This window comes from Adiantum capillus-veneris, chromosome 26, assembly GCF_014529385.1.
Source record: "Adiantum capillus-veneris isolate H3 chromosome 26, ASM1452938v2, whole genome shotgun sequence".
Lineage (NCBI taxonomy): Eukaryota > Viridiplantae > Streptophyta > Polypodiopsida > Polypodiales > Pteridaceae > Adiantum > Adiantum capillus-veneris.
In genome coordinates this window covers 34,728,676-34,800,764 of record NC_140956.1, presented here as the reverse complement: position 1 = coordinate 34,800,764, position 72,089 = coordinate 34,728,676, and positions in this window count along the sequence as shown.

Genomic DNA, 72,089 nt, shown 5'->3' with positions numbered 1-72,089 from the left:
ATGGCAGCAGGACCATTAGACCCCTCGGCCACACTAAAGTTGTTGTTCATCAAGTATCAATATGACAAAAAGCAAAGTGCCAAGATATACAAAGATGGTATGGACCGCTACTGTGTGAAAATAGAAGATAGACCAAGTGAGTTCAGGGACTTAGTGCCTGTGAGCTATAACGGAGACAGGTACCTAGATGACGAGGGTATCATGTACTCAGTAGTCTTGAATCCTAACATTGTAGGCAAGTGGGGATTGATGGGCACAAAAGCCAAAATAGACGAGGAACATGAGAAAAAGGCTCCAACAATGAGCTTACCTAATGCGAGATTAAGGCGAGAAAACGAAACAATGAGAATCAACACGGATAATGTCTACTTGGGGTTATACAAGTATAATAATGGAGAGCAAGATCTCTATTATAGATGCAAGGAACCCTACGTCGGGGAGATGACTGAGCAGAAAAGACTTTATGTCTTCACCTACACAGAGGGAGCGGACACGAAAATTGCAGCATACGACAAGTATGGAAGACGATATGCAGCCATCGATAAAAAATAATTGGAAGGATATACGTACTTTGGGGGAACACTTCACCAGTACTATGTCACTCCAAGCCCACTAAGACCAGCCCCTACAACTGTAGTGCCAGAACCATTGACCACACGTGGAGGGAGGACTCATGTAGCTGATTCTTTTAGTCGACCCCATTATTCGATGCCAAGCCCCATGGGAAAGTTACATGCCAGAGAATCAATGGGTACTAATCGAGGTAGTGCGGTTCCTATCTCTACACATACGGCTGTAGGTCCGACATTTGCAGCCACCCCATCACATTTGCCTCCTAGTAGTAGATTTGGGGTGGGGGAGCTAACGAGAGCAACCTACGACCTCCCCGATTCACGAGAACCATTAAGTTGAGACATGGGAGCAATGAGATTGACTGCAGACCAAAGACGGAACAGGCCATACCAAGTAGCGAAGTGCATGCCAAAGAAGTATAGCGGATCGGGGGATCCATATGCCCATGTATCGCTCTTCAAGCAAGTCTTAAGAGCAGAACAGATCACTGATTTCCACACTCAATATGAGGGATTCGGGCTGACCTTGGAAGGGATGGCCTTAACATGGTTTCAACCTTTAAACCCTGAAACTTGTCCGAATATTGAACATGTGTTGCACGAGTTCGCGAAAGAATTCTCAAAACGGGGTATAAAGCATAATACTATATCACAGATATAAGCTTTTAAACAAAGGGAGAATGAAAAAGTGAAGGAAGCAACCTTGAGATTCAAGCAATATATTGAAAGATGCCCGAGGAGGGAATTATCGCAGGACGAGAGATTGTTTGTGCTCTTCGTTGAAGGTCTTAGGAACGAAACCTTGAAAAAGGGACCTTCACTTAAAGGCCTGTAGCACATTCCAACAAGCTACAAGGGAAGCGTTATATCTTGTCGATAACTGCAAAGGATATGGGGAAGTGTCAGAGGATACTAATTCTGTAACCAGTGACTCTTCGTCGATTAAAAGTGAACCCTCTACCAAGAAAGATGCCCAGGCAACCTTGATGCCAACAGCTGATCAATTGATAGAGGAGGTAACGAAGAGAATGCAACAACATATGAGATCAAATCCGGTAATGAGACAGTCTCAGACAAGGAAGTGTGACACATGTGGGGGGGATCATCCGACGGTGTGGTGCACACAACAATCGAAGGCACCAACTGTGAATGGACAACTGAAATGGTGCGCCATAGAACAAAAATGGACAAATCATAGCACGGAAGAGTGTTTTATAACAAAAACTATGTGAGGGAAAGACTGTATGGAATTCCAGCAAGACCATCACAACCACCTTCTCCAAGGTATCAAGTTGGACCAAATATGAATCTGGTAGCAGGAGCAGACAGACCTCAACCTGTATTGGGTCAACAACCTCTATTACCACAAGAAAATAGGGCCATGGGTAGGTATGCTCAACCTTGTGAAGCATCACCAGGAACAAATAGTACACTTCAAGTTTCTTATTACGAGGAACCAAATGAGCCTTATGCAACCAAATCACAAATATACGCAGACGAAGCCTATCAACCATGGGAAAATAGCGAGGGTATGGCACCACCAACGTATGTAGCACAACCTTCAAGAGATCAATATTTGGTAGACGAAAGAACGTTAATGTTCATTGTGAACCAGAATTACAAACCAAGAGGATATCCTAATAGAGCAGGACAACCTATGGGACCACCTCCTCAAAATCAAACACCAATTGGACAGTGCTATAGCTGTGGAAGTACGGATCATTGGGAACGTAACTGTCCTTTCAAAGGCGAAAGAGTGAGAATTTTTGGGTTTTGTGACGGATGTGGTGTGAATCACATATTGCCAGATTTCCCAAAAGATCCTAACAGCAAGGAAAAAGCGACTATGAATATAGTGGGGGTAATACCAAGTGCAAGCAGCGGATCGGAAACCAATCCCATGATCCAGATCAATGCGATAATAAGAGCCCAAGCCGAGGACTTAAGGAAAAATGAGTCCGTGGAGGAAAAAGTCGAGTTGCCGACACCCACAGAAAATGAGAGCTTATCCGTGCGAACCTAGCGAAAATCCTGGAAGGCGAAACGGGACAGGATGAAAACAAGAAGGGTGAACAGCCAAATTGCCATGCAAAACGAATTACATGAAACGAAGAAGCAACTCAAACAAGAGAGAGAGAGTAGAACTGCTAAGCATAACAACGAGCCGAGAAAAGCGTCCTCAGGGGGATTAGTCTTGGTTGACAAAGTGCTAGAGCCGTTAGATGCTCTATTACAAGCGTACAAAGTGAGGCTAAAAATAAACCAAACCAAACCTTAGAGAAAATATGGTTAACTTACCCTCAACCAGAAGTGGAAACGAAGCGTTTGGAAATGTGTAAACACCTCATTGAAACAGCCCAGGCATTGATGGAACCTAAGATGGTTAGAACCCCAGAACAAGAAGTGTTGATTCACAAAGAGCGAGAAAAACTAAAAGCCGATGAACCAAAACAAGTAAACAAACCCAGGCCTGAAACAATATTGCCACTGGATCATCGAGTGGTTCCAAACATGACTGATGACGCTAAGTCAATGACGATAATGCCGATTACAGAAGTTGAAGAACAATGGCCACAACACTTATGGGAAACCATTAGAAACAGAAAGAACGGGAGCGCGACGTTACAGTCTGCTCCAATTCCTGAGATTAACCTGGATAACGGATTTTATCCAGCCCATATACAATCACTATATGGGGATGCGGGAACAGAGATTTCGGTGGAAAGCAAAGCCCAATCCTTGAAAACCCTGCCTTCATTTATAGGTGAACATGAGGCACAATCGGAGATAAGATTAGTTCCATCCCAAACGAGAACTATTCCACATATGGTTGACTCAAAAAGTCTTCGAGATATGTTGTCGACACCTATAACATGCACAATCACGCTGTCCAAACTCTTGAGAGTCAGACCACACTTATGGGAAGACATGGGGAAACATTTGGAGCACAAGGGAGTAAAGATTTCTCTTCCGACAAACTCTATGGGAGAAGAAAACAAACGGGAAAGTCAACCCAAAGCCCAACTAGTGCCCATAAACAAGGTCGGAGATTACTGTGAAGGCGAGGAGGGGAATACAACCCTACCTTTGGAATATCAGGATATAAAAGCGATAGCTATCCTAGACAGTCGAGCGGGAGTGGCGATTGCTACCAAGCAAATCTGGGAGAAGTGGGGCCGACAAGCTCTCAGAAAAATGAGAATGAAACTGCAACTCGTAGATGGGTATGTAAAGAGACCATTGGGAATCCTGGACCAAATAGTTGTAACTTCGTGTGGAATTAACTATGAGCACACCTTTGCTGTGGTGGATTTCGGGAAAACGAACAACTTTGACATTATTTTGGGACGACCTTTTATGCGTCAACTCAAAATGATACAAGATTGGGGTTACGACAAAATCTATCTAAGGCACGAAGAGCTAATAATGAAGATCAACATGAAGGATCACAACTATAGAGATGTTGCAAAAACACCAGTGCAGAATTTAATTCAACCACTGTAAATGAAAAAGAAATACCTGCATGGATGCAAACGAAAGTGCATGTCTGGATGTGTGGAGCATCTGATTGTGGAGAGATAATCAAAGAGGAATGCGTTTGGAAAGATTCGTAGAAGACAAGGCTTATTTCCCAGAACCTTTTCCTGAACATTTATTTGAGCCATTCGGGTGGACTCAAATATTGTCAACTTTGGACATATGTGTTAACGAATGTACACCTACGAAATTTTGTGACGAAGAAGGATACGACCTAGTAACGTTGCAAATGGCTAGCGTCATCCTTGAGTCAGGATCAGAGAGCGAGGAACAAGAAGAACTACCATGTGAGACCGAGTGTAAAAGAATAATTGATGAGATATCTGTAGTGAACGATAGGAATCCAACAGAGGAGGAATTCACGGATTCACTATGCTGTGACCTTCCATCACTGGACGATGAAATCCAACTGATAGAGGCTGATGATGAAAGATCAGGCGTATCAGAGATGAATAGGAAATACAGGTCGAGACAGGACAGGTTTTACGAGTTTCATAACCAAAAACCTAGTCGACAGGAGCAGTATAAATCCAAAAGAACTAGAAAATCAAGGGCAAATAAGCATAATCCGATGCCTCTTGTCAATGACAGAACGGGATATCTAAAGCTTGTCAAAGCTGAGGATTGTGTCAAAGACGAGGTCACTAGTCAGTTTATCAAAACTAAACCGCGAAAAAACAACAAGAAGAACGGGCACGAGAAGCAAACGACGAAGTCGCAGAAAGGGGGGAAAACAAAGTCAGAAATGACCAAAACAGAGAGGAAAACAGAGTACGATAGGCTCAAGCGAACCCTCAAAGACATATGGACAACTGACTTTGAAACAAATGAGGACACCAATTCTGACAAGATGGATGCACCGTCCCATTATAAGAAATATACCATACAAGATAGGAAAATCATAGTACAACAACCAATGAGAGAACTGAAGGAACCGGGTACATCGTACGACAGTCCTGAAAAAGCCAAACAAATAGATCTAGCGGAGCCAGGAGAAGATCCAAAACCTGCATATATTGCCACGGATCTTACTGAAGAAGAGGAAAAGATTTTGGTAGCTACTCTTAAACAATATAGAGATGTGTTTGCATGGTCATACAAAGATCTTAAGGGGGTGGATCCTAGTATCTGTCAACACACAATACCCCTTATGAATGACGCCAAACCCAGCACAAACAACATCCCTATACTTACAATGAAACGTTTGCAAAAAAGATAAAGGAGGAGATAGATAAACTTAAGGAGACAGAGTTTATTTACGAAATTGAGCACACCGATTGGGTTTCACCGATTGTGGTGGTCCCGAAGAAAAACGGAAAGTTGAGAGTGTGTGTCAATCTCAAGAAAGTAAACACTGCTACAATTCGGGACAACTATCCCCTACCCATTACTGATCATGTAATAGAAAGGGTGGCAGGCAAGAGGCTTATAGCTTCTTAGATGTCTTTTCGGGTTACAACCAACTCGCAATAAAGCCAGAGGATCAACACAAAACGGCTTTCGCAACCGAATGGGGTATTTTTGCATTCCGGGTAATGGCTTTTGGCTTAACAAATGCACCAGCCACGTTTCAAAGGCTGATGGGTCATGCTTTTAAAGAATATCTAAGACAGTTCTTAGAAATTTATATGGATGACCTGTGTGTTCACTCCCTTATAAGATTGGAGCATATAGAGCACTTGACCAAGGTGTTTGAGAAATGCAAGCTGTATCAGATTTGCCTGAATCCGGAGAAATGTGTCTTCATGGTAAGACAAGGCAAAATATTGGGACATATAGTGTCCAAAAACGGTATTTCGACAGACATGGAGAAGATCGGCGTCATTGTCGATCTACCACGACCAGTAAAGGTGAAAGAGGTACAGGCATTTCAATGGGCCATTGTGGATATTATCGCATATTTATCTACTCATATGCTATAATTGCAAAACCACTTTACGCAGTGATAACTAAATTTGAGTGGACAGAGGAGTGCGAGGAAGCTTTTCAAACGTTGAAGCAGAGATTAATTTCCGCTCTAATTTTGAAGACTTCGGATTGGGAGAAGATCTTTCACATCCACGTAGATGCATCAATGTATGTAATAGGATGCATACTTGCATAACCTGGAGAGAAAAACATGGATTTTCCAATAAGTTACTCCAGTAGACAACTAAACAATGCAGAGAAGAATTACACAACCATTGAGAGGGAGGGATTGGGTATGGTCTATGCGGTGAAAAAGTTTAGACACTACTTACTTTCCAATAAATTTGTATTCTTCGTTGATCACCAAGCACTGCTGTACTTAGTAAAAAAACCTTGCAGTACGGGGAGAATTGTTCGATGGTTCATCATACTGCTTGAGTTTGACTTCACAGTAGTAGTCAAGAAAGGAACTACACACCAAAGAGCGGATCATTTATCTAGAATGATGCATGGAGAAAACCCTGTAGGAGTTGATGATGATTTGCTAGATGCATATCTTTTCAACATAGAAATGGTTCCAAGATGGAGTGAGGATGTAATTCCTTTGCTGACTATTGGGTCAATGAATGTGACAAGACAACCATCTACCATTGCAGCATCCAGATCATTGGTAATGTTGGCGGGCAGGCTATACAAACAAGGATTAGATCAAATCCTTAGGCTTTGTGTTGAATCAAGTGAACGGGAATTATACCTAAACCAAGCTCATGTGCAAACAACGGAAATTCACAATGGACATGCACAGATGTATTAGAGATTGATGAGAATGGGTGTGTATTGGCCGAAAATGCGACATAGTGTTCACAAGCATGTCAAATCTTGTGTTAAATGCACGCTTCAAAAGCCAATAGAGCACGCGACTCTATTCAGATTATCTATAGAACCCCGATGGAGTAACTACATTGTTGAATACCTCACCACCAGGATACTGCCTGAGGGGATGAGTAGATCACGAATCAAAACGATCATGAAAGAGGCAAAAAACTATGTACTGATTGAGGACACTCTTTACAAGAGGGGCAAAGACAATCAATTGAGAATGTGCGCGACTGAAGAGGAATACATTCCTATCTTAGAGCAAGCACACGGCAGACAAGCTGGTGGACATTTCTCAGCTGTGACAAAACGGCCAAAGCAATTCTTATTGCAGGCATATGGTGGCCTACACTATTCATGGACGCTGAATGAAGGGGATCGGGGAGCACCATAGACGGAGAGTGAGCGAGAGAAGGAGACACACGACACACAAATATGGGTGGGGAGACTCAAAAGAGTGAGCAGCCGCCTATACACTTATGCTATGTATAAGGTATACAAGTGAGTGGGCGCCCAGACTCTGGGCAGCCGGGCAAGGCAGAGACGCCTATACCCCAACAACCTCCCACTTAAAGGCGACTGTGCCTTTAAGAAAGGGAACCTAGTCTAAAGACTACAAAAGGTGAGAGAAAACCGCTCTCAACCGATGCCCACTGGCTGGCTGTGATCGTGTGCATCCGGTTGTCCTGCTCCCGTGTAAGTCCATACACCACCAGACGTACCGCACACGTACTGCAAGTATGTATGCAATACCTGCATATCTCCCTCGTGCACTATGCCATCATCAGTCAACAAACGACTGACAACCCCAACTGCAAATGCTCCCACTGCAGCTGCGATATCCGGTCTCAAGATCAACATCTCATACATGAGACCACCGAATGCCGATGCAATGCTAGCGGGCCCTGCTAGCTCTCCAGAGCATGCATCAACATATATATCCCTTGCAATAGGCATCTCTGATTGACAAGGCGTTTCAGCCACATGCATCTCCTGACTATCCACAAAAGACTCATCAACCTGTCGTGCAACCTCAGAGCAAACCAGCTGCTCTAGGTGTCTGCTAGAAGACATATCCTCCACAACTATATCCCCATGCTCACTGTCAAGCATAGAAAGGAATGACTGCATAATCGCTGACATCTCAGCCTCCTCTACAATCATCCACTGCAAACATGACCACTCAATCTGCTGTGACTCACTAGAGCTCTCATGCTCTAACTCCGTATGCATAGACTCTTGCACAACGTCCTCCTGTCGTGACTCACTAGAGCAAGACCGCTCTACCTGTCTATCCTGCATAGAAGTATCTCGCACAACTGACTCTCTGCTTTGCTCAGTCACTAGAAAAGCATGCATGTCTGACTCTGTCACCTCTCTGTGTGACTGCTCAAGTCGTGCCCCAACTGTGTGCACAACGAGCTCACTACTCTGCACTCCATGCAAAGTACCCTGCAACCCATGAGCAAAAGAGACTCGCCTACTCTCTCGCTCTCTACCTAGCTGCGTGATCACAGCGACAACACCGTCTCTCCCGTGATCCACATGCAATGGGTAACCTGTACCACTCCTAGCACCTCTCGCAATCACTAGCGAACCCAAATGTAACGCAAAAGATCGCTCAAGCAATGATACCCGACATCCACTATCCTATAACTGTCTGACTGAGATCAAATCCCGTCTCAGATCTGGCACATGACGCAGGGTAAATATCATACCACTGGGCAAGGACAAACATACGTCTCCTGCACCCTCAATGTCATACACAACACCATCAACCATGTGCACACAACCAAGTCTTCCACTAGAAAACGTGCTAAACCACTCACGATGCGACGTGACATGGAAAGTAGCATCTGAATCTAGTAACCAATGTGAAGACAATGTGCAATCCGATATGAAATCCGTAGACATAAGATCATATGAAGACAAGCTAGATGTAAATGTGACATCGCCGTCACAAGCATACTCAGTAACCACCGTACTGATCTCACTAGCATCTGTCATGCCCAAATCTGCATCATGCATCTGTCGCCTCCGTTGTCTCAAACGCCTGAAACATCGATGCCTAATGTGCCCTCTATGTCCACAATGCTAACCTGTCAAGTCTCTATGCCGTCGAGACTTGCGTGTGGGACCAATCTCTCCCATGGACATAGAAGTGGGACTAGACTCCCCTGTAGACATGGATGTCGCGTACATAGCATGTAAACTCAGCCATAAAGCATGAGTTGTAGTCTCCCTCGAGACCTGCCAGTCAACAGACTCAACCAGATGCAAACGAATCGTAGACATTGCCAACTCATCAAGATCCTGTCAATCATCATCACGCATAAACTTGGGCTTCGCCGATAAACCACGCAAGGGTTTATCCTGCCCCAAATCCGCCAATGCAACAAGCATATGCTCCTTCCAAGCAACAAAATCTGCACCATCAAACTGTGTCAGACCATAACGCTGGAAGTCAAATGAAAAATCAGCCATAATGCTCGCAAAAGAGCAACCAACAATGAGTAGCAAATGTCAACCAAATCAGCCCTAAACTGGCTCGAATCGCATCAACAAAAGTCTACAAATATGGCTGCAAATCAGCCCCAAAACAGCCCCAAAATTCAGCTCTTAAACAGCTGCATAAACAAGTCACAAACGTGTCCCAGATCAACCTACAACTGAGCCATACATGGACACCTGCAAAGAGAAAACAATGGTTGAAAATTCAGCGCTCAAATAAGCCCTCAAACCTGCCTGTAAACTTGTAAACCTGTATAGCTGAAACCTGCTGAAAAACCTCAAGCCATTAGTGCTCGAATCCGGCTACCTAGCTCGTAGCCACACAAGCATACATCACAATATTCACTCCTATGAGTGTGCCAAGATAAATGTACGCCTGTCAAACCGTAAGCTAATCACCAAGCCCAAACTGTGCGGTATCGATGCATACACACGCACAAATATCCCACCTGTAGAGAACACCGCACACAAATGCTGAGTGCAACCTGCAATCTCTACCTAGATCGCATAAATGATACGCATAAAACTCCTGGGAAAATTTCGCCAGAGTTTTGTCAGTAAAATGGCCACAAAACCAGTAACCAAACTGACTACATGCTCAAAACCATGAGCAACCAAAGCGCATCAAACCGCACTCCAAATGCATGTACCAATCTCCACACTTTACATACATCATTGCAAACACCTGCAAATCTAATACACAAATATCTGCTCTACCTGTGACTGTCAAAAAACATGCTCAAGGCATACATTGCCAAACTCAAAATGCAATCACATTAGTCTCCCTGAGCATCAAACCACATAAGGCATACATCGTATCCTCCCACCTGTGAGGAAACTTGCAGCAAATATCACTCTCACATTTGAGAGCAAACCATGTGTGGAATCCTCGACACACAATAAACAACTGCTGCTGCAGAAAATTCAGCATTCAGAATTTTAAAATTCTGTTATGACGAGCGCGCCCGGAGCGTGCCAAAACCCCAAGATAGACTCCTGGATCACATGTATCCGCGTCCGGGTGTGAAAGCTATGCCAAAAAATCTCCGTTTCGACCCAAAAACGCAGCATAAACTGCCAAAAGAGGGCTGAAAAATACAGCTCCTCAACCGTAGCTCGAATGAGGTTTTTGATGGCTCAAATGGCTTCGAAAGGGGGGTAAAGCAACAGGACACCTCCTGCAAACGCTCTCGGAAAGCTGAATTTGCCGATACCGAAGTCGAAACCCTATTTGCACTCTTGAAAGTGCGCGCGCGCGGACGCGATTTCGGGAATGAAACTGGCTCTCCGCTGTCGTTGTGACTGTGCACACACGCGCTCCCTCCGCACCTACGCTCTGATACCAATTGAAGGGGATCGGGGAGCACCATAGACGGAGAGTGAGCGAGAGAAGGAGACACACGACACACAGATATGGGTGGGGAGACTCAAAAGAGTGAGCAGCCCCCTATACACTTATGCTATGTATAAGGTATACAAGTCAGTGGGCGCCCAGACTCTGGGCGGCCGGGCAAGGCACAGACGCCTATACCCCAACACTGAAGAGTTTGTGAAACGATGTGATGATTGCCAGAAAACAAAAATTCCGAGGGTGCGAGATGATATGCTCTTACGGCCAATGATGGGGGCAAGAGCGTTTGTGAAATGGGGAATAGATTTTGTAGGACCAATAGCGCCTCCGGGATATAAAACGCACACTCAATACATTATTGTGACAACATATTATCTAACAAAATGGGTGGAAGCTAAAGCAACAGCCAGAAATGATGCAAAAACGACAGCACAGTTTTTATATGAGAACATTTTCACCAGATATGGCTTACCAATCGAGCTAGTGAGCGATAGAGGAACTCACTTCATCAATGAAGTGATCGAATTCCTATTGGATGAATTCATGGTAATTCACACGAAATCCGCTCCCTACCACCCACAAGCGAACGGCCAAGCCAAAAGTACGAATAAGATTTTGGTGACAATTCTCACTAAAATTGTTGGCGAATCGAGAGCTGACTGGGATCAAAAGCTGCATTCAGCCTTATGGGCATATAGAGTAGCTTACAAAACATCGATCGGAACGACTCCGTTCAACATGGTTTATGGAATTCAAGCGATTTTGCCACTCGAGTTCCTTATCCCCACGCTTCGAGTCGCTAAACAATTAGAATGGACGGGCCATGAATTATCCAATCAGGTAGATGTCTTGGAAAAACTAGATGAAACTAGATTAAGAGCCGTTGCATCAATCTACGCGCAAAAACGAAACATGAAATCATTCTTTGATCAACATGTTATCAACAAGGAATTTTCTACTGGGGATTACGTCTTAATGTATACCCTAAAACAACATTCCCGGAAACTCAAAAAGCGAGGAAATGGACCCTATGTGATTCATGACATATCATCTAGAGGTGCCATCAAACTTGCGACATTAGAGGGAGAGGAGATGCCTAACTGGATTAGTGGTTGCAGACTAAACTAATACAACATACCACTAACCAAAGAGATGCTTGCCAAAATACACGCTGCGAAGGAGCGCAAGAACAAAGCAAAGGAAACAAAAGCTCAAGCACAGGAGGAGGCCAAAGTCAGGATTTTAAAAAGGAAACAAACCTTACAACAACAAAGACTTCCTCAACCAACGGACACGGCTCAAATTCCTTTGTCTATACTTCAAACTGATGAGCAAAGGGAAACAGGAATCGATGTTCGAATCAATGTCAGACTCCCGCATGGCAGATATCAGCGAGCATTGATTGACACAGGAGCAAGAGTCAACGCGATCAACTTCTCCACTTACAAGATGCTTACAGATGAACCCCTCGTGCAATCCACACGTGATCTACAAGCAACAAATAGTGCAACAATGGCAACATTGGGGATAGTAAACTTACCAATCAATCTTGATGGAAATAGTTGTCCTCATCAATTTTTCGTAATGAAAGACGGAGAAATCAGAGAATCAATATGCTTGGGAGTTCCATGGATGAGAACGTACAATGTAGTGTCACTGAATGGTCAGAACATGCGTTAAGGTACACACACGACTCTAACATGTACATGATTCCATTCGCCAAAACAGATCACTCGTGGCCAAGCATCCCCATCGGCATAAAGCAACCTGTGAATCATCCAAAACTTCGGAAAGTATGGATAAAGAAAAGATTGCTGCCCAACAAACCAAGCAAGATATGGCTGCCTAAGGACAAACTCCAGACGAAAGCAACACCATCTCAAAGACCTTCAGAACTTACTCCGAAGTGGAAATGGCAACCAAAACTAAAGACAACTACAGATTTGGCGACCGAGTCCGTACCGAAACCCAAAACGCAAAACAAGAAGCCTGAATCTCCAAAATGGCAATGGAAACCGGTGAAAACTTAAGAAGAATCTGTAAAGATGCAACAAACAACATATAAATGGGTTCCAAAAATAGTTACCAGCACAACACTTACAATCAAGGAAAGAGCAATTCGACTGCAAGCTCTCATGTTCTATAAACAGCTACCCTCGGCATCAAAAGCCACTGAAAACTACATTCAGTTCTCACATCTTGCACAACATATAGTTACCCAACGCATTGTCTCAAACATCAGAATAGGGCCACATTACACGGCCATGCATAGGCACAGATTCCGAAACCCATGCACAGGCACCAAACCTTCGTCCGGGACGACTGAGACAAGGAAGGGGGGAGTAATTGATGAATCTAGCAACAGTCAAGGCCATTAAGGGGTCCAACGTGTATATATGTACATAATGTGTGTGTTTTTTTTTTTCATTATTTAGAGTTCAGTTTCGAACATATTCGATCAAAACCTGGCAATTTTAGCTTTTGTGTATCATCTGACCAGCATAATAATGAGCTGTAATGACAAAATCCGGAGCATTGGGATGCTTCTAGAGAAAATATGTGCTTAGGGATGAGTATAATAATCTTGGCTAAATTTTGCCAGTTAATAAGTATTTCCAATTTATTTTGTTTGATTTTCGTTAATAAAACATCAAAAATTTAAAAAAAATCTCGCTCACAAGTGTCGGAATAAAATTCTAGAAGCAAACGCCGAAGTATCATGATAAGGTTATCAAGCATGGAAGATATGAAGCTAATCTGAAGATGTCGAATTTCAGCCTTAATAATCATGACTACATTTTGCCAAAATCGCATCAAATGGTCATACGACGCCGGAATGACAAACGGTTTGACCCACAAGTGGTATGCAGATTATATGGGGATCAAAGGTGAGAGAAATCAACCCTATGTCACGAAAATCTCGGGAAGATATAGGTCAAATAGGCCAAATTCTAGCTCATTGTTCATTTTCACCTTTTGAGAGAGAAGGAGAGAGCTTTTTGACTTAGAGCGAGCCGCCACGTTTCTACCCCGTACGGACGGTCGGAGCCAACATATCACACCAGATTTCACAGGTATGTTCCCTATCAAGTAAAGATCAAGTCTGTTATGCATGCAAGCGCGAATCATCGCACAAACGGGTGAAGGGATCAAAGCAAAGTCGGATTGGGTCAAAGAGGTCAAGGGCCTTTAGAGGCACCCATACAAAACTTTTTTCAGACACATATCACATCAATGTGCTCCCCACAAGGTCAGGAACAAAGCCATGTGGTCAAATCTAAAATTGGTGATGGTACACCGATCGCGATCGGTGTACCTCCCTGACAAAAAATGGGATAGATCTTGCAAAACACATCCCCTCAGCCTCGCCTACAATCGGCTGATGTCAAAACCAATTTTTTCCTCCATGGTACGATCGCGATCGGTGTCCCCAGATGCAGATTTGACAACTTTTGACTTGGCCCATGCTTGGAACTCAGTTAAAAGTACACTCTCTTGAATTTTCAAGGAAAATACACAAAGTTGGCTCATGGAATGGGCCCAATTTGTCAAACACAACCAAAAGGGAAAAATTTGACCTACAACTACCAAAATCTTGTTAAAAATAATGATGGATGATTTGAAAGATACACTTGTCCGACTGAGAGTCAGAACAGTTGTAGAAACCCTCGAATGGATCTCAGAATCTCCTACAAGTGCAGATATAGTCGTTTCAGTCTCGAATGATCACACAAGATAGAATTGGAGCCGAGTCAATGCCAAAGACCCAAAGGTTACTTAGGGATGCTCAAATATCACATGGATATCCAAGGATTGCCTGAAAAATGCACAAATCTGGAAAACCTCCTAAGACAGGGTATAAAGTGCCTAATAAGGTCAAAATCAGACAATGGAGTAGGCTGATGGTAGTAGAACATCATGGAAGCAATGAGAGCTTTTAAACTAACTTCAACTAACTCCAGGATCCATCCAAAGTTCATCAGGAAAAACCAATATGGTTAGACTTAGTAAAATATGGTCAAACAATGAAAAATTGCTCTAATTTTTTCATTTTAAGTCCAAACTTGAAAATAAATCATCAGTGGGCTAGGCAGGCATAGGGGTTCATGACCATCTAGTTTTCACCAAAAACAGGCTCAAAAGTACGATCGCGATCGGTGTACCTCAGCTTCCGATTTTGACAAAAACCTATCAGATCCCTTGTATACATCTTGTTCAAGTCACCAACCAAGTTTCAAGCCATTTGGACATCAAAAGCTCATGAAAAGTCAGAGTCTAGTCCAAAACTCCCTTGTAACCCAGAAATGGGACCTGTAAACTCAAAAGTGGTTCAAATGACACACAGAGTGGACCAAAATGACCCTCCAACTATCAGCAACCCACTCATATGATCAAATCTGAATTTGGCCACTGTACTACGATCGCGATCGGTGTACCTCAGACCCAGAACTGGCTCAGATTTTTATCAGTCATAGCTCTAGTCTCCCTAGTCCCACTGGTGAAATATGGACAAGAATGGATGAAATTTGTTCAAGTTATGATCGGTTTTAACTTTTGAATTGTTTTTTACTAAAAGTCTAAATGTGATTGATTGCGAAGGGAAAATCCTGACAGCTTGTGATTCTCCTGATACAGAATGCCTCGCCAAAAGAAAGAAAGGCAGTGGACAGCAGCACCATATGAAGTAGAGGAGCTCGCCACAAATGAAAAGGCTCACATCTCGGATGAAATACTTGATCAAATCCCTGCCCACATATTCATCTCAAAGTTTAAGGATGCGGATGGTGACTTGGTAAAGACAACTATCATGCCACGGAAGATATGGAATCTCCACCAAAGGCCGGAGGTAATAGAGGCAGTGCAAGCTGTACACTTGGAGCAATTTTTTAGATTACAGCCATGGGAGAGAGCCCACGAGCTCATGAACTCTATACAATATGATGGGCAGGCAATGCTCACAGACAAGGATTGGGCGAAGGTGAAGGTAAAGATCACCAAGGAAATCATCAAAAAAGCTTTACATTTCCTCCCAGGGCAGCACGATTTCCTGGCAAAGACAAAGTCACTGGATAAGGAGAAAGTTCGTCAAAGCAAAGGGGAATAAATACAAATACAGTGACATGATTTACGAAGAGTTGGAATTGCCGATGAGATTGATATCTCAGCATTTCAGAGTACAAAAGCCTCCTCGCTACACAGAGCCAATCCTGCACATTGCCGTAGTCATGGCTCTAGCGACGAAAGAAAATAGAACCATTCGCTGCGACTACGGTTCTTACATTTTGGACAATTTGATTGAAGCAAATTTGAAAAGCTCGGCAAAAAACAAAACCTACATGAGTGCAAGGCCGATGCTAACCAGAATAGCATACCAAGCTTTGGGAATGATCGAAGATTTGCCAGCTGCTAGCTCTCAAACGGCCTTGATCCAGAAAGCCAAGCTGGTCGCTCACTTCGTAAGGACGACCCCTGGCGCGACATCATCACGCTCAGCAAAGACCACCAATAAAAGTTCGAGTGATGAAGAAAAAACGGAGACAGATGACGAAGGAAAGTCTCAAGATTCTAAAGACAAAGGGCCCTCAGAGTTCGAGGAAAGCGAGGAGGAAGATTCAACAAAGCCGCTCGAGAGAAAAAGAGGGGAGAGAAGTGTAGTACCGCAACGGACCTGCAAAAGCATATGCAGAAGCTCAAAAAAGAGTCGAGGAAAGACAAACCAAATTACGGGCTGACAGACAGGCAAGGGCGGCTGAAACACAACAGGCACAGAAAATAAGATTCGAAAGGGAAAGGCAAGAAAGGATAGAAAATGCAACTCGCCTACGGGCTGAGAAGCAAAGGTTAGAAGCGGAATAGAAGGCTACGGAAGTGGACCTTTCTTCGCAGTCCACTGAAGGAACGAGGGAGAAAGACGCGGCTGATGAGACAAATCAAGCGGAAAAGCTTAAGAAGATCCAAAGAGCAGGAATCTGGAAGCGCGAGGGGCGGCGGATCTCACCCGCTAAAGAATAATCAGGATTTTAAAGAAAAGAAAAGTGGAAGCATCGGCTTCGCAACAAGGATAAGGGACTTCTAAGAAGAGACATATACGAGAAGAATCAAGTCCACCTCCTCCCTCGCCTAAATCACCTCCTCCCTCGCCTAGAAAATCGCCTCCTCCCTTCGCCAAAATCTCCTCCCCCTTCCCCATCGACAAAAAACAGCCAACTCCTCCCCCTTCAACCTCGCAAAAGGAAGGTATACCATCTACTGAATCCATCAGATACCAAGAAGCCTGCCAGGCAGTGGCTGGATTTGATTATAGGAAAAATCTACGGGATTTAGAACGACAATTCCAGTGTCAGCATGTGGTGCTGAGTGAGAAGGAAAGACAGGTACATGAAGCCCAACTAAAGCAAGCATCAGGGCAAACAGAGTTAGAGAGCCTGAGGACGCAACTAGAACGCACAACGGAGGAAAGAGACCTTGAGCGATAGCAGGCTCAGTCTCTGATCAAAGACTTGGTGGACGTCAGGACCGACTTGACCGCCAAAGAGAAGGAGTGCCAAGAGCTGACGACAAGAGTCGAGAAAGCAACAAAGCAGCTTGCCTACGAGAGTGCAAGATTCCAAAGACTTAGTAGTTCCTACAGCACTGTCAAAGGCACTCTGACGACTTTAATGGCGAATCAGGAACCTGCTGGGGCATTGGTCTCCACATCTGACGATGCCACATCAGTGAATACTATAGCAGCGCTAAAAGCAGAGCTAGAGCAAGAAGACATCTGCTCGTATCAGGGATGTTGGCCCAGATAGCGACAAATGAGCTAAAATTAAAATAAATGGAGCAGCAACTAGCTCAAGCAAGCGCTGAACTACAGATTCAGAAGCAGATCGGTGACACGCTGCTAAAGGAAAAAGATGATCTGCTATTTCAACAGCAAATCAAAGCAGACAAAGCCCAGACTCAACCACAACTGCTGCCTGGACAACAAGTGCCAGATTTGCCTGGAACATCACACCAAGGGCAACAGGAGTAGGAATTTGAAGGGCCCAATCTGGATATAAGAGATGAAATCAATGAGAGCATTCAGGACATGCCAGAGGGGCCAACCAAGGAGTACATGATCTATGAAAAGAAGATACTGAAGTCAGCAGCCCTGGCATACTTACAACAAGAAGAGTAGATGGAAGGATTTGGCCACGAGTACCTCCCGTTTCCTCTGCTATGCCATGAAGAAATTTTGTGGAAATAAAAGATGCGGCCAGCCTTGTCATGAAACAAAGAAGGGGGTTACGAAGGCATTGCACTCACAGTGGAAGAAGCTCAGGTACTTGTCGATGACCACCCCAAGTGGAGGCAGAAGTGGTTGGACAAAAGGCCACAGGATCTAACAAATTACCACAACGGTCCTCAACATATATAAATAGATCCTACATTTTGCCCAGTCCCTCAAAGATGCGCACTTGGAAAGATTTCACCACATGGAAGGGGTCAAGGCCGCACAAGCCAAATTACCCAGTTCTGACAGCGCAGCAACCCCCTAAGGTGGCCTACATGGTCAACACACTGAAATCAACAATCACTTTGCTGCGGGATGTCCCTGATTTGGCGTGCCAGATGTTAGTAAAGATAGCCCGGATGATTGTCACCTGCATCTAGGCGTTTAAATACACTGAAGGCGACGATCATCCATGGAATCTGTTCTTGGAAGGACACAGAGGTATCTACTGGAATCTACAGGATTCACCGCCATGGCATATCTTGATGGCCATGTACTCTAGGCTAATGTACATGCCATCACACTACTTGCCTTCGTCACAGGATTCTTCGAAATGGATTCAAGGATTTTCCATCCCATGGCGAAGGACCTCAAGGCAAGGTACGTAGTATACCAACACACCTTATCGGAAAATCCATTCAGATAGCATCAAGAAGCCCTCGAAGCCGTCCTTCAAACAAGAAGTTTTTTAGCGACACTCGCTTCCTTAGAGCCACATCAACGGCCAAAGCACTGAACATGCACGAGGGCGTGCAAGGATAAGGAAGGGGGGAGTGTTTGGCGGACGAAGCAGCCAGCGGCCGTAGCCAGAGGATCATATTTTTCTGAGAAACCATTGTAAAATTCTTTTGTAAAGAAGCATCTCTAAGCCGGGAAATTGTCAAAGGATGTATGATTATTCTTATGGGAGCAATTATATATTAGAGAGCCAGTTAAAGGGTTGGGAGCTTATGGCCGGATAAGTCATTTTGTAAAGACCTAATCTATAAAGGTCAATTTTTGTAAGTTTGAGGATAATCTTTTGAATGGAGAACTGAGAAGACAACGTATGTTTGAGAGCTCCTTCTTGTTCAAACTTGTAATCTTCGCCATTGCGGCTATGGTATTCCAAATTCAGATTTAATTATTGCATTGTGTTCTTCTCCTCTTGCTCTTTCATTCAAGTGTAATCATTCAAGATTCGGTGTAGGTTTTCAACTACGAGTTTGAGGCCTTAAATCGTTGTTTTGAGTGTCTATATGCGTGTTATATGTTGTTTTGACCCTAGGAGGGGCTTTAGGGACCCTACAACGACCCATTAGGATCACCTGTTTGTTCTTTTTGCTGACTTTGAGACGAACGATCGTGATCGTTGTACCTCTCCAGAATGCTGTGACAGTGATAGGATATGTCCCTGATAATCCCCTGTAGCTTCCCTTCAAGTTTCGTGCGATTCCGATATGATTTGCATGGTAAACGGGTGTGATGACTCAATCCCCAGAAACTTCAATGGAGCTCATCTTTAGATAAGGACAAACACATGCTCTCTCATTGGAATCATTGGAATTACAATAGGCAAAGGGGATTCCAGTATCTCTCTTAATCTTCTTGACCCAAAAAGAAAGACTATGCGCTGCTAGAAAAAAATCTTCCTAGACACATGAATATTTATCTAGATTCTTTGTGTTAAATAAAAAGGAGTGAATTGAGGTCCGTTTTGATCATCCATTAAAGCCAACCATGCAACTCCCAAGAAGGCACACCTGACTAATTACCCTCTGATTTTGCCAGAATTTCAGCAGCATAATAGCATAAATGGATCAAAAGACCAAAAAACCAGTCATCACAACTTGGAAAACTTTTGGCAAAGGTTCCCCAAAAGTAGAGCAGTAAGAATCCAAAATATAGATTGTATATGTATGCATAACCTGCCAACAATAGAACCCGAGCATCAAGTAGGAATCACTAGTACATAGCCTATGGCGAGGTCATGAAAAGAGTGCTCCAGCCACCTTATCACCGAAAGGATCTCACATTTGAGAATCCCCCAGCCTAATAAAACCTCACGCTATCGACCCTCTCATGAAAGTTTATGTAAATCTTGTATATTCAAGTCTCAGAATTGACTATCTTCCAGACGAAGTCTCAGAAATGGTTGGGACTGCCAAATAAAACCAAGTATGGCTCCACAAAGGCGTACAATGGTAGTATCCACAAGTAACGTACAATACTAGACAATGCGCTCAAACACGTGCCCAATGATACATACCCACGACAACTGCAAGTGAATTCCACTTGCCAGTATATCACTCTATTCCAGCTACATGTACCTGTGTGAATCACATGTACCTGACCTATAACCTGTAACCTGTAACCTGTGATCTGTAATCTGCAACCTGTAATCCCGAAGCTGAAGGTACTCGAAGAAGATCCTTAGTTGGGGCACCAAAAGAATGTGAGTGGGATGGGAACACACACAAAGCCTCTATAATCACCCGACACACACTCTTGGGATGATACACACACACAAAGCCTCTATAATCACCCGACACACACTCTTGGGATGATACACACACACACACACACACACACACACACACACACACACACACACACACACACACACACACACACACACACACACACACACACACACTATGGAGCACCACTTGGCTTACTCAACCCACCGGGCCGAGACAGGGAACACACCGATGGAGTGAGAGAATAGAGACTATTCATTTGCCCACTCAACAGAGAGGCACACACACACACACACCAAAAAAACTCAGCTCAGATGATTAGATACAATTGAGCTTGGGCCAACACCAATGGGGCAAATAGCTCACACAATATGGATGAAATATGCCAGATACAATCACAAATTGGAGCAGAGAAAAACAGTAGGAAAAGGTGAGGAAGTTGGTAAAATTGACAGCACCATTGTGTCTGGAGCGGCCAAAAACCACAGTCTACAATATCAAAGTGCTCAAATCCGACCTCGGATGAGCAGTTTCTGGTAAAAACAGACTCCAAAAACAGCAAAAACTCAGTTGCACTGTTCTTCCTCCTCTCTTCACGTTTTTCCTGGTCTTCTCTCAGGTTTTCCAGTTTCCACACTTCACTTTATCCCTTGGGCACCTTTGGCCTTTTAGTTGACCTCAAACAGATCCCGAATAGGCCAAAAACTGGTCACGCAATGCATTTTTGCTACCTTTTTGCATCATCCGCACACCTGACACTCGGCTTTTTCCAATAATACATCCCGCAATCACGTGAAGTGGCCCCCAAATATGTTCCTCATGATGACCTTTCTGTATAATCATCACAAGAAAACACCCACGTTGTGTCCTCGCTTATCCACGTGCAAGTATTGACCTCATTTGACCTCCTGACGCTGCTAGATGCCATCTGACGCACCTGCTTACCTCATGTCGTGCGCCCGCTGATATCTTCCTCAAGAAGTTTTACATGCTACCAACTCCTCATTATCAAAGAAAAACACATTGGTACTGGTGCTAGTGAAAATGGATGCACTATGTACATGTTGTCCTACCTGTACACATGTGGGCCCCACATAACCACCTGGCTCTGGAAAATGGGCAATCCTTTCTTTGATGCACCATGCATGGGTATGTACATATGCACAATCACTTCTTCCAAAAAACTCCTAACACCGCTAACAACCCTTATATTTTCTTGTAATTATAAAAGCAAAAATTCATTGTATATGCCACTCTCTAGTTGTGGCCGATAGCCACTCACTAGAGAGCATCTAGACTGCATCATCACCCTTAAATAACACCAAAGCAATGGTCTTACTAGCGGGGTCGGGCCATAGTGCCACATATCTCTTTGTCTAGAATTTAAAAATTGTGGAAGATTTCTCCTCTACCTATATAAGGAGTCTTAGAGGTCACTCTCATGGGGACATCAATATCATCACATCGTCACTCTTAGAGGGAGAGATCACTAGAAACACACCAACACAAAAGGACGCGCTACCACTCACCACATGCACACACATAGAAACCATGCACTAAGGTGGTAAGGCATGTACTTGAAGGAACCATGAGCACTCTAGGGAAATGAGTGTTGACTCCATCCTTTTCTTGGTCACTCCTAGCACTTTTCATTGCTCATGATACTCTCGGTGGCCCCATCATCATGAAGCTTCCCGTACTAATCGTTCCACCAATCCACTAATCTTGCTAATTTTGGATATTTCCATGCACCATATGGAAATCTTCTCTCCATCATGCATGCCCTGCATCACGAGTTCTCTCTCTCTCTCTCTCTCTCTCTCTCTCTCTCTCTCTCTCTCTCTCTCTCTCTCTCTCTCTCTCTCCTTGTGGATGTTGGTGTCATCTTATGGTCATTGTTGTAAGTATCATTAAGAGATAAGTTTGATCTTCTCATGATTTTGTGTCAATTTTCTTTCTTTATCTAGCTCTCTCATTTGGAGGCATGTCTGTTGGTGTTTTCGCATATCACTCTGTCTGGGTTTTACCAAGTGTCCCATGCCACTATGCTATCACTATCCAATTGTTTCATGTCGACAATCTACAACATAGACCACTCACATGAACCACCCATATCACTATTCCTACTGCGTGTATCATAAATTGTTCCTCATTGGCCTACCTAGATGGTGTGTCATTTCTATTGTCTTGGTTGTCTGTATCTGCATCCTAGTGAGGCAGTCCGGGGCGGCGGGCAACAAGAAGAGTGGCCTCTGAGCACCCTTGTAGGCTCCCGTGCTGCTCAATTGGGTTTGGGTTGGAAAAAACAACAAACACACACACAAACCCGCAACCTAACCCTACACAAATTTGGGACACCACCTAGTTTTGGATGCGAACTAGGACGCGTAGAGAGAGAGAGAGAGAGAGAGAGAGAGAGAGAGAGAGAGAGAGAGAGAGAGAGAGAGAGAGAGAGAGAGAGAGAGAGAGAGAGAGAGAGATAGAGAGATAGAGAGAGAGAGAGAGATAGTGCTCGGATGCTTTGAAATGTATCGACAATGATCAAGCAAACACAATTATATATGTAAGAAAGAGAGAGAGAAGAGGGAGGGGGTGCTTGTTGCATTAATACCTTCTTACAAATCTGTCATGACCGATCAAAGTGAGATTAGTATTTGTTCAAAATAGCTTGAGTAAATTTCACCACAACACATCACAAGAAAAGCCACCCCAATCACTGTCTGAAGGCCAGGGGAGTCCTCTCCACCCTGTCGCCCTCTTACAGTATGTGGGATTTATGGCTAAATTGATGACAACACCCAGACACAAGATATCAAGAACTAAAAAAATCACCAAGACACTTACACATCATTGTTGTCCATTACTTCACGTTGGAAGAGAGACAAAGTATCCAAGCTTAGTCCAAATCCACCCTCCTTGATTCAGCAAATGTTGGGCTTACACTAGTATGAGGAATGATAGATTTTCCACTCTCAATTGAATGATCGCTCTCTCTCTTACAATGGCATAGAGTTCCCGTGCTAATCACCCCTATTACAACACATGCACATGCATACGACAATGAGCTTCCACTCAAGAGCTCCTTCTAGAGAGGTTGAGCTTGGCTTCTCAAGCTGTAGCATAGTGCTCTTGCTTATGGCCCTCCCTTTGTGCTAGCTACACCCTCCTTTTATAGCAATTTTGAAGGCTAGGGTTACTCCTCTAACCATGGTTGGGTTAGATTTTCAGCACTTATCTAATTTATTTTGCTTGTAATTATCAAGAAGTTGGTGTGGATAGATGAAGAAGAGAGAGAGGAGAGAAGTGGAGGTGATAGGACTTTTCATAGTAGGTTAGTGTTAGTAAATTAGTAGAGTTAGTTATTTTTATTGATTTACAAATGGAATTGGATATTTACAATGGGAGTATCCAAGTAGGATACAAATAAGGAAGAAAAAACTTTTAATAGGTAAGAAAACATGGATTTCTTACAATGTTGATGCTCCAAGTGTCTTGAGTAGGGTCAATTTTGACGCTTGTTGACGGTCCACTAGCTTTGACGGTACGTTTTTTTCACTCTTGACCTTCCTTTGGGAGCCAAGGTAATTGAATATGAGTAATCAATCACCATGATGCTGTCTTTCAAGAGAAGAGGCTGAATTTTATGGTTTTTTGATAGATATGGGTAATATGGATGAGGAAAAATAAGACTAGGTGGTCAATTTTGGAATGGAAGTGTGTGTAGGAAACATGAGTTCACCATGGTTTCTCTTATTCTTCAAGGTTTAGAAGAAGGTGAGTAGGGTGCAGAGAGGAGTGGTGAGAGAGGTGGGGATGATAAGTGGAGAGGTGCGTGTGAAAGAGGAAAATGATAAAGTGGAAGAGGGAGTGTGGCTGCATAGCATGGGCAAACTGGGGTCCACAAATAAAATCCTAGCTCATAGCTCGTAGCTCAAAAAAATATGAAAAAATTTGAGGTGAAAGTTCAGCTCATGAGCTACAACTTTTTTTTGTATCACCGTTTCAAATTGGGGGAGCATGTGATCTTTAAAAATTCATCAAAACCGACTGTTTTTTCCACTGCACAAGGTCCTTGTGAGGTCCTTCTTTGGATGATTCTTTTGAATACCTCCAAGAGTGAGCTCCCCATGGTGCATGCATGCATTCCACATACCCTTGACCTTATTTGGTAGGTCTATAATTGAAGATATTGTTGAGATCATGATATAAGTGAATAGTACAACTAAGAAAATCAAATATTAAGGGGTCTAAAAAAATATGTACATGTCAAATATAAATAATATAGGTGGAAAAAATATAAAGGGGTCAAAATAAATCTCTCTCATTATAAGTCTACCATAAAAAGATGAATATTTTTGGTGTTCTAATTTATGAGAGTAAAAGAGAATAGATGTTGGAAGGAAAAATCACAATAGTGAAAAAATATACACATAAATAAAACTAGTTTTTTTGGATTTTTGTTGGGATGGAGTTACACCAAAAATAAGAGAAGCTTGCATGAAATTATTTTTATATGGAATAAAGAGTATGAAAAATGTTAAGAAATAATATGGTAATGGTGAGTCAATGTACATAACATAAATAACACACCATAGGTAGAAATATTTAAATAAATATCAAAATAATTATGAAAAATCCTTTTATTTAGATCCTATATACAATGAAATATTTACACACAAATGGGTCATAATATACTTATATTTTTTTATTTTTTTGGCTCAACTAGCCCAGTGACTAGCTAGCTGAGGGTTTTTAAGAAGATATGGGAAAAGTCCCCTAACTCACACACACCTATATACAGTGAAATGGTAGGGATAGCCACAGTGCTTGGATGATTTTGGTAGGGTGGGTTAACTCACTATGGCAATTACGGAGAGCCGAAAAACGGCTATCATTAGCCCTCCCCCAGGATGATGGTATATTCATGTACCATCATAGAGCATCTTTTCCAAAGAGAGTGCTTCAGAGTCCTTGACGAGGTCTTCATTGTTTGGCCCCTCAGAATTTTGGTTTGAGTTACACACATGCTTCACGGAACAATACCTACATGAGATAGCTGTCTTTTGACAGATCTTTCGTAGATCCTTTGGTAGAAGGCGACTCAAATAAGGCTTCAAGCGATACCCGTTTACCTTCCTGGAGTGCTCTTTCCCATTCAAGTCCATAAGTTGATAGTAACTTGAATTGAAAGCCTTCTTAACTATGTATGGCCCTTGCCATCTAGTTTCAAATTTGGCATCAAAACGATTGTCGAGTCGATTGTCATACCTTAGCACAAGATCTCCTTCGTTGATGCCTTTGTCCTTTAGTTTCTTGTCAAGTTTCTCCTTCGCCTGCGTAGGTTTCCTCTTGTAGCACTCGTATGTTGCTTCTCTTTTCCACTCAAGCTCAGCTAAGGTAAGAAGTCGATCCATCCATGCTTCTTGATCATCTTGTGCTGCTTTGCCATGAAGTCGTATTGTTGGGATGTTGAGCTCAATTGGTTGTAAAGCCTCTTGACCATAGACCGAGTGAAATGGTGTAAACTCCGTGGGTTCCCTATATGTGGTTCGATACGCCCACAAGGCACCATCCAAGAAGTCATCCCACAACTTTGTCTTGTTTCTCACCATCTTTCTAATGATGCCTGCAATAACACCATTAGCTTTTTCTACCAGACCATTGGATTGGGGATAGTAGGGTGTACTATGACGATGTAGAATGTGAAGTTCTTCACAGACCTCTATGAGCAAGCCCTTTCTAAACCTTGGACCATTATCAGAAACAATCTCCAAAGGTGTGCCAAATCTACAACAAATGTGAATCTAGACAAATTTGCTCACTGTCCTCTCAGTTACCTTTGCCACACTTTGTGCTTCCACCCACCTAGTCATATAGTCTACCGCCACTAGAACGTAGAGTTTACCATTTTTTGTCATAGGGAGAGGACCCATAGCATCAATGCTCCACTTTTCAAAGGGTCCATTTGCAAGCACGATTTGCCTTGGACCATACACCGATCTTCTATTCCCATTTATCTGACAATTGTGACAACTTTTACACCAATGTTGGACATCCACATGCAGACTTGGCCAAACATACCCCACAAGCAAAATCTTCTTAACAGTTAACTCTTGGGCAAAATGACCACCACATGCCTCTTCATGCAAACCTTTTAGAATGGCTGGAATCTCCTTGATAGTTGGTACTCTTCTACACACTTGATCCTTCCCTCTTTGATAGAGGGATCCTTCTAGGAAGAGATACGCGCTTGCGTTTTTCATGAGTCTCCTCTTCTGAGCCTTCGTGAAGTCTTGTGGAAACTCACCCACCAAAATGTAGCTAATAATGGGAGTCAATGAATCCAATCCCTGGTATCTCGGTTGCTTGACAGTTGCTGCCACCATGATGACCTGCACTTCTTTCTCAACACATGTAACTTCTTGTTGTGCAAGTAAATCAGCATCTTCATTTTGTTTCCTAGGAATATGATATAGTTGCACTTCTTCAAAGTTATTAAACATCCTACGAATGGCATGAACTTTTGTCCGTAAGCTTTCATTCTTGCATGCCCAAATGCCTAAAATCTGTTTAACAATGAGAAGTGCATCTCCCTTTACCATGAGAGGTTGTATCCCTTGGCCAATGCACATCTTCAAACCATGAAGTAGTGTGTCGTATTCTGCTTCAGTGTTGCTAGTTGAACCTGGTAGATTGACCTTCTCTTTCATGACCACCTCCCCACTTGGGTTGAGCAACACTAGCCCTCCCCCTGCTTTTCCTGTGACTCGTCGAAAAGCTCCATCAAAGAACAAGGTAAAAGCATTAGGAATATTTTTCGGTGGTGGCAATGGTAGGGTCTTTATTTCAGGAACCTTAATCTCCTTCTCATGTACCCTATAAGTAAGGATCCCTGCCAATTGTGCACGCACACTATCTTCTACCTTGAAAGAGTATTGGAACTCTTGCAATTCCATAATCCACTTTGAGATCCTAGTGCTAAGATTCATTTGAGATGACACCCAAGGAAACAAATTTTCTGCATTGAGAATTACAAAAGGTTTTGGTAGCAAGTAGGATCTAAACTTTCTCACCGCAAACATGAGAGAAAGCATCATGAGTTCTGCCTCCGTGTAGCCTCTCTCCAAAGCATTGATGACCCTACTAGAAAAGTAGATGGGTCGCATCCGGGTACTATGGGGATCTTGTTGTAGCAAAACCGCTCCAATTGTTTCTTTCCCAACACTAGAGCTAACAAAGAATGTGTACTCCCAACAAGGAGGCATGAGTGTTGGTAGTTCTAATAGGATGACTTTAATGTTACAAAAGTACTCTTCAAGCTCATCAGACCATGCAAATTCTACTTGTTGTTTCAACTTTTGCAAAGGATGAAGCAACTCCGAAGCTAAGTGAATAAAGCCTGACATATACTTCACCTTTTGAATGAATGAGATGATCTCTTTGAGATTCTTGGGTGATGGGAGCTCAATAAGAGCCTTTGCCTTCGAAGGATCCACCTCAATGCCTTTATAGGAAACCTTGTGACCAAGCAAGATCACTTCATCCTCACCTATGTGGCACTTGTCGGGGTTGAGTTGACCTCCCATGTCATAGAGCTTCTTTAAACCTTCTTCTACCCTTTGTAGATGCAATGATTTTGAGCTATAAATACAAAAATCATCAATAAAAACCCTAATGGACTTTCTAGAGAATGTTTGAAACACCATGTTCATGAAGCGTTGGAAAGTTGCAGGAGCATTTGTCAGGCCAAATGGTATGACTCTAAAAGCATAACAACCCCAAGGAGTGATGAAGGTTGTTTTTAATTGATCTTCCAATGCGATACCTATTTGAAAGTAACCCGAGTAGCCATCACACACATTGTACTTCTCATGACCAGCTACCTCATTTAGTATCTCATCCTGAAATGGGAGGGGAAAGTGATCTCTTTTTGTTGCCTCATTAAGTGGACGGTAATCCACACACACCCTCCACTTGCCATTTTTCTTAGGAGTGACAACAACGGGAGAGACCCACTCCGAATTCTCCACTGGATAAATGAAACCTGCTGTTAGAAGCTTTCATACCTCCTTGAGTAAAGCCTGCTCCTTGATGACTCCTAGCCTTCGTAGCTTCTGAGCCTTAGGTGCGGCCTCTGGCTTCAACTCAATTTTGTGTTGAACAGCATCTACTCCACGCACATCGGTGTAGTCTTTAGCAAAAAGCCTAGGAAATTTCCTTAACACACCTTTGAACTCCTCTCTTTCATCCTTTGTAAGTGTTGTAGATAACATACCTTCTAGCATTCTTTTATCTTTCACTTTTTGGTTTTCTTGGGAACCTACCTCTTCCAAACCTGGGCAAGAGGTCTCTTGGTTGTTTGGATTAAACCTTACCCCCATGACTTCCATGGAAGACTCCTCTTCAGTAATGCTGCCGCTACTTTCTCCTTCTGAAGTGCTATCGGTCCAGCCTTCCTCCGTCTCACTTTGAGATGAATCTTCATGGAGCTCCTCTTGGCGTTGCTCCTTCATGTCAAAGACAACTTTCTTATGATTGTCATTCCTACAAATTAGCTTTCCACTCTCCCAATCCTGCAAAGCTCGCATTTTCATTAGCCATGGTCTCCCTAGGATAAATGGGTAACCATTTCCTTTGGTAGACATGACATAGAAATCCACTGCCTTCTTAATGCCAAAGGCCTCCACAAAGACATTTTTACAAATGCCTACACACCTAGCTTTGCTATTGTTTTCCATCTTGACTTTAATTTCAGGTGTCTCATGGATGTGCATGCCTAGTTTTTTCATGAGTTCCTCTGTCATGATGCAAATTTGTGCACCCCCATCCACTAGACCTTTCCTAACCAATCTTCCTTTGATGTATCAATCTAGCACAGGTGTAATATCCTCATTCATTTCAGCATGTGCAATTTTTACAACAGGAACACTCTCTTTTATCTTTCTCCTAGTGCTAACTACCTTCGTTAAATCCCTCCTAACTTGTGGGCATAATGCAAGAAACTGAGGCCATGAGATATCAGGACCCTTACCTCTCATATCTTCCAACAGGTTGTATGGAGCCATACCATGTCCAAGAGGGAAGTCTTGGAGATTGATACGACGTCGAGTCCTCTTAGCTTCCTTGGTCTCCTTTGCCTTCTTGCCTCGTCCATGGTCACTCTGTGATGTGACACCTTCTTTCTATTTCCCTTTTCCACGGCCACGCTTAATGCCATTTGCTTCCATGTCAACCTCTTTTGAATTTGTCACCTCTACCACATGCACATTTGGGTCTGGCAAAGGTGGAACTCCTTCCAATCCTTGTGGAGGTGGTCTTGGTCCATTTGGTCTTTGTAGAAGACTTGGTTGTTGACCAGGTCCTTCACCTGCATTCATCACTGGGTAATTCAAGTTAGGTCTCCTTGGCTCCCCACGAGGCCAAGGACAATTATACATTCCATGTCCAGACTCACCGCAATTCCAACATTGTAAGACTCTCCTAGGTCGTGAATCTCGCTCTTCAGACTTCTTTGCTTGTCCCTTTGGACCTACAGCTTGTGCAAGGTGAATTGACAAGCTGCTTAAAGATTCATTTAACTTCTCAATCACTTCCGCCGTTACCTCCGGAAGCTCCCTAGATGTTGATGCTTGTGACTTACCTTTGGGTCTAAGACCTTCTATTGGAACCTCTCCCCTTAGGCACTTGAGTTTCCTATACTTCTTGGAAGCTCTAATTTTAGCTGCATCATAGGTGGCAGGTGCATCCGCCTCCACCTTTACCTTAAGATCAGGAAAGAGTCCAACTATGAATCTCTCCTTCTTTAGAAGTTCTGCACCATCACCAGGGTTAGTAACATTTCGTATCCATAGAGCCCAAAGACGTAGAAACTCTTGCTTGTACAAGTAGTAGTCATCTAAATCTTTTTGCTTATGAGAAACAATGTCTTGCCATAGTTTTTGAGTGTTTTGGGGATCAAAGAAGTATCTCTTGAAATGATTCAAAACTTCTGTGTAATTCCCCTTAACTTCCTCAGGCAAAGAGTCAAACCAACTGCTAGCATCTTTCCTAAAGACCACCTCAAACATTTATACGCGCTCTTGATCAGTTACTATCTTCTTCATACAGCAAGACATCTTGAAATTTGCTAAAAATAATTCTGCATCCTCTCCAGGCTCTCCAAAGAAAAGAGGGTATCCGGACAGTTGGCGTTGGCTTTCCATTATTATGAAAGATTACAACACGAGTTGCAACAAGGGATACAATAGAAATTTAGAACCACTCGCCTGCAAATGAAGAAGTAAGAAAGTACCACTCAAGGTTTTCTTCTTTAGCTATCCAAGCTTCAATGAGGTCTCGATTTGTTTGATCAAAACAAAAGGGTAGACTATTTATGAGCTCTAAGAAGGGTTGAAATTATTCAAAGCTAAGACGATATACAAAAATATCTAAAACTTCATTTTCTGGATCTAGAAGAGCAACCACGTCCCAAGTAATGAATTGCACTTTCTCTACAATTCCCAATGCACAAGCGGTTTGTATAAAAACTAGATCTTCATGCTCGTCGAAGGCTGTGAGAAAGTAGCAATTGACTAGGAGCTCCTTTCCTTCGAGTTCCAAATAGTCGGAATGAGGCAACCTTCTCACAATTTCATAAAGAACATCCTCCTCAAGTCCAATCAAGCTTGCAAGATTTAAAGACTCCACTTGTGCTACAAAACTCCTGGACAAAAACTCCTTAGGATTATGGTTAAATCATTCATAAGCATCAAGAGATTTACAATGTCTCTATGAACAAAGTGTCATAGAAAGTAGAGAAGGATGAGAATTTATACAAATTTGCAATCTTCTCGATGATCTCTTTATTAAGACAAGCCCTAAATAGCTCCCTATCTCCTTTGTTGAAAGTGAAAGGAAGACTATTAATAAGACGCAAATGAGGGAAGAATTCACCAAATGTGAGTCTATGAAGCATGAACTCTGGCCGCAAGTTTCCTGAAGAGTCTTCCTCAATGGTGAAATGCACTCGCCAAACACCAAATTTCACTCTATTTACCAATCTTAGGGCACACACTATTTGGATGAATGTACGGTCTTCCTTAGTGCCCAACAGCAAAAGGAAAATGGAATCCACACGCAGGACCTTTCGTCTTAGCTTCACCACCCTCTTGTTATGAGGGAGACGCTTTACTACCTGCTCCTGCAACTCAATCGGTAATAGAGCTAGATCTCTAAGGATTGGATTTTCACTGCACACACACTCCTTGTTAGAACAAATGATCGTTTTTTTGTTTTTGTAACAAACGTGGACAAACAAAAAGCCAACATACACACTATTTTGTTTGGCTGCACTTCATTTTAAAATAAAATGAACACATGTACATCAAAGGAAGTGTGGTAGTTGATGAGAGGTAGAATGACAGGTTGTGGAGATGCAAGAATTTCCCCTGTTCTTTCAGCCCCAAACATAAACACCATACGCTGCTGAAAATGTATCTTTCTACTAAGTGCAATATTTATCCTAATATGTGGTGTGAAGTAAAAGGGGAAAATTTTTGGGCCATTATCCATGCTCTATACATAACCTAATGCCTAAAATAGAACAAAGATATATACATCGAAACTAAGATCGTACCTAATGAGAGGCAAAATAAAAGGATTTACCGAAGCGTTTATTCCGGCTAACCTAAGAGAACCTAAAATTCTACGAATTACTCGTTGAAATTGCAACTTAGTACTAACAGTTATGTGTACCTTTTGCATTGCAATCGGAATGAAAGGATCATACAAATTCTCGTGATTCATGCAAGCTACTTGATTATGCTAAAGGTTGAGCCTTCACAAAACATACACAAGCCGTCCTCAGTGGGGGCACCAATTTGAGGCGGTCCGGGGCGGGCAACAAGAAGAGTGGCCTCTAAGCATCCTTGTAGGCTCCCGTGCTACCAAATTGGGTTTGGGTTGGAAAAAAAAACAAACACACACACAAACCGCAACCTAACCCTACACAAATTTGGGACACCACCTAGTTTTGGATGCGAACTAGGACACGTAGAGAGAGAGAGAGAGAGAGAGAGAGAGAGAGAGAGAGAGAGAGAGAGAGAGAGAGAGAGAGAGAGAGAGAGAGAGATAGTGCTCGGGATGCTTTGAAATGTATCGACAATGATCAAGCAAACACAATTATATATGTAAGAAAGAGAGAGAGAAGAGGGAGGGGGTGCTTGTTGCATTAATACCTTCTTACAAATCTGTCATGACCGATCAAAGTGAGATTAGTATTTGTTCAAAATAGCTTGAGTAAATTTCACCACAACACATCACAAGAAAAGCCACCCCAATCACTGTCTTAAGGCCAGGGGAGTCCTCTCCACCCTGTCGCCCTCTTACAGTATGTGGGATTTATGGCTAAATTGATGACAACACCCAGACACAAGATATCAAGAACTAAAAAAATCACCAAGACACTTACACATCATTGTTGTTCATTACTTCACGTTGGAAGAGAGACAAAGTATCCAAGCTTAGTCCAAATCCACCCTCCTTGATTCAGCAAATGTTGGGCTTACACTAGTATGAGGAATGATAGATTTTCCACTCTCAATTGAATGATCGCTCTCTCTCTTACAATGGCATAGAGTTCCCGTGCTAATCACCCCTATTACAACACATGCACATGCATACGACAATGAGCTTCCACTCAAGAGCTCCTTCTAGAGAGGTTGAGCTTGGCTTCTCAAGCTGTAGCATAGTGCTCTTGCTTATGGCCCTCCCTTTGTGCTAGCTACACCCTCCTTTTATAGCAATTTTGAAGGCTAGGGTTACTCCTCTAACCGTGGTTGGGTTAGATTTTCAGCACTTATCAAATTTATTTTGCTTCTAATTATCAAGAAGTTGGTGTGGATAGATGAAGAAGAGAGAGAGGAGAGAATTGGAGGTGATAGGACTTTTCATAGTAGGTTAGTGTTAGTAAATTAGTAGAGTTAGTTATTTTTATTGATTTACAAATGGAATTGGATATTTACAATGGGAGTATCCAAGTAGGATACAAATAAGGAAGAAAAAACTTTTAATAGGTAAGAAAACATGGATTTCTTACAATGTTGATGCTCCAAGTGTCTTGAGTAGGGTCAATTTTGACGCTTGTTGACGGTCCACTAGCTTTGACGGTATGTTTTTTTCACTCTTGACCTTCCTTTGGGAGCCAAGGTAATTGAATATGAGTAATCAATCACTATGATGCTGTCTTTCAAGAGAAGAGGCTGAATTTTATGGTTTTTTGATAGATATGGGTAATATGGATGAGGAAAAATGAGACTAGGTGGTCAATTTTGGAATGGAAGTGTGTGTAGGAAACATGAGTTCACCATGGTTTCTCTTATTCTTCAAGGTTTAGAAGAAGGTGAGTAGGGTGCAGAGAGGAGTGGTGAGAGAGGTGGGGATGATAAGTGGAGAGGTGCGTGTGAAAGAGGAAAATGATAAAGTGGAAGAGGGAGTGTGGCTGCATAGCATGGGCAAACTGGGGTCCACAAATAAAATCCTAGCTCATAGCTCGTAGCTCAAAAAAATATGAAAAAATTTGAGGTGAAAGTTCAGCTCATGAGCTACAACTTTTTTTTGTATCACCGTTTCAAATTGGGGGAGCATGTGATCTTTAAAAATTCATCAAAACCGACTGTTTTTTCCACTGCACAAGGTCCTTGTGAGGTCCTTCTTTGGATGATTCTTTTGAATACCTCCAAGAGTGAGCTCCCCATGGTGCATGCATGCATTCCACATACCCTTGACCTTATTTGGTAGGTCTATAATTGAAGATATTGTTGAGATCATGATATAAGTGAATAGTACAACTAAGAAAATCAAATATTGAGGGGTCTAAAAAAATATGTACATGTCAAATATAAATAATATAGGTGGAAAAAATATAAAGGGGTCAAAATAAATCTCTCTCATTATAAGTCTACCATTAAAAGATGAATATTTTTGGTGTTCTAATTTATGAGAGTGAAAGAGAATAGATGTAGGAAGGAAAAATCACAATAGTGAAAAAATATACACATAAATAAAACTAGTTTTTTTGGATTTTTGTTGGGATGGAGTTACACCAAAAATAAGAGAAGCTTGCATGAAATTATTTTTATATGGAATAAAGAGTATGCAAAATGGTAAGAAAAAATATGGTAATGGTGAGTCAATGTACATAACATAAATAACACACCATAGGTAGAAGTATTTAAATAAATACCAAAATAATTATGAAAAATCTTTTTATTTAGGCTCTATATACAATGAAATATTTACACACAAATGGGCCATAATATACTTATATTTTTTATATATTTTTTATATATTTTTGGCTCAACTAACCCAGTGACTAGCTAGCTGAGGGTTTTTAAGAAGATATGGGAAAAGTCCCCTAACTCACACACACCTATATACAGTGAAATGGTAAGGATAGCCACAATGTTTGGATGATTTTGGTAGGGTGGGTTAACTCACTATGGCTATTATGGAGAGCCGAAAAACGGCTATCACTAGCAATGTCCCTAGGCAGGTGGTGCCCCTATTGTGTATCTCCCATGAAATGAGGCCATCGTGCATAGTCTTGGTGTAGAGGCCATGAGGTCTATTTTTCACACCCTCCTCTCAATGCTAAAGCAAGAAATAACCAATGGGATTCATCTTGGCTATAGGAGAATATATTTCCTCATAGTCTAGCCCTTTTTGTTGAGAAAAACCTTTGGCTACTAAAATTGCTTTGTGCCTATCAATCTTCCCTTGTTTGTTCAATGTGTGTTTGTAAATCCATTTTCATCCTATGTCTTTCTGGTTGGGAGGTAGTGGACATAAATTTCATGTATCATTCTTGTGCAGGGTTTCCATCTCCTTGTCCATGGCCTCCTTATATTCCTTCTTGGTACTTGCCTGCTTGTAGGTAGTAGGCTGTTCATGCTATAAAATAGAGCTAACAAGGGCAACATTCCCTCGGAGTTCACTAAAGTAGATGTAACATAGCACATGAGTTAAACAATAGGGATTTAATATTCTTGGAAAGTTACAGAAACATGCACGTACATAAGGCTTATAAGGGGTACTTTTAATCCATTTTGGTGAATGCACGTGATGCAGGAAAATTTTACATAGTCAACTCCTCGAGGCAACATTGCATTTTTAAAATTTTGATGCATTATCCCTTTGATAATAAACCTTTGACGTTGTGTTCTAGTCCTTGAAGATCTTCTATGGGCTGCTTGATTCTCTTCATCTTCTTTCTCCAATTACTCTATCCTCTCCTCTTGTATGGTTGATGGTACTTCCAGGTTGAGTGGTGATGGAGGGCTTGTATCCAAATCTGAATTTGGGGTTGAGTTGAAATCTTGCATTCTCATCAAATATGACATCTCTTGAGATGAATTAATCCTTCTTGATTGGATTATATATCTTGTAATATTTTCTCACATCACTATATACAACAAGTATGCATATCCTTAACTTGTCCATCAAGTTTCTTCCTCTTGGCATCTGGAATACGAGAAAATCCAAGTAACCAAAGAGTCTTAAATGATGTATGTTTGGCTTTACCTTGTGAGTGATTCATAGGGTGTAATTCCTTTCAAGATCTTTGTAGGAGATCTATTCATCAAGTAGCATGATGTATTGATAGATTCAATCCAATAACTATTCCTAAGTACTTTGTCTTTGAGCATGCATTGGGCTACTTCAAAGAGTGTCTTGTTATTCCTTTCTGCTACACCATTTTGTTGGGGGGTGTGGCTACAAGAGAGTTATCTTCTGATTCCATGTTGAAGGAGGTATTGGATGAATTTTTTGGATAATAAATCTCCTCCATTGTTTGACCTTAGAGCTTTGAGATTTATACATGTCATCATCTCAATCATAAAGTGAAATAGCTTGAAAATCTAAAATATTTCAGCCTTGGACTTTATAAAATAAACCCAGATATATCTTGAGTAATCATCAGCAAAAATATTATAATCAGTGTGCCCACCAAGTGAGGGAGTGTGGGTTGGTCCACACATGATTGCATGGATCAAATCAATTGTTCCAAGTGCTCTAGTTTTTTCCATGGAAACTTGCTTCTATATTGTTTTCCTAGCCAACATGCCTTGCATACTTTTCCAATCCTTTGTAAGGTTGGAAAACCAGGCTTTGACTCTTCATCATAAACATGTTATTGAAGCTTAAATGTCCATACCTTTTATGCCATAACTCTGTGGGTGTGAGAGGGGCTGATTGTCCACCATCAAAAGCTAAAAAATGAAAAGGGTGCTCCTTCCAATTTGAAGAGCTTTTCATGCTTCTTTCCTTTTGCAATCAGGTTGTAGTGATTTTTTGGGTCCCTAATGAGACATTTGCTGCCTTCAGACTCCACTTTAAAACTTTCTCTATCATAGCTCCAACTAAGAGTGGGTTATTGGTAAGGAATGGTACCAAGAAAAAGTTGCCAAGAGTTTTCTTCATTCCTATGAATAGGTATGTCTCCTTTCCTTGCAATAGTATTAGGAGTATTACCTGCTATGTATATGTTTCCCTAATGGGTATCATCTAATTTATAAAGTTACTCATCATGTGAGGTCATGTAGGAGCTTGCGTCACTATCTATCCACCATGGTTCTTCTTCACTATGGGATGCTAGCTATTCCAAAGATAGAAATGATGTATCATCTTGGAAGCAATGTGAGATTCCTTCTCCATCTTCTCTATCCATGTAATTTACTAATTTTCACTTCCAATCATCTTGGTTTCTCCTACAATCCTTAGCAAGATTCACATACCGTGAGCATTTGAAGCATTATATTATCTCTATCTCTTCCTCTTGCTCTACCTCTAAATGAATGGCTTTCTCTACCATATGAAAATGAGTTACCTCCATAGGACTTTTTATCTTGGTTGTTGTTGAGGTAGTCTTCCTCTTCATCTTTGTGTGGTGTCTCTTCCTCTCCCCCTTGTTGGGATGGGTAGACCGGTCGATCCCTACACAAGGTCCATTGCTCTGCTAGTCATTTTATATTTTTCAAGTTATGCTATACCCAGATTTTGCTATTTCATTAAAACATGGTTTCCTTTTTCATTTAGATGGGGCATTTAAAGATTATCGTTTTTCATTCTCCAGTGTCTCTGCACCCTCTATTTCAGCCTCCATTATTCTCTCTCTCTCTCTCTCTCTCTCTCTCTCTCTCTCTCTCTCTCTCTCTCTCTCTCTCTCTCTCTCTCTCTCTCTCTCTCTCTCTCTCTCTCTTCCTGCAATGCGGTGTACACATATATTCACCCTCCAAAATTTTATTTGATTGAGTACTCTTTCATTCATATCACCCATTCAAAGGTAGCACTAGTCGCTCGCTAGGTGCCTCCAAATGCAGTCCATCTTATGGCCTAAACTCCATGTTAGGTCGGGCATTAAGAACTCCTCCCCTATGAAAACGCTTTCACCACTCTGATGTATATTGAAATTGTATAACATTGTAAAATGTATTTTTTTTTGCATAGACCATTGGGGAGGGGTATCTCTCAAAGAGAAGAGGAACACAATGTAAGTTTCGAAATTTGAATTAGATTACCCAATCATAAGATATGTTGACTACAAGGTAGATTTCAGAAGCCGCTTGGCAGCATGTACAATAGAGCTCCACAAGAGTGTCTCCTTTTCAGACTGGATCCATTATATTATATACCTAGGGCTTTAAAAAATGGTCATTGGCTGGCTACTTTGGGCCTTCAAATAGAATAAGACATTTACAACTCAAGCATCTACAACGCCTCGATCACTCACAATTTCTATTGGCAATACATATCGTACAAAGACTTATTCATATAGAAATTGTGCCGTGGTCCTGGCATCCGCTTTTTGAGTTGCCTTTGCTTCGACCCACTTTGTTAGATAGTCTGTAGCCACAACGATGTATTGTGCATGAGTCTTATATGCAGGAGGTGAAATGGGTCCGACATAATCAATCTCCCATTTTGCAAAATCTCTTGCCCCCATCATTGGTCTAAGCGGCATATCATCTCTTTTAAGTGGTACTTTGGTCCGCTGACAGTCATCGCACCGTTTAACGTATTCCTCAGCGTCCATATGTAATGTTGGCCACCATATTCCTGCGGCTAAGACAAGTTTTGCTGTCTTATCACCTGAGAAATGGCCTCCACCTACTCCTCCATGAGCTTGCTCTAGTATTATCACATACTCAGTCTCTGATGCGCAAATCCTAAGCTGGTTGTCTTTACCTCTCTTATAGAGTTGATCTCCTATTAAAGCGTAATCTCTAGCTTCTGTCTCTACAGATTTCTGACGAGCTTTTGACGTTCCTTCTGGGAAAGTTCTATTTGTGAGATATTCAACAATATACTGACTCCATTCTGGAGCGATCATTATCTGATATAATGTCGAATACTCTGCTGGCGGTTTTGATGAACATACAATACATACAGTGACATATTCATGTACGCTTTCTTTCATTCCTGGCCAATAGACTCCCAATTGTAACAAATTCCTATATGTGTTCCTTCTTGAACAATGAAATGCACATTCCTGAACATGTGCTTCGCGCAGATATATATTATATTCCTCAGGATTGATGCATAGTCGTAAAACATGATCATTTCCCAATTGATACAACCTTCCTGCAACCAATTGAAGATTCTTGGATTGCTGAATAGCAATATGTTTCTGGTTGTATTCTCTTCTATCGAACTCTCCTCCATAGGTTAATAGGTTAACGACATTTTGAGACCACTTCGGTATCATTTCTATGTTGAACAAGTACGCATCTGGCATGTCGTCATCTACTCCTATAGGGTCTTCTCCATTCGTCAATCGCGAAAGATGATCAGCTCTAAGATGTGTTTTTCCTTTCTTTACTACTACCGTGAAGTCGAATTCCAGTAAGATAATGAACCATCTCACTATTCTCCCGGTATTGCATGGTTTATTCACTAGGTAGAGCAAGGCTTGGTGATCCGTAAAAAACACAAACTTGTTGGCTAGAAGATAATGCCGAAATTTCTTCACAGCATATATCATTCCTAATCCTTCTCGCTCTGTTGTGGTGTAATTATTCTCTGCATTGTTGAGCTGTCGACTGGAGTAACAGATAGGAAAATCCATGTTTCCTTCTTCTGGCTGAGCCAGAATGCATCCTATTGCATATGCCGAAGCATCTATATGCACATGGAATATCTTCTCCCAATCTGGTGATTTCAAGACTGGAGCAGTAATGAGTGCCTCTTTCAATTTCTTGAACGATTCCTCACACTCCTCTGTCCATTCAAAGTTCACTATTAGCCTGTAAAGTGGTTGGCCTATTATAGCATACATGTAAATGAATCGTCTATAATATCCGCAATGTCCCATAAAGCTCTGTACTTGTTTCGCATTGGTTGGTCTAGGCATATCCACTATAACTTTTATCTTCTCTAAATCCGTGGATATTCCGTTTTGTGAGACAATATGTCCCAGAATTCTGCTCTGTCGGACCATAAACACACATTTCTCAGGATTGAGACAAATGCGATATGTCCTACATTTTGCAGATACTTTTCTTAGGTGTTCTAGATGCTCATCTCTCAAAAGAGAATGTACACATAAGTCATCCATGTATATTTCTAGAAACAACCTTAAGTATTCTTTGAAAGCATGCGTCATCAGCCTCTGGAAGGTTGCGGGAGCATTGGTTAGACCAAAAGGCATAACCCGATAAGCATAAATTCCCCACTCCTTTGCAAAAGCTGTTTTATGTTGATCTTCCAGTGCTATGGCTAGCTCGTTATATTCTGACAAACCATCAAGAAAAGAGTATGTTGTTTTCCCTGATACATGCTCTAGAACATGATCAGTTATCGGCAGGGGATAATTGTCCCTGATTGTTGCAGCATTCACTTTCTTTAAGTTGACACACACTCGGAGTTTTCCGTTCTTCTTGGGTACTACCACAAACGGAGATACCCAATCGGTGTGTTCAATCTCGTATATGAATTCAGCTTCCATTAGCTTATCTATCTCTTCTTTGATTCGCTTAGCAAATGTATCATTATATGTGTATGGTCTCTGTCTGCTAGGCTTTGCGTCTTGTTTCAGTGGGATTGTGTGTTCGCATATTGATGGGTCAACTCCCTTTAAGTCCTTATAAGACCATGCAAACACATCCCTATACTCTCTGAGAATACTCAAAAGTCTCTCTTCCTCGCCTGGAGACAAATCTGTGGCTATGTACACCGGTCTAGGTGTCTCACCTGGAGCTGCTAAATCAACTTTTTTTGCATCCTCCGGTCCATCATAAGATTCGTTCTCCCTTCTCTCTCGAATAGGTTGGGTTAATACCACCTTCCTATCCTCTATTGTGAATTTCCTATAGTGAGAGGGAACATCCATGTTTTCCTTGATTTTGGCGTTTTCGTCCTCTCCACTCTCAAATTCTGTCGTCCAAACTTCTTTCAGAGTTTTCTTGAGCTCTCTGTACTTGTTTCTACGTTCTAACTTGGACTCCGTGTGTTCTCTGTTGCGCTTGTTCTTTTCTGATTTTTCTGTTTCTGTTTTCGTTCCATTCCTTTGAACTTGATTTCTTGAGCCTCTTTTGTCTTTTTGTAAGCTCTTTTGATCATTGCCTCTCATTCTTCCAGAAATCTTGTCCTTAACACAATCTTCCGCCTTTACTAGTATTAGGAATTGATTTTTTCCTCTTATTCTAGGCATCGGATTGGTTCTAACCGCCTTTGTTTTTCTCTTTTCTCTATAGCGTTTCTGGCGTTGTTTAGTTTGGTTCGGAAAATCATAAAATCGGACATCCGTTATAGTTTCTTTGTTTTCGCTTGAATTGTCCGTTGACTCGTTGTCTGCTTCATTTCCCCACTCAGGATGATCGGGAATGTCGTGAAACACCTCCTCCTCATCTTCCTTTTCTAGTGTATCGTTCTTTTCAATTTCTTTTTCGAGTACAGTTCTCAACATGAAGTACGGAACCACGTCGTACCCATCCTTGTCGCAAAATTTCGTTGTGGGACCATCCGGAATTGCACAAACATCTAGGGTTGCTAGAATGTGTGTCCATTCTAATGGTTCAAGTGTGTCCTCTGGAAAGGGTTCTCCTATATAAGTTTCGTCTTCGATAGCCCTTTCTAAAACATATTCTTCTCACCTCAGACTTCCACATTTCGAGGCTCCACACATCCATAACTCCTTGGGCTTTCCTAACCAAGCTGGAAATTCGGATCCCGCCAAAGTAGCTGAATCAAACTCCTCTACCGGTGTTCGGTTCACATCTTTATAGCTATGGTCTCTCAGGTTCACACGTGTAGTGGTTTCCACATTTCTCAGGTATATGTGATCGTAGCCCCAATCTTGGACCATTTTCAACTGTCTCATGAATGGTCTTCCCAATATGATATCAGAGTTATTCTCCTTGCCAAAATCGACAATAGCAAAAGTATGTTCGTATTCAATGCCGCAAGAAGTCACTACGACTTTCTCTAATAACCCCATAGGTTTCTCCATGTGTCCATCTGCTAATTGGAGTTTCAACCTAGTCTTCCTTATTGCTGGTTTCCCCCATTTTTTCGAGATTTCTTTTGTAGCAATGGCCACCCCAGCTCCGCTGTCTAGTATTGCCATCGTGTTCACTCCTTGGAATTCAACTGGTAAGGTTGTATTCCCCTCTTCCCCTTCGCAATACTCTCCGACCTTGTTTAAGGGTACAGGCTTAGCGTTCTTTTGTGGTTTACTCAGCTCTTGTATACCCTCTTGCAGTCTCGATGTTGGGTCTTTTATCCCAAATTTCTCCAAGCATTTTCTTACAGTGGTCCACATATGTGGTCTTAGCCTCAAAAGCTCAGCTAGAGTGATAGTGCATGTCACTGGTGTTGACAAGATCTCTATCAATCCTTGTGAGTCCATGACTTTTTCTGATGAGATTCTTCATGAGGGAAGTGCTCTAGTCTCGGATTTTGCTTCATACTCTCCTAAGTATGAAGGTAAGGTATTCAGTGAGTGAGGTTTGCTCTCCATTGTTCTAACAGAGCCCCCATCTCCCCAGTAAGATTGCAGATCCAAGTCCACTTGAGATCCTGCCTCAAATTCCACTATGGGAGGATTCTTGATGTCCTTTTCCCAATTTGCTTGATTAGCTTGGCAACTTAGCTCGTTTGCAAAGTTTTCCTCTCTCACTTGTTTCCAAAATTCATTGTAATCCTCATCTCTTCCGTAAGACCTCTGTACGACTGGATGAAAACTCTCTATCTCCTGATCGTTTGTGTTCAATACTATGCGGTCATCCTTGTGTGTATTTTCAGGCTTTTGTGCACTGGGAGTCTTTTCAGCTACCCGTGAAACGATAGTCTCTTGCTGAATTGGGTTTTCCGTTCCACAATTCATTGTTTCTTTTGGTGGTTCTAATAAGGATTGTGCAGTCTCGATCATTCTCTGGCACATTTCAAGTCTCTGCTTTTCCAATTCCGCGTTTGGGTATGTCATCCACCTCTGTTCTTGTGTTTGGTTGTTCTTTAACCTAGCTTCGTAAGCTCTCATCAGTGCGGCCAATGGTTCGTGTACTTTGTCGACTAGCACTGATCCCCCTGAGCTTAAGCTCGTTGTTTCTTTGATACTCTTTTGTTTCGTTCTTTCTGGGCTCATCTCTCGTTTCCCGTTTTGACTCTCAAGTTTTTCTAATCTATATTTAGTTCGCTTTAGTTCCTCAGCTAGAATAGCGTCTTCACGTTCTTTTCTCAACTTCATGCGTGCTTTTCTAGCTTTCCATGTGTTTCTCTGACTCCGCGGTCCTTGACTAACCACTTCAGTCGCTAACTTTCCATTCTCAGGTTCTCTAGTGGTTTTCTTAGCTTGAGCTCTAGTAACAACTTGTGTTGGTATCAGAGTTTCATTTTCAAACCCACTGCTGGTAGGAATAGTTTCTAGCATATTCAATGTCGTCTTTTGCACTTTGTTTGGATTCTTTGAACAATCCTCAATGAAGTGAGTAACCCCACACTCAGTGCAATAAGCGTTAATTCTAATGATTTCCGTATGTGGACAAACATTCATCAGATGGTCACCTCCACACTTGTAACAGGGTCCTAGTGCTGGTCTTGGTCCCATTTGATTCGTCCTTTGTGGATAGGATGGTCTTTGTCCTGTTAACCCTCCATGAGCTATGAACATCAATGTTCTTGCGTCCAAATTGTATCTCTCTTCATCAGAAGCACTTATGACTGTTGGTATTCCAACATTCCCAATCATGCCCCATGGTTCTGGTTGTTTGGGTTCTTCTGGTGGGTAATACACAGTTGGAGACATGTGTGCACCAGATTCTTCATAATAGGCTTGAACAGGCACTAAGGCTTGTTCTTCCTGATTCTCTAAGGTTGGTGCATATCTAATGCCTATTGGTCTTGCTCCTGGTAAAGGTGGTTGTTGTCCCAATACCGGTTGCGGTCTTTCTATCCCCATAGGTCCTGGTACATTTCCCGTTGGGTATCGAGGTACTGGATGTACTTGAGGTGGTGCTAATTGAGCAGGAGGTGCATACTGACGCTCCCTTACATACCCTTTGTTGTAATAGCACTCCTCTGTTGGATGGTTTGTCCATTTTTGTTCAATAGCACACCATTTCAGTGTTTTTGGCAATGGTTTTTGGTATGGTGCCATCCTTTTTAGAGCATCTTCTATCATTTGCTCTACATTTGGCATGGTTGTTGTTTGAATATTCTTTTTAGTGGTAGTCTCGCTCGTTACGGAGGAGGAGCTACTGGATGCAAAATCTGTATCCGCTGACACCTCTCCATAAACCGTACAGTTATCCACTAAGTACAATGCCTCTCTCGTTACTTGCTCGAAACTTGTACAAGCTTTCAAGTGCAAGTCCTTCTTGAGAGTGTCGTTTCTCAGTCCCTCAATAAAGAGAACAGATAGTCTGTCATCTTGTTGTCGTTCATGTACTGGACATCTCTCAATGTATTGTTTGAAGCGAAGTGAAGCTTCCTTCACTTTTTCGTGTTCTCTCTGTTTAAAAGCATATATTTGTGAGACCGTATTGTGCTTAATCCCTCGTTTTGAAAATTCCTCAGCAAACTCTCTAAGAAAATGGTCAATGTCATGGAATCCTCCTATGTTCAGTGGTTGAAACCATGTCAATGCCGTAGCTTCTAGAGTAAGACCAAATCCCTCGTATTGTGTATGGAAATCTGTTATCTGCTCAGCTCTTAAGACTTGCTTAAAGAGTGACACATGTGCATACGGATCTCCTGAACCACCATACTTCTTTGGCATACACTTCGCTACTTGAGATGGTCTCATACGTCTATGGTCTGCTACCAATCTCATTGCTCCTGTGTCCCGGCTAAGGCTTTCTCTAGCATCATGGACTTCATGGGTTACCCTTGTCGGTTCCCCTGCCCTGAATCTACTACTAGGAGGTAAATGTGATGGTTCCGCTTCGAACCTTGGACCTGGAGTGGTATATGTGGGGATTGGAACTGCACTACGTTGATTTGTATCCATTGACTCTCTGGAATGTAATGATCCCATTGGTCCGGGCTTCGAGTACTGAGGTTGAATGAAAGAGTCAGCAGCCTGAGTTCTTTGTCCTCCTGTCGTCATTGGGTTTTGCACTCCATTTGTTGGTGCTGGAACATAATACTTATGTAGTGGTCCCCCAAAGTATGTATATCCTTCTAATTCTTTCTTGCCCATTGTTGAGTATTGCCTCCCATACTTGTCGTAAGCAGCAATTTTCACTTCCGATCCCTCTGTGTAGGTAAAGACATAAAGTCTTTTTTGGTCTGTCAACTCTCCGGTGTAGGGTTCTTCACATCTATAATAGAGATCTTGCTCCCCATTATTATATTTGTATAGCCCCACATAGATGTTATCAGTGTTGATCCTTGTAGTTTCATTCTCTCTTCTTAACCTCGCATCAGGGAAGTTCATTATTGGTGCTTTCTCCTCAAGTTCTTCATCTACTTTGGCTTTGGTGCCCATCAATCCCCACTTGTCCACAATGTTAGGGTTTAGGACTACCAAGTACATGGTACCCTCGTCATCTAGATATATATCTCCGCTATAGCTCACAGGCACTAAGTCCTTGCACTCACTAGGTCTCTCCTCTATCTTTACACAATAGTGGTCCATTCCATCTTTGTAGATCTTGGCACCTTGCTCATTGTCGTACTGGTATTTTATGAAAAATAGCTTCATTGTGGCGGAAGGGTTTGATGATCCTGCTGCCATATTTTCTCTGTTGTTCAGGTTCAAGTGTTCCAAGTGTTCGATGAAAATCTCGTAAGATCTCTCCGAAGAAGTATCAGAAACACTTCCTTCAAAGATCGGCTCTAATGGTTGCACCCAATTTTGGTTTACACTTCCCTCGGTTGATATGACACTTGCTTGTTCCCTTTGTTTTGGTTGGTTATTCTGGAGATTCCTGCCCGATCTCAAATTCATCAATTCCCCTAAAGGACTTTAACTTCTCCGTCTCAGCAATTTGTTTTCCCAAGTTTTTGTGGTCATAATTGATCCAAACTGATTGATACTTGGTCGATTGGTTAATCTTGTCAGTTGGAAAACTTCTGTTTCATCAAGTGAGAATTTTGTTGCAGTTATGCTGAAAAAGACATTATACGCGTATGATGTCTTTTTTCACAGATTTAGACTATTTTGGTTATGCTTACTCTCAGTAGCCCCCTTATGCTCTTTCCACTCACAAAATTCAGTTTGAACTCTGTTTGAGCAAGTTATGGCTAATTTAGGCTTTTCTTGGCAATTTTCTGCTTTTGACTTGTTTTGGGTCAATTATGATCCAAATGGGATGAAACTTGAAATATAACCTCTAGACAGCTATTATAATGGATCTGTGTTGGCAAAGTATCAAAATATGTCCAAAATTAGGTAAAAGACATAATACGCGTATGATGTCTTTTTCCTCAATTTGGGTCAAGACTTGATATTTATGCTTTCTACAGTGTTTGTAACAATCTTGTCAGGTCAGATATCAAAATTAAGCAGTGGATGTGCTAAAAGACATTATACGCGTATGATGTCTTTTGTCCCAGATTTTGACTATTTTTGGTTTTAAGCCTTCTCCAATGTTTATAATTGAGTTTCAAGTGTTTTTGTCAGGTTTGAATGTAAAAACAAGATTTGAATCCAAAATTTCCTATTCTTTGCGTTTCTTGGACTCCGACTTGTCTTTTTGGGTTTCTTTGAGTGTTAATGCTCTTGTTTTAAGTTGAAATTAGGGTATAACCCCCCTTTTGAACACTTTGGTAAAGTCAAATTTTTTGTTTTGGTCTCTGTTTGGTCATTTAGACATCATACGCGTATGATGTCTAAAGTTGCAGATTTCCAGTTTTTTGGCACAGAATCCTTCCTAAAGCTTTCTCTAGTGCTCAGCAACTCACAGATACACAAAAAATTTCTCTGACTTTTGTTTATTGCAAGTTTCACTACTAACTCGACGGTTTAGTGATCTAACATGCAATCAACCATATCAAGCAAATACTCCAATGATTACTAGCTCTAGATCAGGATCAAATGAAGTCCTACCTAAGCTATTCCTAACCATAAAATGGGTTTGGTAATTGTGATTTTAAAGAGATCCACTGCCACTCACGGACTAGTAAATTCTTCTTCTATCAACAACTACTCAACACCAACAAAACAACAAACAAATCTAAGCTAAACTAAAAATACTGTCAACACGGAAGACCCAGGAATACCCCACTTCCTAGTATCTCTCGAGATCTTCGGAGTCCACCACTCCTAGATCTTTTCTAACTAAAGTATACAAAGTAGTTTATACGACTCACCTCGTAGGATTAGTCTAAGGTCACCTACTTAGGGCTCTCGTCCCCAGCAGCGGCGCCAAATGTTAAGACGGTTACGTCGCTAGCGGAAGCTAAATAGCGAGAACTCAACCAACAACAGAATTTGTCAGACGAGGACGGAGCTTGACCCGCAGGTGCATGGAAACAACTAGGTGGGTACCTACTCGACCTTCTAATGACAATCACTACTAAGGAAATCAAATCTAAGTTCTAAAATACGCAAGTGATTGAAATCCGTACTACGAACGAATGCTATACGAAACAGGATCTAGAATCATTGAACCGATCTCAAACTCAAGGGGAAGTCTATACACTAGGTAAGAACAACACCCTAAAGACTTGAACTGCAAAATCAACCTATAATCACTCCATGCGGTAAACGCGTATGAAGACAGGCCGAAAAATACAGGTGGCCGAAACTTGACCCCGATGGTACTAATGTGTAGCTCTACTCGTTGTGGTTCTATAGATATGTTGCACGCTCCATTCCGACACACGAGTTGGAAGAAAACTCACACCGAAGCTCGTAGGAACTTACCACACATAGAAGCCGATAGCGCGCACTCTTGGTATCTGTGCGTAGCTCTCGCCGTTGCTAACACAATGGCGGTTTCGCTTCTCCAATGGCGGCTCCGTAGCTCGCGTAGCAAGTAGATAAGACTGACTCTCTCTCTCTCTCTCTCTCTCTCTCTCTCTCTCTCTCTCTCTCTCTCTCTCTCTCTCTCTCTCTCTCTCTCTCTCTCTCTCTCTCTCAGACACAGTCACGGCGCTCCAAAAACTCACTTTGATTAAATAAAACTCTACCTTTAGGTTACAAAACTTTGGCTTGTATACCTCAGCCTTGGAGGTGAGAACATCTCTAACTAATTACATCAGCAAGTGAAATTACTTCGGAATTACAAGCTGGAAACTCAATTGAGTCCCGTTACTTAATGAATGGCTCCAATCAAAATCAATGTCGGAAAGACATTTATTACAATCAATGGTTACAAAAATGATGAGTGTGAGCAAAAATGTGGGTGTGATCCTCTGCTGGCTCAACAGGCACTCTAATAGTCACAGGCCTTTCTTGAAGTTCCTTTGTTAGTGGATTAAAGATGTTTGAATCCATTTCAAAGGACCTTGTCATGAAGGCCTCTTTAAAGGTCTGCATGTAGTTTGATGGTAAAAACATGATTTGTGCATACATGGCCAAGATGGAATTATTAGATGGATCCTCCTAGAGATGCTGCTGATTCTGTTTTAGCCTTCAAGAAACACTTTCCATGGGTGTTTCACTTTATCGATGTCATTGAAACCCTCTATGCATGTGATAATCATTTTTGCTATTTTTTATGTCATTTGACATGTGACATATGGGACATCTTGCAACATTGCTATTGTAGCCTGAAGGGTGTGTAGCATGTATGCTTTTGCGCGCTTACACTCTATTTGGGGTTTCTTAGGATAGGGTAATTCAACACCATCTTTCTCTTGCTTCTCCACACTTCATAGCTACTCCAAGATCGCCTTCTACGAATTGGATAATAAGTCAGGTCAATCCTTAGATGTTGTGGTGCATTCCTGTATATGGTTTCATCTCTCAAATCATCATTTTCTCCACACGGGTTGTCTCTCAAGGGCAAGTAAAATTTATTCTCTTGAGACTACTACTCCTTCATAATCTCCATGAGCATTTGGATCTAAAGAAGGAAGTAGTTTCTTCTTCCACAGGATAGATTCATGCTTCATTAATGGCAAGGCAAACATGTCATGGCCAAAAAATTTGATCTGCTCATCCAATTGGATCATCAATAATGTTGCCGATTCTAAGAATTTGATCTCATATTCCTTATACTATATACCTACACCATCTTGTATATTTGATATACATTGCTTTAGCCTGTCGCTCGCGAGCGTCCACTCTTGGTCTGTTTTCTTCTATTAGATCTTGAATACCCCCCATAATTGAAGTGCTAGGTAGGTATGTTAATGGCATCTTCTCAACACTTTCAAACGCTCTATGTGTGGTTTCGACTATTGACACATGTTTAAGCAATGGAGCGGTGCCTTCAAAATCCATAGCTTTTGCCTGTAATTCCCGAACATGCATCTCTTTTTGTGTTGTCAAATATTCTTTAGTCTTTGCAAGTTGTTCTTGCACCTCTTTAACATGTTTCTCCTTTCGAGCATTGGTGATGAGCATCCCAATCATCAATAGCTGCCTTTGCATCTTCTCTTTTTCAGCTCTGTTATGAATGCTTTGACAAGTCTTTTAAATTTGCAGTAGATGGAAGAGAAGTTGAGTCTGTTGGTGCCACATATTGATTGGAAAGTAGGGTGCATAGGGTATGTTTAACAACATCATATAAATCACATAATTTCAAGTACATTTTTTGCCCTTTTTAGGCTCTCCTCCAGATCATCACACTACACTTGGAACTGGCCATTTGCATCAATTTCCCTTTTGAGATCTTTATAGATATCTTCAACATCTTTCTTTGTTTTCTCTATTTCTATCTATAACGTTTGCATTTCCTTATGCAACCCTTCCACCAAGCACTTGAGTTGTTCTGCCTCCTCTTGAGTTTCTTGAGTTGTGGCTACCTTGGCTTCTTGTGCTTCTTTAGTGTGATCTATGGTCACCATCTTATGAGACTTGAACTCAAGTTCATGAATGCCAAGGGTCTCTCAAAGATCAAATTTTCCACTATTATCATGGCCACCTTTTCATTGCAATGGAGGGATATCTCTTTTTCTTATGTTTTTCTTTTCCTTGGATGAATCAGTATGTCCTTCAGACTGTGGAGTAGATTGTGTATGTCAATAGCTTTGTCTTGTGGAAGATTTTGATCTTCAAGATGTAACAGTTCCATCTTTGGTTGATTAGGTATCTCTTTTTCATGCTCTTTGGATTGTATCTCTAAACCTTGATGTTATGGTATGATTTCTTGGGTAGCATAATGCATTGGTAGTAACTGCAGTAGGTTGAGAACAAGGCTTTGATGAATCATGTTCTTCTTTGTTTATAGTGGTTGATAGTGGTGAAGGTGGTATGAGATATGTGGTCTCCATAGGCTTCTATGGAGCAATGTAGTGGTAGTATCTGGAGCAGACTCTTCATGAGGTGTAGCTAGACTACAAGTAGAATCTAGGATCAAATCAGGCTTTGTAGTCTTTTGGCTTTTGGGATTTTTCCTCTCTTTGTTCCACCATTAGGAGAAAGTTGGACTCACTTTTGGGACCTGTAAGATGTGCCACATCGGCTTAGAGAGAGAAAATGAAAATGTTAGATTGTGCATTTTATGTGATACTTTTTTGCACAACAAAAAGCCAAAATGACATTCTTTGGTTGGTAGGTAGCTGCCGTCTTTATCATTCTTATTCTTCGTTCTCTTGTTAGGAATCCAACTAACCATATTACTAATGATTTGAAATGCCAACTTACAAGCGTTCCCTCCAGAAACATAAGCCACATGAACACTATCAACTCTAAACTTGAGAATATGGTCTTCCCTCCCAAAACCTGAGATATTTCATGAGTTTCGAGTCTCCGTCTTTTTCTCTATCAGCTCTAGGAATGGAGAACGCTTCTTTTCCTGATGAAAATACCAATTTGAACTTGCAATCCTCAGCCCCTTCATCTTTAACACTTACCCAAAGAAAGAACACACATCATCTTCATGTTGATGTATTGCAAGAGTACGCACCGTTGCAGAAACATAGGAGGGAGTCTTTCTTATCTCAATGGGAGAAAGAACTTAGAAGGACAAACAAGGAAGATCATTGGGATTTGTGGACCGATGGGTCTATTTATCCAAAGGATCCTACGACAAATGCGCCACCTCCCTTTGCTAATATCACTAACCTCTTACATTTCACAGGCGATGGCAAGGATGGGCTATTGGGATACATCGAACATTTGGAAATGAGAGGATTGAATGCAAAAAGGCAAAGAAACTTCCTGGCTATGGAGAACATGCAACTGAAGAAACTTAATGAAGCATGCTCTCAAAAGATTTCATCAAACAAAGAGACAATCCAAGGCCTTGAGAAGAAGATCACAAGTTTGCGAGAGAAAGACACCGTGTTTGGTAGTCGGAAAAGAAAACGAGATCTGTGCAACATTGAGAACATGAAGATTGGTAGTGATGGCTTGAAAAAACGAATACGAGCTTTAAGGTAACTCAAAGTTTGTTTATGCTTTTGTATCTTCAATGTGCTTCACTAAGAAATGGATACACTTTCCTATACATGATCATAACGCATGGTGATTTTTTGACAGGTCTTTACTGCATCCAAACTCGAACGGTGCAGGCTTCAATGCCGGAGTGCATTACAGCCATGTAGTTCCAAAAGAAGTAGTTGAAGAGATGATAACTCAGAAAAAATTTCGTAAGTTGAAAGGGAGGCTCCTTACCTCCTTCATGAACGAGAATTAGCTGGAACCAATGGAAGTGCAAGCAATACTTGATGAGAGTGGCATCTCGCAGATGGGATACAAGGCACTCTTCAAAGCATTAGCTAAAAAGTCTCAAAATAAACTACAGAGAGGATCATTGCTGCCAAAGCCATCACATGTAAAGGCTACTGGATTTGGTGACTATACAATGGAATGGCACATGGCAGGTGACTTAAAGACTCTTAAGTGTATGTACAACATAACACACGGAGCAGCTATGGCAAATCCATGCTTATATTGCATGGCTGATGCACAATCTCTTGAGAGTGTGCAATGGAATAGAGCTCCCAACAGACATCTTCAAGATAAAACTTTTAGACAAGTGCTTGATATTCCTCTGAGTAGAGTTCACGTCTGTACACTTCATGCACTCTGTCGAATAATTTAAAAGGTGGTTCATTTCTACATATGTTTTGCATGGACATTAAAGCCAGAGAGTGAGTCGAAAAGAGTGATCAAAGCATAAGAGGGAGTGCTCTCAGACATTGGTTTGCATGGAGGCAATGTAAAAATTGAAGAGGACCCTAAGATGTCTCAAATTTGTTACAAGGTACCTAGGAAAGCATCGATAGGTGGCATGAAGGCAAGAAGGTTTCTTGGGTTTAGCCTCAAAGATTCAGATAGAGAAGAAAGGAGAAATCTGTTCAACAAATGGAAACAGTTACATAAAGTGGTTAAAGACAATGCTGGTGGTGGGGCAATCCAGAATCACAAGGCGAACGTGTGGAAATCACTAGATAAAATTTTCCACTACATTGAGCAACATTCTTGGGACCAGAGTAAGCTCACATGATTTCAAGCAGCCTTGCTGGATTGGAAAAAGGCTTACCTTGGGGTGGGCAACATATCACACATTACATGGTGGGCTAGCATTCTACGTATACAAAACAAAATTTTAAATTGTACTCTACTGACCATTTTGTTTTATTTCAATGCAGCACATACTGTTCAACCATGGTCCATATTTTACCAAGACATACGGCCCACTATCAATATGGTCCACACAAGGCATGGAAAAAACCCACTACATGGCAAGAACAGGTTATTTTAAGCACACTAGACATGGGGGAGGAAAGGATAAGGCCAATAGCCTATTAGAGTTACACTAATGGACTTATAGACGACTAATTCATAGAGAAAGGTAGAAGGAACTTCTTAAGAGTTCAGAAATTACAGGGTCTTTACAACACATCCGCAAAGAGAAGAAACAGATGGCTTAGGCAGCTTCAAATGCGTGGGAGTGCCATGCGTGGTGGCGACGTTCATGAGTCAGGAGCGGGAGAAGATGGACCTGAGCCCGTTGTTTTTATCCTCTTCGATGCACCTTCTTCTTCCTCACTTTGTACCTCTTCGATGTGCAAGCTCTATAGACGAGCTCGTTCCTATGTTGATGGCAACATCCCCACGGGAATCAGGCGTCTTCTTTCCCTCAGAAACAACCGCTTGTTGTATGGATCTAAGCTCTCCGGGTTTTAACCCTTGCAGCCAGAGCCTGAGCTGTGTAGGACATGAAATAGGGGGCTCTGAGTGCTTGACACCCATACCCAATGCCAAATACGCGTAGAGCAAACTGTTTCTCAATCAGAATTAGTCTTTATGCGTTTAGTGGAGGGGGTGCCCACCACACAATCTTGTAATAACTTTCATTGCAAACAGTGGGAACTTTGCATTGTCCTCAGAGTATTCCTTGTGGTATATTATGATCTACAATAAAATTGTATTGAATTTATGGGCCGTAAGTGAGATGAGTACAATTTCCAAGTACTCGAATTGTTTCTACAAACCTTTTTGTGGTTGAAACGTCCGATGTAGTGAGACAACGCCGCATCCTTGCCTTGGACTCCAATGTGACAAGCCCTTGTTGTGAGCCTCCCGCTCTTCTAAGGAAACTATCGTCATACACTAGAACCTGTCAACAAAAAAAAACGATAATGATATTTTATCATTGGGCCATCTCCAATACCATCTGAATGCACGAAAAAAGCTACCATCTGATTCTTGTCCATTTCCAGCATCGACCTCCCCCACAAGTGAATAGAGTGACTATTCATTACCTGAGCTCTAGATGCCGCGGGCCTACCCATGTTTTCCAAGCCAAGTTGTTTTGTTGTCGATTCAAACTGCTCATTTGTTGTAAAATTGGCCTCTCCGGACTTCACTTCATTGAATGTATCTTTGATCAGCTGCCACCCTGAAGTGAACTATGAGTCGCGGACAGTGGTGTCACCAATAAGATGTTGGTCCATTCTATCATCATCCACAAACCCCATGTCTGCCTCACAAAAATTTGCAATTTCACCTAGGAAGTAGTCCTCCTGTATATTGAGCTCATGCATGATATCTGTGAGAAGAACATAGTGGGTGCCGCCCACCATAGCAAAGCTAGAAGCGCAATTCAGAGGCAAAGTCACTTCCTTACTTGGGCTTTCTTGCTTGCACCCTATTTCTGCATCCGCAAGAGAAGCAAGAGTTAATCCCACATGAAATGTTTCCTTTAATACCTCTACCCGCTCTTCTTCTGGGTCGAACTACACCTCCACATCCTCTACCTCTTCCTCCGGCACCAATGGACAACTACCAAAAGTTGTTGACTGGGAAGTCTCTGACTCACCATCCATTTGCAAGTATAAGTAACACACAAACTCGTGGTAGAATTCCACTAATCAACACTTTTTGAAGTGCTTCATACACCTGTCTTGTACAAGCACTGCATTGGAGGGACACTTTTCTAGACATCGATTCAGTCTCCTTGAAGCACTCTTGTCAGGGTCAAGGTTGGTTGGGTGCACATATCTCATGCCATCAATTGTCATGGAATTTTCACTAGTGACTGCCTCATACTATTGCAAATGGGTTTGTAGGTACTCAATGAGCAATCTATAATTCCTCTGTATAGAAAACTCTGTATTAAGCATTTCTGATAGTTCTGGTGCACGGTGATGAGCACGAGCGTTGTATAAGGACGCGAATAGTTTTTCTTCACATGTATCCTTTCTCACAACGTCTATCTCCGGGACTATGATCCCCATGACTGAAAGAAAAAGCAACCAAAACTATTTGGTGTCATAACCAAGCAAATATTGAGCCTTGAGTACCCCTCAAGGTCTCTATTTGCTTGGTTATGTCCCGTGCGCTAATGTCATAAAAGGTGATGTCACTTGAGTCAGAACCAAGCAAATAGGGGGCCCAAGAATCTCCGAAGGGCCCTATGCGCTTGGTTCTGACCCAGGATAAGAACAGAGCATTTAATGTTATCAGTGATAGATATATAGGCCTACTCACTCACTATGCCCAAACTCAGGCACGATCACATAAGGAGTAATTATGCCAACCATGTCATAAAAGGTGATGCACGGGACAGAACCAAGCAAATAGGGGCCCCAAGAATCTCCTAAGGGCCCTATTCGCTTGGTTCTAACCCAGGATAAGAACAGAGCATTTAATGTTATTAGTGATAGATATATAGGCCTACTCACTCACTATGCCCAAACTCAAGTATGGTCACATAAGGAGTAATTATTCCAACCATGCAGTGAAAGACTTCTAATCTTACCCTTATGACCACTCTTTGGCCCTTGGAGTGTTGTTCCCATTGTGCTCTAACGCCTAACGTAGTGGCTTCAGTGTACACACAATTAACAACACACAGGAAGGGGAGAGAGGCAGGTAGAAAGAACCTGTCTTTGCAATATCCAATGGCACCGATTTGGATGGTCATGTCGCAGGTCGCCGACAGCAAGAACTAGAAGGTGGCGATGGCGATGGCAACGCGGCAGCAAAGGACTCAACCCAGCGGAGGTCGCTCAATGCAGGATCACGAGAGGTGGCCAAGGGGAAGAGCGCAGAAAAGGCAAAGGCAATGGTGATTTGTTTGTTCTACTTGGAGATGGAGATGGCCACTGCAAGGGCGATTGGCATCTGACTCTAAACGTAGGATCAGGAGAGCTGGCCAAGGGGAAGAGTGCAGAAAAGGAAAAGGCAACGACGATCTGTTTGTTCCACTTGGAGATGGAGATGGCAACTGCAAGGGTGATTGGCGTCTGTCTGACTCTAAATGGTCACTCGAAAAAGGCACGTGGGATACGCTCACAAGGACAACCAGTCATAAATGGGCTCAGATTCCCATGCAGTACAATTTACCAACCACAATCTCGGGTGTGATCATGCGCATAAGTGAAGTTGTCACCCTCGTCGAGGTACGCATTCTAAGTTTAGAGGCAGTACCCCCGCCAAACATTTCAACTATACCCTCGCTCCAAATGAGTGCTCTTCTGTCTCTTTTCCCGTCCTCTACTGCCCATCATTTTAATTAAGTGTACCCCCATCGACACTACACGGTAAGCAAACCATCCCAACCCTTTTTTCGCATCTCCTCTTACTCTCTAGTGCTCCTCCTTTTTGCGCATCCTTCTCTTACTCTTGTTCTGCAGTGCTTTAGTGACGCAGAACTCGACACAATGAAGAGGTATGCTACTACACTTTTGTGCACTTGTATTTTGTGTAGTCAGTACCAAGCGAATAAGGGAAGGTAAACCTTGTTTTTTGCACCTGTTCACTTGGTACTGACCATCATCTTTATTAAGGATGTTTGCTAGTACACTTTTTTGAGGTCAGTACCAAGAGAATAAGGGAAAGACACTTTGTTCGATGCACCTGTTCGCTTGGTACTGACCTTGGAAAATATAAGTGATGTCTTCTTTTACACTTTTCTGAGGTCAGTACTAAGCAAATAAGGGGAAGGTAAACCCTGTTTGTTGCGGGTTTAGGGTTTTTTTTACCAAATACGCGTTTGAATTTATAAGGGAGAAGCAAAATTACAACTTAACACCCATGTAGGGGGTTTTGAGTTAGAAAACACTAGGGACATGCGGAAAGGCCAAGTTTCAGAATTTACAAAAAGTAGCCTACTAATTTCCGAGGGTTTAGGGTTGGCAATAACCAGTTAGAAGTTAATCCTTTTTCTTCATAGCTAGACTATCTCTTCTTGAAGCTTGTTGGCAAAGTTGAGGGCTTCCTCATATTTATTGGCTAGCTCAAACACTTCATCCTTCATCTCCTGTAGCCAATTACAGATAGCATTTAGAGATCCATTCTCGGCGAGCAATCCCTGCAGGTCTTCAGGCCTTCTTGCTTCCAGAGAGTCTTTGAGGATTGAGACTCTGTGGCCTGTAGATCCTCATTTGTTCCAGCTTGAGGCTAGCATCTTGCACAAAGCATTTAGCAAATAAGATCTTCAAACTAGGAGCTTGGAAATTGGGAACAAAAAGGAAAGAATTACCAACGGCTTACCTTGAGGATTGACTCCCGTGTTGACAGCGGGCCACTCCCGGGCTATGTTGATCGAGAACGCTAAGGGTACCATCAGCAGAGGGCCAAGGGGGGACCTCATTAGGAGGGCCCGAATGCGGTCTTGTTGGCGCTGCGGGAGTGTCCCTTGGAAAGGCATCACCACTATCCTAAGCTTCCTATAGTTTCTCTGCAAAACCTTCAGGGAGGTTCTGAAAAAACTGGTGGTTAATAGACTAGATGGACATGCCTCAAAAGCAGGGCCTGGGTTCTGGCTGATGTGCGGTCTGTGAGGCGGTGGTACTGCCATGCATTTTCATGAGAGGTAGACGTGGGAGGGAGAAGCAATGGTACCACCCCCCCTAGATTAGGGGAGTTGATGGGAGGGAACGACATGACAGTTAGGACCGCATGGACTTAAACGTCTCCTTCACATTGGTATTTTGTTGTAGGGGATGCAAACCTGTTTGCTTGCTATTACACTTTTTTGAGGTCACTACCAAGCGAATAAGGGAAGGCAAACTCTTTTTGATGCACCTGTTCGCTTGGTACTGACCTCAGCAAATATATGTGATGTCTGCTATTACACTTTTCTGAGGTCACTACCAAGAAAATAAGGGAATGCAAACTCTTTCCAATGCATCTGTTCGCTTGGTACTGACCTCAGAAAATATAAGTGATGTCTACTATTACTATTTGTTGAGGTCACTACCAAGCGAATAGGGGAAGGCAAACTCTTTCCGATGCACCTGTTTGCTTGGTACCGCCCTCAGAAAATATAAGTGATGTCTGCTATTACTATTTTCTGAGGTCACTACCAAGTGAATAGGGAAGGCAAACTCTTTCCGATGCACCTATTTGCTTGGTATTGACCTCAGAAAATATAAGTGATGTCTGCTATTACACTTTTCTGAGGTCAGTACCAAGCGAATAAGGGAAGGCAAACTCTATCCGATGCACCTGTTCGCTTGGTACTGACCTTTTCTGAAATCTGAAGTCCCTTGTGCTGACAAATGAAATGTCGTTTTCTGTTATGCTATTTGTAGAGATGCCTCGTAAAAAGGCCACGCCTAGGAGGGTAACAGGTGGATCAAGCAAGAAGACGCTGATATGAGGCTCACAGAGGTGTACTACAAGAGATGCGAAGGATAGAACGACACGTCTTCTTGCTTGAATGCTCAAGCAAGAAGACGCTGATATGAGGTGCACGGAGGTGTATTGCAAGAGCTGCGAAGGATAGACGACACGTTCAACTTGCTATTCCACGTCTCCCTTTCCAACGAGTAGTGTGAGAGATTTGCGAGCAGTGGAGAGTCGGAATGCGATGGGTCAGCAGTGCACTACTCTGCCTTCAAGAAATTGCAGAAGACTACCTCGTTGAATTCTTCAGCAATGGATATATCCTGGCTGCCCATGCACACCGCGTTACTATCATGCCGCGAGATTTTGATAGTCTTTGGAGGCTGCGTTTCCGCTACGATGGGTTGCTTCAGCCAATACCTATCCGGGATAGTAGAACCATGGATATTCTCAACATCCCCCCTCTCCATCCTCGTGCACAACAGACAGAGCCATCTAGGGCTGAAATAAACAGCAGAAGGACACGATCACGGGTTGAGAGAAATGACATAGATGGGCAAGCTGAGATAGCCACAGAGGGGCATGAGCAAGCTAGAGTGGACCCCAAGGCAGTCATGGAAGAAATAGAGATAGTTATGGAGGAGCCAGCTAGACACCAAAATGAGCAAGTCATGGAGGATCCGCAGCCAGTAAGGGCTGATGAGGGGCAAGAGCAGGCCAGGGTGGATCATGAGGCATTTATGGAGGAACCAATATTGAAGGAAAATTATCCGGAGCCTGTGCCTATTAGGGAGGACCCTACGGCTGTTAGAGAGGAGCTTGAGGGAGCCAAGGATAAAGCTCAAGAAAGGCAAGGGAAAGGCTCTGCATCACAAGGGCCATCCAATGAGGAGCCTTTATCAAAAGAGTCAATTATTTTAGAGCAAATCAACGAAGAGAACAAAGAGGAGTTGCAAGTTCTGCTCAGCGTAGCGCCTCTGCATGCACAGATACTGCTGGAAGGTCAGAGGAGGCCTGCATTTTCAACCTCAATCAACAAGACTTCCTGTGCATGTGCAGTTTCACCAACTCCAACGCAACGAATGAGGTCGTCAACATTGCTTTGTGGTAATTCTCATGCTCTTTAAAAGTCACGGTTGGTTCATTAAATGGCTCTCTACCGAGACATGGGTCAATACCAAGCGAGACAGTGGCTTATGGAATTGGATAGTGATACTACTCGCTCGGTATTTACCCATGTCTTCACAGCAGTCGTCAAGTTTTTCTTTATAAGTCACGCTATATTCATTAAATGGATCACTACCATTAAGACATGGGTCAATACCAAGCGAGTCAGTGGCTTATGGAATTTGATAGTAGTGCTGCCCCACTCGCTTGGTATTGACTCATGGGTTTGTGGCAGCGAGACAGCCCGTTGAAATACCTTAAGTCTAATATCTGCCATTGATTCATGTTAGACACGATGTCTCACTTCGCCTATGCTACAGAACAACTCAATTTTCTTTTTGAGTCGGATGAACTATTTTAGCAGAGTCAACTTTTATCTAGCGCACTTTCTGGTCACTGCATACAATCAATCATGTATTTTTTATTGCCTTGTAAAAACCATGTTGCATTTAGAATCTTTCTCCTCATCTTTGATGGTGTCTTTGTAGTGATCATTGGAGTCTGATGTTATGTGACATGGAAGCTAAGATTGTTTACTACACAAACTGTGGGCAAAGCAGGGCGTTTCACGGTTGTGTAAAAATGTAAGGCCCATCTGGGTACATTTGGAAGTAGTGTCTCTTTGTTATGTTGTTGCTGACTCAAGTGGTTATGTATGTAGTGCCGCAAAAAACTTGTATGCTGTGTAGAGCATGTTTTGTTAGAACATGATCTAGGAAATACCATCCGGCACGAACGGGTAACTGTGCCCACGCAGATTAATGACTATAGTTGTAGTTGGCAAACTTGTTTGAATGACCTGTTGCTCCTCAATCAAATTTTCAAAGTACCGAACGTAAGTAATCCTGTTTCATTGTTTGCTGCAACGTTTGTATGAAGCAACATCTTTACTTACTTTCCTATTATCACGCTTCTACAGGAACTTCAATTACATAACTACACCCCCAACGATGTGCGACATTTTTGTGTAATGGCCATCCAACATATTATAATCTCGGTAAATAGACGCACAAGAGAGGAAGGGGTGAGAGCTGAGGAGTTTGAACAGGATCGCGTTAACGAAATGATGCAGCGCTACAATCAGACTCAAGAAGAGGTTTGAATATGCAAGAAGCAATAAATCAATATTATGTGGACGCCGCAGAAGTAGAGGAATGGGCTACACATCGACGGCAAGAGCAATAATAGAGGGAAGCTTCACACGTGCAAGATGCATGGGAAGCCATGGAAGAGGCCCATGATTTCGAGCGACACGAAAGGATGCCCGATACCAGCATCCCTAGAGACAGAAGTAGCGGCAACTGGAGTAGAGGGCAAGGGAACAGTGGGGCAACAACCGAGGGAGAGGACAGGGGACCAGTGGCACAAACCAGGGGAGAGGACAGTAACAGGGAAAGGGAGCAATTTACTTGAATAAATCTTGACAGAAACAACACAATATGTAAAGTTTTGAGACAATGAAAATGTACATTTTTGAAACATTGTTTGATCGCCACAAAATGTCTCTGCATTAGTCATTTTGAAGAGTACATCATGGTTTGCATGGCATCAAAGCTCTTTGCGTGCACAAGGTATGCGACCTAGCTTCCGGTGGAAGCAATTAAGTGAAGTGTATTTGTAAGTGACTCCTTGCACAATGTTGTTTTCTCCTTGCATCTTGGAATCTAAAAAGAAGAAAAAGTTAGATTCTCTCTTAATGTATTAAAGACAATCAAAATTCATCCATTTAGTAAGCACCTTGAGACTGAATGCATACAATTTCGGCAAAAGCGGAAGTTCTTCACATGTAAGATCTACCATGAGCTCTGCAAGAGTTGTGCTTGACATTGTCTCCATGACAGTAAGTAGGTTGTCTCGAAAGTAGAGCTCCATTGATAAAGGTTTGTTCTCAAGGCTATTTTTTGTATCTTGTTCGAGTGGAATAAGCTGCCCACTAAGAAGATGATATCTAATATAGTAAAACAACACTAAGAAATTTTGAGAGCTTATAATGAGCTTGCAAATTATGGACTTCTTTTGCAAAATACAGATTTTTCTCTATGATTTTTTTCTATCCCAATTATCATCTAAAAAGTCCAAACAGCTCTCAGACTTGCAAATGAACATAGTTACGGTAGTTCTTATTTGCTCATCGAAGAAAAAATCTACAAACACTTCAAGAGGCATAAATAGTGCGAGCCGAACTATTTTTGTGGCAATTGAATACTTGAGGGACTTTTGTATATCCTGAAACAACTTATTCCTAAAGCTTTCACTAGTTTGCAAAGCAGGCAAGGACCAATCCTTGCTGTCAAAGGATGGAAGTGACAAAGGAGCTACACAACCCCAACCAATGGAAGTTCTCGGTTCCACATATGACATATCATAAAATAATATTCCATTATCTGCAAGTTCCTTGTGTTGTCTTCCTCGTACGTACATTTGCTCACCAATAAATGCATGGAAAGCATCAAATATCCCAACGATGCTCTCAACTAGTTGCCAATCTATCCTATTCGATGGATAAATATCTGAAACATACCAAAGATGATATCCACCACTTAACCTTCGAATATAATCATGCACTAAGCGAGATGCTCAAAATAGCTTACAGTTGGGTCAATGCCTTGGAAAACTTGGAGGAGATGTTTGCAACCTTAAGTCTGCATGCTAGAAAGCATGTTGTATGAGGACATCTTTCACCCGCTTGCTTTGTGCACACACACTTTAAACTCTTTAACTTGTCACTTGAAAGCCTCCACGAAATCATTGCGTTGCCTCCTCTTCCTCCTCTTAGTTTTTCTTGATCATCTGTAGTAGAATTGTTAAAAATGCTAACAGAGTCAATGGTAGTGCTAGGACTTCGAGAAGTAGTCATGGTGTGCACTAGAATACACAGAAAGGTTAGCGCAAATATGAAAAAGGGAAGAAGTTTTGAGAGGGAAGTAGAGCTACTCAAAGTCATATTTGGGCGGGAACAAAGATAGTAGATAGAGTCTTCAATGAAAGTTCTGAAATTCCTCGGTACGGAGTTAGTACGACTTACGGTGTTTATGACTTAAAAGCATGAAATTGTGCAATTTGATGAAAAAATTAATATTTCCTCCCTTTTTTTAAAAAGAGCTTGACTCTAAAATGTCGATTTTCAACGTAACGTTAGCCTCTTCCTCATTGGTCGAGCGCCACTCTCTCTCTAGAACTAAAAGGCCCAAAAGTGAGTACGACTTTCTCCTCATGTTTATGATTCATATCTTGATGGACCCTTTGTCGTTGTGTGTATCAGCCAACTTGAGGCTCTATCTTGCGGTTTGTCTTCTTTCTTCCTTGAGCTTTTGTAGTCTAGTACCTAAACCTGAGTCATTTGAATCTTGAGGAGGATGAAACATGTTGGCCCTCAATAGCTTTCCTTTGCTCTGTATCCCTCTTTGCAAGCCTTTCTTCTCTAAGTCTCCAAAATTCTTCCATGGATCTTTGTACTTGGTGGAATATGTTCTTCTTGATGTGGTATCCTCATGAAAAGGAGAATCTTGTTCTCTTCATATTCTTCAGTCATTTGATATTTTGAAGGGATGCCTTCCTTTCTGATCTATCCCTAGAGCTCTATATCTCACTTTGTGGCTTCACTATCTAAGATAGGTACCTTTGAAATTGAGCAACACGTCTTTCTCTTTGTTGGAGTCAATGAAGCACTCCTTATAGCTTGGATATTGTTTTTTGACTGTTGTAGTAAATCTAGTTCATTAGAAAAAATATGAGCCCCAAAGGGACCTTGCAAGAGCACCCAATCAAATTTTAGTTAACAATAGAACATAAAAGGGGGGGCATGGATAGCTCATATCTGTGTACCTCAAAACTATATCATGTAACATATCTATGGAAAGAGCTGCACAATGTGCTCCAAACTTGCACTTTTGTTTGACAAATTTGAAATTAAAATTCTCAACTTATGTCCATTTGAAAAAATGTAAAAATTGGTGGGACCGTGGCCAGAAGACTATTCTCACTAGTGTAGAGAGTATATTCCAAAAGCATCTTTGACCCTAAAGGGCCCTTTTGGAATTCATATTTTTCCTAATGTGGGATTTTGCTTTTGCGATATCTTTCATAATTCTAAGAGCTTGGTATGCTATCTATGTTAGCATTGTTCCAGCATTCATATATATTTTGGTCTTGTCGCTATTGGAAATAAGGTTGCAGGGAAACACACACAACTTTGAGAAGACAAAGGAAGCTCAAGGAACACAACAAAGAGTGTATTACTTAGTGTGAAATGGAAAGATAATGTAGCCCTAGAGTGATGGATGTGTATAAAATGCACGGGGGAAAAACCTCATAATGAGGGAAAAAATGCCTCGGTGGTCCTAAGTGTGTTCATACACATCACTACCATATGTATATGGTAACAAATCCCCCTTGGAGTGATGCGATGAATGAGAGATGGCACACAGAGTATAGAGAAGTGCCATGCCTCGAGAACATGATCATTCAACAAAGGGGAGTAAGCCCAAAGCTTTGTGGAAAGGTTCAAGCTTCTCATGAGACAATGCCTTTGTGAAAAGATCTGCAAGGTTGTCATGTGTTGGCACATAAGACCTCTCCCTAACATAGTGGTAATGCACCTCAATGTGCTTTGTACGAGCTTGCAAAATTCGGTTCCTCGCAACTGCCAATGTGCTTTGTTGTCAGTGTAGATGGTGCTGGCAATGTCCTGTCCAACACCCAAATCATCCATAAGGCATCTGATCCATACACACTCAATCCTAGCTTTAAAGACTTTCATGTACTCAGCCTCACAACTAGAAATGGCCATAGTAGGTTTCTTCTTGCTCAACCATGACATACATGAACTGCCAAGAATGAAACAAAAACCAGTGGTGGACACTCGTGTGTCAAAACAACCAATCCAATATGAGTCCAAAAAAGCATGTAAGTCTACCAACAATGATTCCCCCTTGGGATAAAACAAGCCATGAAGTAAAGTGCCACTCAAGTAGCGGAAAATACTCTTAGCAACCTGCTAATGCTTAGACCCTGGGCTATGCATAAATCTAACTTGTGAGACTGCAAACTGAATATTCGGCCTTCTATTGCATACATAAATGAGGCAACCAACAAGAGATTTGTAAAGAGTGACACCTCCAAGATCACCAGCATCATGAAGAATCAGTTTCAAACATGTTTCCATGGGAGTGGAAATAGGTTTGCAATCCTCAAGTCCAAACTTACATATCAATGTTTCTATGTAACTTTTCTGACACAAGGAAATACCACCATCACACTGCTCAAATTGTATGCCCAAGTAATGATGCAACATCCCCAAATTTCTCATCTTGAAAGTAGCATTTTACTCAGTCTTAAATTCAGCAATAAGTCTCCCCTTTGGTTCAAGGATCAACAAATCATCCACAAAGAGAATGACAATGAGAAGTACATCACCTTCACGCATTACATCCAAATTGTTTTCTGTTGGACTCTCACAAAAGCCTTGTTTGACCAAATGAGTGTCAGCTTTCTCATACCAAGCATGAGGAGATTGTTTCAACCTTTAAAATCTTTCTTACATTTGTGCACTTTATCCTCTTGTCCTTTCTTGACAAAACCACGAGGCTGCGTTACATAAGCTTCCTCAAATATGCCACCATTCAAGAAAGCTATAACAATGTATGATTGATGCACATTCCAATCAAAATGAGCTATCAATGTACATAGAAAACGCACAGTAGTCATACAAAAAGTGGGAGAAAAAGTCTCTTCATAATGTATGCCTTTCTGTTGTGCATAGCCTTTTTCAATAAGTCGAGCCTTGTAGCGATCAATCTCACCATCCGGCTCATGTTGCAACTTGTAAACCCACTTTGTACCAATTACCTTTTTGCCAGGAGGAAAATCGCACAAAGTCCATGTTTCATTTTTTATAAGTGCATCATATTCTGATTGCATGGCATCCATCCAATTTTTTGAATTATGTGCTTCATCAAAAGACAGAGGTTCCTCAACATCACATAAACTAGAAACAACCAAAGCATACCAATTTGATGCATAAGATGCATGGATAGAACGTGAATGAGTACGACTAGACAAAGGTGCATTCAATTTATTGTCACACAAAGTATGCACCAGCCATTTTGGCATACCTCTAGCTTGTTCATTCTTAACCCTTTCCTCATCAAGTACATCATGTAAATCTGCATCAAAAAGTGGGTAATCTGTAACATTTTCAAAAACCCCCATAGGTTGTACATTTTCCTCATTGGAATTTACATTCAAACTTCCACCAGGGAAAAGAGGCAATAAACTAGCATAAATGTTATGTGAGCTTACATTACTGTCTCTAGTACATGATAGCAAGGGCTGAATAGAATCTTCCACAAACACAACATCCCGTGAAATCAAGATACATTTTATCTACGGATGGTACAACCTCTAACCTTTGCTTTCAGCACTATAACCAACAAAAATTCACTTGATATCCTTATCATCTAATTTTGTTCGCTACATTTGTGGCACCAAAGCATAAACCTAACACCCAAATGTGATCAATAGATAGATTTTTATCATGCCATGTTTGGTATGGAGTCATAGACTGCAAAGCTTTCATAGGACACCTGTTGAGTACATAAGTGGCACACATGATGGCCTCAAGCCAAAACAAATGTGGCAAACCTTGAATTTTGACCATACATCTTGCCATTTTTGTAAGCAACATGTTCTTCCTTTCAGCAACACCAACTTGTTGAGGCGGATATGGAACTATACATTGCTATTTTATCCCACCACTGCGGCCCAAAAAGCATTAAATTCATGAGACATATACTCCCCCCCTCGATCAGAAAGGAGGGTGCCCATAGTACATTTAGAGACATTTTCAACCATAGCCAAAATTTGGTTGAAGCACAAAAACATTCAAACTTCGCCTTAAGCGTGTACACCCATGCTTGGAGTAGTCATCAATGAAATTCACAAAGTAAAGGTAATTGTCCAAGGACTGAATTTGCATGGACCCACAAACATCACTATGCACAAACTACAACCTGTCTGTAGCCCTAACTAAACCATCCTTTCGAAAATTTGAACCTTGCATCTTACCCAAAATACAGCCTTCACAAACATGCTTAACAGGTGCTTCAAGAGGTGGTAAAGAAGCAATCATGTAAGATTTTTACAAACACAAAAAACTGGTAAAATTTAGATGTCCAAAATGTGCATGCGAAAGTTTTTCATCTGAAATATCCTTAGAAACCACAACTTCATTTGAAAAATTTTTCCCACACTTGTCATACATTTTGAGCTTATACAACCCACACTTGTCATACATTGTGAGCTAATACAATCCATGACATACAATGCCTAATGCAACAATCTTATCACCAAGATTGATATCATGAAATGTACATTTGCCATCCAAAAATTTCACAAAAAGACAAAGCCTAACAAGTGTAGTTACAGACAAAAGGTTCTTCTTGATCCTAGGCACATAAAGTGCATCATTAAGTGTGAAAGGACTGCCATTTGTAGCAGCGGGCACAATATTTTCAACCTCCTTGACCGGCTAAGAGGCATTGTTGGCACAAGTGACTAAACTCGCATGAGGGACATCCTTGAGAAAGGTAAACAAGTCACGATGAGAGTTAATGTGCTTTGTAGCACCACTGTCAAAGTACAAACTAACATACATTCATCATGGATAGAAGGATCATAAGTGCACTCTACACTAAAGGCCAATTCTGCATCAACATCAGCATCACAATCTTCTTTCACAAAAGACTCAACAATAGCTACATTTGTAGTGGAACCAGCCTCTTTCTTCTTGGCCTCTTTTGCCTTCAACTTAGAACACTACTTGATCAAGTGATCATTAGCTTTACAATAATGGAAACACATCTTCTTTTTTCCCTTTTCACCACAATTCCCAAACGAATTGCTGCCAGCAGAAGCATTAGGAACAGGTGATTTACCACTCGCAAAAGAACCATGGAAGTGGCTACATTGTTGTTACCACCTTTTCTTTTAAGGTATGTTCAAGTGCACGTTATTTAGCCCTTTTTTGTTGGAAAGTGACTATTGCAACAACAATGCCCATAATGCGTCAAACTTGACAACTTTTGGATTTCCTCGAGTCATAAGTCTCCAAGTACTAGCAAAAGTCTGGTAAGAATCTGACAAAGCATCAAGAACAGTCTACACAAGGAAATTTTCATAAATGACTTTGCCTTCAGAAATAAGTCGCTCATTAATATCCTTGACACTAGCAAGGAAAGTGTCTGTCTCATCTTCCTCGTGCATAATCTTCGATTCCATCTCTTTACGCAGCAATGCGATTTTAGCCTCATTGCGAGTTGCATAAAGACCAACATAAAGACCAACCAGAATATCCCAAGCCTATTTTCTAGATTTTGTTGAATGAATATGAGGAGTAATAGTGCACTTCATAGACAAGTTACAATGCAATCAATGCATGAGCCTACACATCTCTTACATCCCAATGAGCTTGCTTAGCCATAGGCAAAATAGCTCTAGCAGCAGCAACCCTGCCACCAAAACCTATAACATCCTCTATATCGCCCACATCCTCAGAACTAGGACATACATCAATGCCTTGCATAATATTCCAAATGCCCTTTGACACAAAGACCTGTTGCATCATGTAAGCCCACATAGCAATAACAAAAATTCTGCAAAAAAATGACAAAATTGCCTACGTAGAACTATTTATAGTGGAAATGGATGCCAAAATGAGCCCGAATCTTCTACAAACTTGGAAATGTTTTGGATTTTCACAAGGATTTTAGTATCCAAATGGCTTGAAACTTTAAGGTTAGACTATGAATAGCATGTAGGTCAATATGGCTAGGCATTGGTTCAAGAATCTTGGAGGGGTACATGGATTGCGATCCATGTTTGGTCACAAAATTAGCTAAGATTTGGGGAGTGTGTCCTAATAGTCAATCCTAGTACATTGATGAAGTCTCTTCAAAGTTGGTACAAATTTCTAACTTATGGCTATATTTTCGTGCCTTTGGCCCAAACTAATTTTTAGAGATCTCTTTGTTGCAATCTTGTGTTTAGTAGGTGTTAGCTTTTACTGATCTAATGTCTTCATAATGAAGTAATCTTATATATACACATGCTTGTCAATTCTCGTCATAGTTTGTCTCTATTGGACCCTTCTATCAATACTGCCAAGTTTTGTGGCTTCGTTATGCATTTTCAGGATACAATTTGACTCCCCAAGCATATAAAAACTTCCTAAGCTCTACACTTCAAGTATTTTTTGCAAAAAAACCCAACTTTTGATGCTTAGAGACTCTAAAGGTACACATTTTTGAATCTTAGCCAAACTTGTAGATTTCTCTGCCACTATTGATGCTTTTGGCCTATAGATATGCTAAGCTATTGGTCGACTCGATTTTGGGATGCAATGGCATCTGGGGGCATGGATCATGATCCATGTACCTGAAACACATATTATGAAAATTCTAGAACATCTCCTTGGCATGTTTCTACAATTGGCACCATCTTTTTGGGGTTTGAACCTGTTATACTTGATCAGGGTCAAAATGATCGTTTCATCTTCGAGTTGTGAAAAATCTAGGGTTCTTAGGTCAAATGTTGTCCAAACTCTACGAAACTTCACAAGAATCTTCCCAAAGCTATGCTCTAGCTATTTGCAAGGTCTGACCAAATACTGATCAAGTTGGAGGCATCGATCGCAATCCATGCTTGATCACCTTTTCCAACTATTTTTGTTGCAGATTAGTTTCACGGTCATAGGGACTCTCCTACAGAATACTTTTGAAGTTTGGGTGCAGGCGAACATGGATCATGATCTCCACCAAATTGGAACTTGATCACATGGCCTTGAATTACATATATTGTTGAGTATTTTGCCTGATTCTTTTTAATTTGGATCACCTTCGATCCCCATGTTAGTACTAAATTTTTTGCAAAAATCCGGTTTGAGTCGGACTGGTGTGGTCATTTTGGTGTTTTTTGTGATGTGCATACCATATGGAGATGTTGAGTAAGGTATATAGATAGTACATGTAGAATCTCGTGTAGAGTGGTGGCCTCAGTGGCACATAGCAAACAAAAATGCAACATGTACGCTAGGTTGCTCTAAGATCTACCTCTCTCTCTCTCTCTCTCTCTCTCTCTCTCTCTCTCTCTCTCTCTCTCTCAAATGACAAATGAACCCCAAGTATACTTCTATCTTCTTTGCTGCAAGTGCTCATGTCATATCACCCGTGGCTCAAATGGCTTGTGGTTTGGATATCATGTCGTTGTTTGCCCTTGATTTTGCAAATTTGGGTAGTCGTAAGTTGGTCCAAAATTTGATTTGCATTAAATCTTTCAAAACTCACTATGCTTGAAGCTCTTGCTTTATTGATTTGGGATTTTCTTTCAGAACTTGATTTCGACTCTCTCGTGTAATTTTATTAATTTTTTATCCTTACTACCAAAATTTAAAAAATCATTAAATTAATTATTATTCATCCAAAAATTAACCAAACTTATTCCTCACACTCATATATACATACTCTCACTCTAGGCATCATGATTGATAATATTTGTTCAATATGGCTCATTTATGCCTTGTAAGAGATAAACAACAAATAAAAAAGCAAAAAATAAGCAAAAAAATACTTTATACACTATACACATGAATTTTCATCATCTTGCAATAACCATAGAGGCTTCTAGTCATCCAGGATGAAGGGTTGTGCAATGTGCATGGAGGATAATATCATGTCTATGCAAGGCCGTATAATGTGGCCCTATTATGCGAATGGAAGAAATGCATGGAGTGATACAATGTTGTGCAAGATGTGGGTATTGAATTGCATTAGGGAAAATATGAACCCCAAAAGGGCCCTTTAGGATCAAAGATGATTTTGGAAGATACTATCTACACCAATGACAATGGGCTTGTGGCCACGATCCCACTAGTTTTTGCTTTTTTTTTTAATGGCCATAACTTGATCATTTTAACTTTAAATTTGTCGGACAATACTGCATTTGGATCGCATTGAGGAGCTCTTCCATAGATATGTCACATGATATATTGGCTATCCATGCCTCCCTTTTATGTCATATCGTTAACTCAAAACTGATTGGTTGCTCTTACAAGGCCCTTTTGGTATTCATATATTTCCTGATAGTTTGTTTAGTGGTGTTCGTGGGAGAGGCTTTGTCCATTATACATTTGCCAAATAAAAGTTCCTGAAGATACCCTTCTCTTTCCTTGATTGTGGGTTTGTAAAGTACCTATGTCACGATGTCATTTGTTGTTGGCGACTTAGGTACCCACTTATAGATAGTTCTTTCTTTTCAAAGTGGAAGAAAAAGAGTTGGTTGAAGAGGGTACGTGGTGTGTGAAGGAAAAGTTGAAGGGAAGGTGGTGGAGGCACGTGGCAAAACGAGAAAGAAATGAATGGAAGGAAAAGGGAGCATCAGGGCCAGTTGGCAGGCCGATGAAACTTACACAAGGAAGCAAGGAGGAGTAAGAAACATAGAGAATGATGGAAGGAGTGGAGGTTGCAACTCCATGCCCGAGGAGGGGGTATCATCAACTTGTTTTTGTTATTATTAATACATGCTCTTATCAATATGAGGGCATTTGCTCGCATGGCTTAGACCGACAATTCTAAAATTGTCGGTGCACAATGACCTGAGTTCAATTTCTCTGCCCAAGTCCTCTCTTTAGAAGGCAAATTGCCACTCAAAACCATGAGGCTAATGGAATCTTGCAAGAATCTATCTAAGGGAATGAGAAAGTAGCCAATATAAGGTGACAGATTTTGAGAATGGTAGTAAAAGTTTTAATGAGGCTGACATTTTTTACAAGGTACCACCAAAATGTGCAAAAAGTAGCACCATCGATATATATATGTTGACGGTGCTACTTTTTGCATGTTTTGGTGGTACCTTTTACATCTACTAACATAATATGGCGGAAGGGGGAGCCCTTTACACATGTCGCAATCTGCGACCTAAAGGCTAAAGTCCAAAACAAAAAAAAGCCCTTTTGCACGCGATAAAGAGGGAGAGAGGGAGAGAGAGAGAGGCCGCCGAAGGCGGCCGGCCATACTGGTACATACACACACACACACACACACACACACACACACACACACACACATATATATATATATATATATATATATATATATATATATATATATATATACACTATTATAATAGGGAAAGGGATTTCAACCCCTCCTCGCGGACACGTGTCGGTAGTACGTTGATTGGATTATTGTGGCTTGTAGCCTTCACGTCACAAAGCGATATAAAGAGAGAGGCCACCAGTACGCGAAGAGAGAGAGAGAGAGAGAGAGAGAGAGAGAGAGGCCACCGAACGCAACCGACACATTAGTAAATGTATACATGCATGTATGTATGTACATACATACATAGGTACACACACAAGTTGGTGTGAAATTTCAGTGCTCAAAAAAAACTTTTTCCCAAAAACTTGGCAAACCTACATTTGTGAAACAACATAGGTAAATCGACAAAATTTGAAGGTTTTTACACCGAATTACACTAATTTTTTCAAAATTTTGTAGGTTTTCTCAGCTTCAAATATAAAATTTAGAGGTATATTTCAAAATTTGTAGGTGGGATTACACTAAACCTAGGTTTTTTTCTAGCAAAATTCAAAGATTGACTTACTATACGACGGCCCTTGATCTCACGGCATGCCTGTTTTGGGGAGCGCAGACATCGTGGGCCGTTGATCTCACGAGCATGCGCAAGTGAGGTGGTTAACGTGATAGGCTTGCAAAGGTGGCGTCCAAGGTTCAAGTCCAGGGGATGAGGGGGAAAGGGGAGGCAAGGACGCCCGAATCTA